This window comes from Ammospiza nelsoni, chromosome 2 (assembly GCF_027579445.1).
Source record: "Ammospiza nelsoni isolate bAmmNel1 chromosome 2, bAmmNel1.pri, whole genome shotgun sequence".
NCBI lineage: Eukaryota > Metazoa > Chordata > Aves > Passeriformes > Passerellidae > Ammospiza > Ammospiza nelsoni.
This window is the reverse complement of record NC_080634.1, coordinates 25166711-25236388: the sequence shown is the minus strand read 5'-3', so window position 1 is coordinate 25236388 and position 69678 is coordinate 25166711. Positions and strand designations below refer to the sequence as shown.

General features: G+C 44.6%; 5 protein-coding genes across 7 annotated transcripts; 2 read left to right on the top strand and 3 right to left on the bottom strand.

Moving 5' to 3' along the window:
- Window positions 1-13433: 13433 nt before the first annotated feature.
- LOC132070239 (protein spire homolog 1-like) lies at window positions 13434-29763 on the bottom strand. Its single transcript, XM_059466899.1, has 15 exons — window positions 29683-29763; window positions 29087-29251; window positions 28195-28320; window positions 27843-27908; window positions 24797-24958; window positions 22532-22600; window positions 21923-22058; window positions 21360-21484; window positions 19630-19708; window positions 18934-19082; window positions 17737-17868; window positions 16346-16410; window positions 15496-15523; window positions 14943-15085; window positions 13434-13816 (listed from the first exon to the last, which is right to left on the bottom strand). Exons 1-15 carry the CDS (start codon window positions 29761-29763, stop codon window positions 13645-13647), a joined length of 1698 nt encoding a protein of 565 aa, XP_059322882.1. The 3' UTR covers window positions 13434-13644.
- A 2886-nt stretch (window positions 29764-32649) lies between these two features.
- On the top strand, window positions 32650-38526 carry NEPRO (nucleolus and neural progenitor protein). Its single transcript, XM_059493821.1, is given in 10 exon segments — window positions 32650-32730; window positions 32732-32864; window positions 33023-33177; window positions 33873-33949; window positions 34057-34188; window positions 34550-34627; window positions 35481-35842; window positions 36484-36545; window positions 37003-37253; window positions 37710-38526. Coding segments are annotated over 10 exon segments (1728 nt in total). The 3' UTR covers window positions 38107-38526.
- A 211-nt stretch (window positions 38527-38737) lies between these two features.
- Window positions 38738-41032, bottom strand: TAF13 (TATA-box binding protein associated factor 13). The gene is made up of 4 exons (XM_059493826.1): window positions 40961-41032; window positions 40758-40836; window positions 40202-40299; window positions 38738-39366 (listed from the first exon to the last, which is right to left on the bottom strand). Exons 1-4 carry the CDS (start codon window positions 40985-40987, stop codon window positions 39196-39198), a joined length of 375 nt encoding a protein of 124 aa, XP_059349809.1. The 5' UTR covers window positions 40988-41032; the 3' UTR covers window positions 38738-39195.
- A 1371-nt stretch (window positions 41033-42403) lies between these two features.
- Window positions 42404-47201, bottom strand: GTPBP8 (GTP binding protein 8 (putative)). Of its 3 annotated transcripts, none has more exons than XM_059493822.1 (7): window positions 46892-47201; window positions 46487-46585; window positions 45879-46009; window positions 45445-45544; window positions 44922-45040; window positions 44354-44477; window positions 42404-43754 (listed from the first exon to the last, which is right to left on the bottom strand). In XM_059493822.1, the coding sequence occupies exons 1-6, from the start codon at window positions 47183-47185 to the stop codon at window positions 44393-44395; spliced, it is 828 nt and encodes a 275-aa protein (XP_059349805.1). In that variant the 5' UTR covers window positions 47186-47201; the 3' UTR covers window positions 42404-43754; window positions 44354-44392. The 3 variants fall into 3 exon arrangements, with proteins under 3 accessions (XP_059349805.1, XP_059349806.1, XP_059349807.1); XM_059493823.1 differs by having other exon boundaries at window positions 42404-43751; XM_059493824.1 differs by having other exon boundaries at window positions 42404-43652.
- A 7240-nt stretch (window positions 47202-54441) lies between these two features.
- LOC132087565 (cell surface glycoprotein CD200 receptor 1-B-like) lies at window positions 54442-59469 on the top strand. Its single transcript, XM_059493921.1, has 5 exons — window positions 54442-54580; window positions 56430-56744; window positions 57463-57717; window positions 58487-58586; window positions 59400-59469. Exons 1-5 carry the CDS (start codon window positions 54442-54444, stop codon window positions 59467-59469), a joined length of 879 nt encoding a protein of 292 aa, XP_059349904.1.
- The last annotated feature ends 10209 nt before the right edge of the window (window positions 59470-69678 follow it).

Sequence of the window (69678 nt, the reverse complement as noted above, 5' to 3'; positions counted from 1 at the left end):
AATTACAGCCCCTTTCTGACCCCCAGCAAGGCAAGGCAATAGGATTACTCCAAGGAGAAGGGTATAAAGTGATTGTTCATGTCTCGTGCCTCCCCACTCCATTTGCGATGCATGTACCAAATGATAATACCCATCCCAAAGATCTTACTGTCCAAATAGATGGGACAGAGGAAAATTTCTTCCCAGTAAGACATGTGGGGGCTACAAAGGAGGGTATCAGGAAAAGCTGAGAGAAAGGGACCTCTTTAAACTGGAGGAAAAAGGAAATCCTTGCAGTATTTAATTAGCTAAAGGAAGTTAAAGAGAAGACAAAGCCAGGCTAGTCTTGGAGGAGGCCAGTGAGAGAACGAGAAACAACAGGCACAGGTTGCAACCACAGAAATATTCATTGAGGCTAAGGAAAAAAAAATCTTGTCTGGAAGGATATTTCATCATTGGAACAGGTTTCAGAGAGACTGTGAAATCCCTGTCCCTGGAGATCTTCAAAATGGAACTGGACAGAGTCCTGGACAACACAACCTAAACAACACAACCTGTTGAAAACAGCCTTGCTGTGAGTGGGGGCCAAAGTAGGAGCCTGCCAAGGTCCTGTCTCACCTGAGGTGTTCTATGACAGGCGTACTGTACCACAGAAGCTGCCTATGCACCTGAACCCTGCCAATGATGCTTCATACAGGATCCTCTCTGCCACACTGGACCCTCTTCTTTACAGGCATTTCTGCCCCATTACTCCATGAGCCTTTCTTTGGTCTTTGTGTTCTGCAAAGCTGAATCCCCATGGTTTGCATCAGGCCCCAGCCTGATGTAAAGCCCAATGTAATAACAACATTTCTTGACCATGATTCACAACAACAGCTACCACCCAAGTTCTTGGCTCATTGTGTAGCCCAATATCTAATGGTGCTCAGTTCAACCCAATATTATCTGCATGTCTACCCCCTCCCACTCCAGTTTCATAGCCTGGCCAGCACTGAGCCCATGCTCTCCCTATTTGCAAACCTTAAGCACCCTGGCTGCTGCTTGGAATGAAGAGGGAGCACTTGGAGATGAACTTTTAGCACTGCAGGCTGTAGGGAAAGCTGAGGTTCTTGCTTGTCTGTCACTGATTTATTGATGCTTCCCTAATTGTGGAATGCCAACCATACATGGAGATCTGCAGAAAGAAAGGACTTGGATTGAAGGAAAGAGAGGTCATTGCAGGCAAATCAGACACAGGCACCAAGAAATTGTTTTGCTTTGTTTTGTTTTCTGTGCTGCTGCAGTGAATGTAATAAATGTGCATCTGCTGAGCTGTTTCTACTGACAGAGTTTTTCCTTGTTTCAGATTTGGCCTTAACTCTTCTTAGTAATCTTGATTTGCAGTGATCTGCCCAGCAAGAGTATGTGTGCGTACATGTGAGAGAGGGAGAGGCAGTGCTCATTCCCAAAGCAGACATTTTGTTCAACCTCTGCCAGCCATTTTTTGGATGGAAGTATTTTTTTCCTTCATTCTTTTGGGTCGCAGTGTAAGCATGAATTTTAAAATGATCCATAGAAGTAGGATTTAATTAGCCTGTTGACATAGTAATAAACTAAAACGATGGGAAAAAAAAAAAGCAAAATCACAGAGACTTCCTCTAGACTTTCCTCCCTACAAATGTGAGTTCTTTTTTTATTGAAAGTTATCTATAGCAAACACTAGAGAGCAACATTTGTTCATTTCAGAGACAGCAATCTGTAGCAGTTCTTTGTGTACCACTCAACATACATCTTTTGTGACTTCTTCTCTTCCCTCTCTTGAGATGAAGCAGAGCTCTGGTTCAGCAGCCGGCATCTGTCATTGATTACAGCGGCTGAAGGTTTTACCTCTGAGGAGCTGAGGGGGAGCACACTGGGGTCCCTGTGTGTAGCTGCACACAGCTCTGCTCTGGCACTCTTCACTCCACATGCTGTCCCTCCTCCCTTCCAGATTTGCTCTTCCAAACCTCCTCAAATCAGCCTTCTCCTCCATTAGCCCTCTTCATACATCATGCCCACAAGACGGATCCTGTTGATCTGTCCCATCCCAGTACCAGAGCGGAACAGCTCTGACTCAATGGCATACCAGAGAAAATGCAGTTTGCTTTATACTTTGGGTTAATCAAACTAATCCAGCACTTTTGAATCTAGCCTGCTGTGGCATGGCCAAATGCAGCATCCATATGAGGCTCTACAGCAGACAGGCTGTCATTGGATTGAGGTTTCTGAGTCACGCTATTGAAGCCACACTCGTGGCGAAGCATTTATTAATAACTTTTGTTACAGAACATTATCCCAACAGTCTAAAAATGGTACTACTCATAATTGCACTTAGATCTTGAGCATGGGGTTATTTTGTCATTTATTTATGTCAAGTGGGTTTGTGTTGCCTTTTTTTTTTTCTATTTTAAACTTTCTTCACTGTAAGTTGAAGGCTTGATCCTGCCCTGCTTTGGTTGCTGTAATATTGCTCTGATTACTGAAGCAGGTTTTTCCCAGATGTGCAGACCTGAGGGTTAGTTCTAGTTCAGGTCTAGGACAAGTTGGCTAACAGAAGCCAGATAAGGTGGAGACAGCAGGTCACAGACACAGCTGACCAGAGCAGAGACTCTACAGAACTCAAGAAACATTGGTTTGAGTATGGCTGGTGCTGAGGAGGCTCTAAGAAAGAAACAGCTTCTTGCAGCGTAGCAGCAGCAGGCTGTGGGTGGCAAAGTCTGTGTAGCACCTTCCTGCACTAAACTTGGAAATCTCTCACATTCCCCTGGCAATGGATTCACTTTCCAAAACAAAATGAACTCAAACAGAACCATTTCCTATGAATGAAGTCGGGATGGAACATAAAACATAGGCAGGGAAATATAGATGTGTGACATATTTCAAGCAGCAGAGAGAATGATTTCATCCAGCATCCAGATGACTGGTAAAGAGAGTCAGCTGCCCCGAGGAGAAAGCCATTAACACACAAACACATTTTATGCTGGCCAAGGTGAGAAAGAAAGGGCTGTAGGTACTGAGGTGACAGCTACTTTAGGATCAAAGGAGAAGGCTGAGAGGAAACTGTAAAACTTACTTCAGATCTGTGTGGTGGAGGGTGTGTGAACAGAGGGGGAAACTTAATTAAATGTGGCAAACAATGACTATATTTTCTGGGAAAGGAGAAGCAATGATTTCACTTCCAAGATACTACACCTGAGCAAACATTATCCAAAGCTGGCTTCAACTAGGGCTTCACTGCCAGTATGGTAATGCAGATCTAACCTTGGCTTTGAAGGTTAAGAAAAGTAACTGAGTGGGGAGACTTTAGTTTGCCAGTGGTCTTCAGTATTCCTTCCCTCTCCTGTGGAGTAACTGGAATGGATAATTGCTGGGCATGGCAGGAGATGGTGGCTGTCTTATTCGTACCAATAATTTCTGACAAGGCCCAAAAAAAGAGAGAAAGAAGATGGCACCAGCACTGAGGTGTGTGACCCAGAACTTCTGCCAGGTGAAATTCTGTAGTGAATACAGCTCAGGGAGAGAACAGGAACATCAACAGCAGAGGGTGGCCTACAGGTCACCAGGTGTGGGCCTCATCATTGTGACAAATGTCCTGTCCCCTGACTTCAGGGGATTTTTTGCACCCAGCTGGATGCTGACCTAGGAAGGCAGCAAGAGAGGTTGTGCCCAAGCAAGCTCTACACAAGTGTAGAGAAAGGAATATACAAGAAAAGAACAGATTGACTAGAATGACACTGTTGAGCTTGAGCATAAAGAAGACATCTATACAGAGTGAAATCTAGGCTGGTTTACTAAGAGTTAATATGAAAGCATAGCAAAAGCCAGGCAAGTTAAAATAGAGAAGTCCTTAGGAAAAAAAAAAAAAAAAGATGTCAAATTGTAGGCTAATTAATTCAATTTCAATTACAGGAAAAATTCTGGAATTAGTAATGAAAAAAGCTTTTTGTAAGAAACTGGAATGTAACAACCAATATTAGCTTCATAGTCTGGTCTTGAATAACACATCTCATTTCCTTTTAAACAAGCAGACAGACCTCACAGGCCAGTAAGGAGAAGCAGATGTCAGTATCTTGACTCGAGTGGGTTCTTTGACACTGTCTTGCATGGAATTCTCATAAGCCTGGAAGGAATGTGTGGTCTATCTATGCAGAGCAGACACAGCACTGGCAGTCAGGAGGCTGTGAGCAGGACTGCCCTCTCCACAGACAGGAACCTGTTGAACAGAGGTGTACAGGTCTCTGCCTCCAACTGCAGTCTCTTGGGGACTTGGACTGTGGACTAGAAGATGACTGAATTAGCAGAATGCCCAAAGCTGGAAGGATTTGCAGGGACATCAAAGATGGGATTAGAATTTTTTGAAAAAGCAAACAACAGCCTGACAAATTCAAGAAATGATCAGGGAAAAAAAATGAAAGGATGTAGTAGGAATTCATGTGAGGGTCCAAACTGAGGAATAACTGACTGCACAAATATGGATATGGAACTACTGGAGCTAAGATTTAGGGTCATGATTAGGTTTAGGATTTAATGCAGATTAAAACCTGAAGTGTTTGTCATCAGTGCAGTACTCTTGGAAAAAGAAAAGCAAAAAAAGAAAAAAAAAAGTGGGCTAAATAAATACAATCCAGACAAAACCAAGAAGAATCATCAGAGTCTAGAGAATGTGATCTGGGAGGAAAATCTGAAAGTCTTGGTAAAGCTTAACCTTAAGAAAAAAACTGTAATAAGAACAGCAAATCTTGTAAGTTCAGGAAAGTTTGCAACAAGGGGAGAAAGACCAGTCACGTCTACCTGCCCAAAACAGAGACATTCAGAAATAATAACAGGCTTAAACTCAAGCAAGAAAATTCGAACTTGATGTCACAAGAAAGTTAGGACAAATAGATGGAGGCAATGCATAAAGTGTCCAGGCATGAAGGCTCCCTAAGGGGAGAGCTTCAAGAACATGGTGTAGCTGTCAGGAATTATAGCAGTGTCCTGCCTTGGGGGTTTGGAGAGGGAACAGAGATTTGGGTTTAGGCTGAATCTCTCCTGGGGGAGCTGATGGGGAGGGGTGGTAAGGGCCCACGCCATGTGGAAGGCTTGTTAGGAGTATTCACTAGGACAGGAAGGGAGGAATACTAGGGTGTTTCTCCTTCCTCCTTCTTCAGTCTGCCCCCAAAACCTTCATTTTCCCTCTGCACAGGGCCTGTTTCCCCTTACTCCCCTTGCAGTCCCTCATCTGCAGCAGGTGTCACTGAGATTTCTGTACTTTTCCAGCTGCTGCCGAATGCCTGAGGATCAGGAGGCACCCATCCAGACCAGCCTTGTCCTGGGAAGGTGAAGGGTGCAAGGCTTGATGGCAGAGCACTGAGAGCTTTGGAGGCAGGGCTTGCTGCTGCCAGAGAGATTGGGTGAGGAAGCAGCTGTTGCTGCTGTAGAGGGAAGCTGCCTGCAGCCAGCATTGCCCATGGTGACAGGAATGGAGGGACAGGCTTGCTGGAGGAGAGACACCAGTGATTCACCTTCGTGGTCCGTGTCACCACCAGTGCCTGTCTCCTCTGGACTAAGCAAAGAGAAAGGTGGCAGGTCTGGCACCCGAGCACTGCTCGTGCTGCCTGTGCCTCAGGGATGTCACACATCCCAGCGTGAGAGGCTTTCCCCCAGTAACCAAGAGAGCAGATGTCAAAGCCAACCTGTACCTCTAGCCTGATCTCAGCCAGGTTCCTACCATGGCTACAGGGCAGCAGTGTCAACAGAGGATGATGCTCTGGGACCTTTGGATTGTGTTTCTGTTATTTGGGATCAGAATTTAATTGTTCCCCATTGACATGAAGGCATAGACTCAGATTTTCAGCTGGTAAGTCTCAGCTGAATCACTTGGAACTGCAGGTTTATGCTATACACTAGGACCTACAGGACACTCTTAAAAGCCCCAACTCCAACAGTGAATGAAAAGCTATTCTCTTAAATATTCAGCTTTAATGATGACTCTGATGATCAATAGAAAACTTAGAATAAGATTTTCTGCTTGTGTAAACTGGCTGATTTAGATTTTGAAAGTAACAGTGCCAGCATATCAACAAAGCAACCTGGTCCTATGAGCTCACAAAATCCAATCTAAATTATTTACTTTCAAAGAAAGATTTGTTGTAAGTGTTTTTCTGGCCTTCTGAGTGTTAACAGATTATTTGTTCAATGGCAATTTCATGTGCATTGATAATTTTTGCTAATAATAATTTTACATTGCACTAGCAAATCATCAGAAATGCACTTGATAGTACATTAGCCTTCTCTTTCCTTGTGTATTTTTACTGGCAAAACTCATCTCTGAGTATTTATTTTCATTCATCTCAACATTGGTGATATACACAGAAGGACCAGGAGTTGCCCTAAAAGCTGCTATGTGCAGCATACTATATTACTATGAGTCAAGTCCTCTCCTAATGTCAATCAGCATTAAAAACAGAGGGAGGCACACTGTTATCACAGATAACAGGAGCCTCATCAAATATTTTGTCCCACACTCCTGCCTTCCAGGCCACGTCCAGAGCACATGGCATAGCCCCTTCTGCTTCACCCTTAGCACCAGCTTGGTTCACTTTGCTGCCACGTGGTTCATGAGCTTTGATTCCTGTTGGGCCCCCATCCCCTCGGCAAGGATGCTCTCCCTGCGTGCCAGGAACAACAAGCACCTTCAGCCAAACCCCAGTTCAGCCAGGGAGAAGTAACAAATGCTTTCTGGTGGCAGAAGCAGTCCCATTGTCAGAAATCAGAAGAATCATTTCCTGGTTACAGTAGCCTTCAGATACATGGATCCAACTTCAACCCCCAAATAAAACAATGGGAGTGATATATTGGCTATTCTGTTTCGGTGACTGAGCACTCGAGAGCAGGAATGCAGCTCCCAGAGGCGCAACACAAGGACTTGAAGAGGTTGGCTGTATTTTCTTCCACTTAAAACTGGGAGAGGCGAATAGCTGGTGAAAGTGGGGAAGAGATTGATGGCTTTGGAAACTGCACGGCCCTCTCGCTATGTGGGACAGCTTTGGTACAGAGAGTCAGCTTCAAGCCTGACCTTGCCCTCCCTGACCTGTCAGTAACCTCAACCCTGACCTTGGAAGCACCATCCCTCTTCCCTGGGGAAGAAAAGTTTGGGGAATAGTGGGAAAATGTTAGTGGTGATCAGGTCAAGATTATTTTATTTTCCAGTAGAAGACAGCCTGTGAGGCATGCAGAAACTTGATGTCCTGCTCATGCATTGGTATTCAAGGTGCAGGAACCTAGTGGTGCTCACACAGCATTAGCTCTAAACGTGGTCTATCTTATTGCACTTCTCCATGGAGTGTCTTCCTGTCTGCTCTGCTGAATCCCCATCTTCATTGCATTTTAGATGCCATCACAGCAGTCAGACCACATCCCTGATGGAATTTATTGAGTCTCTCCTTCTTCAAAAGTCATCAAGATTCAAACCAGGCTCTTTCCAGACCCAAATATTTCAGCAGCATGAGCCCCAAACCCATCTTGTAGCTCTCTGCTTCCCCTTGCAAGATCACCTCCTTCCCTGGAGCTGCCTCCCCGCTGCTTTCCCTTTCTCACAACCAGCCATCCTTCACCGTGCTGTGTCTATAAAACATTCAGTGCACATGGCAGCTGAGGGGGAGGGACCGAGGGGCTGGTGGAAGCCACTCAGATTTCACATTTATTTAACAGCCGTGGCTGTGCTTGTTTGATTTATCTTCACACATACGTTTGACAGATATGGTCTCATAAAAACTCCACAGAGTAAAAACAGCAGAAAGGCCTGCAGCCATACTGCGTCAGCATTCCGTCTGGCTCCAGCTCCAGAGCTAAGCGCAGATCAAGCTCACTGCAGCTGGCAGCACCCCTCACTTGGAAAACTTCTGAGTTTGCAATGCCTGAAATGGATAGTGCTTAAGTGTAGCTGGTCCTGAGTTTCCCAGGTGTCTGGGTAAAAAATGAAAAAGGTGATGATTTTCTCTTACCTTGAAAAATCATGCTGCATTTCACATAAATTGCTTTGTTGAAATCAGTTTACATTTAAGTGGCTAATCTCATCCTTTCCCCAAATCTGGTGGGATACAGCAGCATTCAGAATATCTTTAGAAAGTTGTAATTTTTACAGCACTTCCAAAAACACCTCTCCCAAATTGCAGCAGTTAAGGAGTAAGCTTGCTTCACCCTTTCCTCGCAAGCCCCTTATAAGCTTGCTGTCTGTATTACTCCCAACATTCACTTAAAAAAACGAGGTCTTATTAATGAGTCAGATTCATGCTGTTGTGGTTCTGACAAATACATTTTCACTGGAGTGGAATTGTAAAATCTGTGCACAAAGCAGCTACTATATAGCTTGGGATATAGGCTCCACAGAAGCACAACCCACTTCAACATATGCATATTTCACAGTGTTTTTTTAGAAGGGGAGCACACCTGAAGCTCTCATTCCCAGCATCAAGAGAGGCAAAGTGAAAAAGCTGTAAATAAAGTCCCTGGCGTGCTAACGTTGCTCAAAGGTAGGACTCCAGCTGATCCAGGTGGCGTTTTACTACACGTATAAATAACAGCGCGCCGTGTCTGGGAGCTGCAGCCCAGTCTGGAGAAGGAGCTCAGAGCCGAGAGTGAAAGGCCCTGTGTTCCAACCTGCTGCACGGTGGCCACTCTGTTTCTTTATATGTTACTCATACATATGAAATAAAGTTCTTAATGCTTGTCATGCAGAGATAAGACAGATCTTGCTCTATTGACAAAAGCAAATGTGAAGGCACCTGTATCGGGCCCACAATTATCTTGGCTGGTTAAAACCACTGGATAAGATTAGTGGGAGAAATTGTGACTGCTTCTCTGTGAGCAAATATTTGTGGTTCCCTCTCTCATCACGGATGATTTTTCTCAGCTATAGAAATGTCAGCTTTTCTGGTTTAGATAAGTAATTAAGGAGTATGCAACAAAGGTTTGGAAACCTCGTGTTTTCCTGACTATGGATAACCTGTTTTGGTTTATGGCTATCTCCTATACTGCTGATCCTCTTGGTGCTATATTCCCCCAGCTTTAATGGTCACACTCCCCCACACTCCATACATGCAGTTCAGTGCCAGGTAGAGAGTTATTTTTCAAAGGAGAGGACTTTCAGGCAGTGGTTCCCTCTCTCTTTTGGGACAGTTTTCCCCAGGTATGGAAATGCCATCTTTTCTGTTTTCAGCAAAAAACAAAATTGCAGACATGCTGCCTTCAGGACACACTTGCCACCTTTGCTGTTTTCCAACAGTACTAGTCCAAGGGCCAGATATTGCTCATCATGGCCTGACATGTTCTCTCCCTTTAACGCTGTTGCTAGCAGATGAAAAATGTAATTCACCTTCATTAGTAACTTCAGGGGACCCAGCCCCAGGGCCAACTTCAGACTTCTTTCTTGAGTTTGAACCATTTGAAAGAGATCACTTGTGGACTATGTGTTAATTATAATGCCTGTTGTTGTACACATTGTTACACTTGGGCAGCGTCTGGGCTTGGATACTCAAACCTTATCGTAGAACCATAGAATTGTAAATGTTCTCTGAGATCATCGAGTCCAACCATTAACCCAGCACCACCATCTTCATCACTAAACCATGACCTCAAGTGCCACATCCACAGGGCTTTTGAACACTTCCAGGGATGGTGATTCTGCCCCTTCCCTGGGCAGCCCATTCCAGGGCTAAACAATCCTTTCAGTGAAGAAATTTTTTTCCTTATCTGAACCTCTCCTGGTGATTTCCTCATGTCCTGTTACTTGCTACCTCAGAGAGGAGACTGATCCCCATCTGGCTACAGTCTCCTTTCTGGCAGCTGTGAAAAGTGATAAGATCTCTGAGCTTTCTTTTTTCTAGGCTAAATATCCCCAGGTTTCTTAGCTGCTCCTCATAAGAATTGTGCTCCAGACCCTTGTGACAAACCGACAGCAAAGGCCCATGGTCTGACACGATTCCTTTCAGAAACAGGCCAGCTTTCGCCAGAGGCAGGGCAAGACAAACTGCCTCAGAAAGCTGCAGGCAACATGGAAGTGCAGGTCCCTGGATCACACAAAATGAAATACCCACATATGAGGCTTGGCTATCTCAAGGGGGACCATATCTGCTGCATATAAATGCAGAAAACGAGGGCACCCTCATGCTGATGTCATAGCCACCAATGTGCAGCATTTCTACCTCTTCTTTTTTATCATGTGTAGCTACAGAGCCACAAGGAAGGTACTGACAAGCAGTCAAGGAATTCAGCTGCTGGTTTGCTATAGAGGACTTGGGAGCTGGAGTGCGAAAGTGATGCATGGAAATTAAGTTAATTTTAAACCGCAGGAAAAGAGAAGAGACTTGCTAGCAGTTACTTAAGAGAAGCTGCTGACTGTTTAAATACCATTAAGAAGATTAATGTCAGCCCACAGAACCACTGAAAAATTTGGGCTGAAAGGGACCTTGAAAGGTCAGACCAGTCCATTCCACTAACCCAAGCAGGATCACCTAAACCTCGGACATCCCTGACAGATGTTGCTTAACTTGATCTTAAAGCTCTCCACTCCCTAGGCAGTCTATTCTTTATTATCCCTGTCATTAGAAAGTTTTTCCTAACATCTAAATTGAGCCTTTCCTGCTGTGACTTAAGCCTTTTTTTTTCTTTTTTTTTCCTCTCCCCTTCTCCATCACACACAAGGAGCAATGATTATGCCTTTTTATGTGCTTAAAGACTTCAGTTCTCTCCTCCTTTGGGTTAGAGAATTTTGGTTCTTTCAGGCTTCCCTGGTAGGTAATGGGTTCTCCATTTCCGCTTACTCCCTTACTCTCTGCTGGGCTGGATCCAATTATTCCACATCTTCCCTTAGCTTATTTTCCATCCCCTCAACACCATGACATAGCTGACTTACATTCAGCTTTTGATCCTTTTCCTGAATAATTGCTGCTTAACCCATCACTCCCTCCTCTGTACTCTGGGAGTTCATATTATTGCTCAAGTGTACAACTTTCCACTTCTCCTTACCCAACTGCCTTCTGTTTCTTCCAGACCATTTCTGCAATTTGCCCACACAGTTTTAAACTCTAATCCTGCTCAACACTACCTCTACAGTTTTATTTCATGTGTAAAATGGAAGCCTATATGTTTATCCTTTATAACAAAACATAACCAAAAAATTAAGCCAAACTGAACCAGATGTAGGGTGAAAACCCTCTCAAAGCCAGCTTTAACCTGGACAAGAAAGTGCTGGCAGCAGTGCCCTGGGCAAGCTTATTCAAGCAGGTTTGTACCAAGTGACTTCAGCCACTCCGCATAAGGCTTCCCCTCCAGATGTTCCACCATCCTCGTTTGGAAATGTTTAAGGCCAGACTGGATACGGCTTGGAGCAACCTGTTCGAGTAGAAGGTGTCCCTGTCCATGGCAGAGGGTTGGAATGAGATGTTCTTTAAGGTCCCTTCAAACCCAAGCCATTCTGTGATTCTACTAGAGCACGTTTCCCCAGCTGGCTTCAAACAGCAAACACCGAACTACTCTGACAGCCACACAAAGTTACTGCAGTCAGGCTCTTCCACCTCTCCTCTGTGCCTAAAATCTCCTTTTTGTGGTGCTGTGTCTCTGTCCCAGCTGCCTCTGACCCGCACACCCTCACCTTTCCCACGGCTGTCACCCAGGCCCTGTGTGCCAGCAGGACCTTGCCCGGCTTGGGAAAGTGCCGTGGGAAGGACAAAATTAAATAAAAATAAATGAGGACGGTAAAACCGGTGTTATTTTAGAGGTAAATCCCTGTTATTTTTGAGGCAGCCCTGTTTTGCCGCCCCGGCCCCGGGCGGCGCGGCCCGCGGCTGCCCCCTGGCGGACGGGAGGTGTCCCGGCTCACATGGGCCCCGATGGCACCCGGGCGCGGGGACAGAGATGCCACTGCCACTGTCTCGCTGCCACTGCAACCGCTGGCGTTGAGAGGAATGATGGGAACAGGGGCTATCCCACCAGCGTGCTAGATCAGGAAAGGTCAGGCTGCTCCTTAGCAGAAACTCCCCCACTCACCTTTGCCTGTCTGTTCGCAAGTGAGGGCATTTAATCACCCCTGTCACTGTCACAAAGTAGGGAAAGGCAGTGAACCAAGCCCATGTGACCCCACAACAGATGTGCAAGAGACAGAACCAAGAACTACCTTTGCTCCACAGGTGAACTCAAGTTTACCTCAATGCCTTAGGGACACCTTCTCTCCCTGCTGCATGCAGGCTCTGAGCAGCATTTTGGCCTTCCACATTACCCAAAGCAGGCTGATCTCAGCTCATTTCTACTCTCTCTAAACTACCCCAGTCAGCAAGCGTCTCTAAGCATCTCACGCCCCTGGCCCCACGCTGTGCCCATCGTGCCAGCAAGCGCACCTGTGGCTTGGCTGCCATTCCCTGCAGCCTCCAGGGAGCCCACCTGCCTGATAAGGATGTGCCTCCCAGCAGCACCAGCCATTGGCACATACAGGAGGGGACCTGGGCAGGCAGGCTGAACCCCTCCTAATTGAATGAAGGAAGAGGAACACTTGAGCTTGCTCCAAAAGGAAGCTCAGGCTCCAGCTTCCCCACATTCATTTACTTGCAGAGCTTGCCTAAACCTGCAAGGAGGCATCAGCTTACAGACAGGCAGTTGGAAGGAAGCAGAGTCAGGCCAGTGCAAGTCAGCTGGAGGTATTGACCCTTCTGGCAGTTTGGATGCAAATTTTGGGCTCAGCTTAAACATGTCTTTCTTCCCTTCTCCTCTATCTAGAACTGGCCCTTCCGAGCCATTATTTTCTTCAGCATGACTCATTCCAGCTACAATCCATTCAACACTGACTATCCAGGACCTGCAAAACTCACCAAGGTAAACTCCATCAGGCCCTTCCATACAGGCAATTCCTGGGGATAAATAAATCTACTGTGCAATCTTTCATGTTTTGTTTTAAACACACACAAAAATCTATGGAATATTGCAATAGTCCAGTTTATTCCAGGGCAAAGGCTTAAGGCCAAGAATCTCTCAAGAACAACTCTCTGCCCTTCAGGTGATAACAGCATTGAAAGGTATTTCTGTGAGATGCGCAGAAAGGTCTGGTGCCAAAGCACAAAAATGCACAGAAAAAAAAAAAACCAAAACAAGCTTCCTGATGCAAGCGGACAGAACGGCTATCACTGTCATTTTACATGCACCAAAGCTATGAGCTTTAAGTGCTATGAGTAGTAAGGAAGGAGTGTATGCAAAATGCAGGGTGAAGTGATCATATTAACTGAGAGCTCCACTTTACAAGCTTCTCACATATGGGGTTTTTTGGTAAAAGTTTCCCTGTACTCAGTACATTGGATGAAGTCTGCTCAGCAATGAATGCAAAAAGTGCCACAGAACAATGACAGCTGCAGGTGCAAAGAAAGAAATGCTAGAAGCATGATAATGCTTCAACATTTATTTTCCCCAAGACACAGAAAGAATTACAACATTTCTAAAGCTTTGTGGGTTTTAGAATACTTCACAATACAGAAATGCTAACTGTGCTTCCTGCTTAGATGAACCAGCAGGGAGGTCTTTCATTCAGTCCTTTATGTCAGTAGGTGCATAAAGCTGTTTCATTTATTTCAGGTACGTAAGGAGTGACAGGAGAAATGTATTGTAGAATCATTCCAGTTTGGTTCAAGCCCAGGAAAATCTCCTTAGATGGATGCTGTGCTGTTGACTAGAAGTCACATTCAAGAGGTATTGCTCACACCATGTACAGATGTCTGCAGTCAGCCAGTTTTCCATGGTCCTTGTGTAACAGCACAGGGGCTGTGCCAGGCCATGAGGCTCCAAAACAACAGGTACACTGGAGGGGCAGAGAAAAACAAAAGCAGGAAAGCTGACCCAGGTTTCTGTTAGAGGGCATGGTGCTCTTCCATCCTTCTGTCAGGCTGCTAAGTGATTTAGCCAAATGCATAGGTTCAAAAGAGCCATCAGCACCACTTAGGAAGGTTAAAAAGCACCAGAACAGCTGACAGCTTCTCTCTATGGACAGTGTATCAGCCAAAGGGCTAATGGATATCTGTGTCTGGTCCAAGGTTATGGCTGCATCCTTATGCAGTAGGATTTATTTTTGCCATCCTGCAGTATGACAGTAATGCAGTCTTGGGCCTCTTTTGCAGCACTTGCGTTACAACACAGACCAAACCACTGCCTGCCCCATGCAGTTAACTTCAGCAATGAATACTACTCCTGATTTTTGGCAACTGAAGCATCAGCCTTAGAACCAGAAACAATTGTGTCTTTATTCTAGCTACATTAAAGAATGGTTTCACAGGAAGAAAAAGAAGGTACCAGTTTGCCCAATAGAAGATTTAACTGCTTTGGAAAGAAGAAAACATAAATGTTCTCAGTCCTGTATATTGTTGTCTTTATCATCCAGAACTGTCAAGAACTTTTTGAAATAATTAATTTTCAGGGGACAAAAAGGAAAGGGTCTGTATATACATGGAGGAACTGAGAAACCATTTGTGGCATCATTGTTCAGTCAGTTACACCTGAGCCACACTTAGAGTATTTCACGTCTAGGTAGAAAGGGGCTAATTCTGGGTTGTAGTGACAGACCTTCAGCTGTGGGGGATAGAACATGATGGGGTCTGGAAATTCTCATACTATGAAGCTATTGCAAGGAACCTTTTATGTCTGGGCATAAAACACTTCTAGACACTTCTAAATCCATGTCACAAACCTGATAGTTAAAACAGAAAAGGCATTTCAGCGCACCTACACTTCCTTCCTTTGGGTCATCTAAAATAAACAACACTTCCAGAGAACTGTGGACTAGTTAGACCAGTGGCTAAAACCAGCCATTCAACAGAGCATTCTGCTGACCAGCCCAATATTACATACTGCTGTCTGCATGTTTGCAGTTTTGTATAAGTAAATGGTGACATCTTTCAAGGTAAAAATAGAACAACCCTGTCCCAGCTTACCCAAAATACTGCCGCTGCTCTATTTCATGTAGCAACTTGGAGCTCTTCTGTTCCTGAGTAGCTGGATCCTCCTCTCCAGACAGTCTCAAAAATTTTAGGAAATGAAGTGGGAGATGTACACATGTTCTGAAGGGCATGGACATCTGGAATCACAACACAAGTCACCTGAGTTCTCAGGGAAACACATCCTCCTCCTTATCAGGACAATTTGCATGCCATGCAATTGATTTATTGGAGCACTTAAAAGGTAGACATTAATGCAGTGAACTTTCTGACCCATGTATAAACAGAGCCCAGTGTAATCCAAACCACTTTACACAGGATGAAAGAAAGAAGAACTAGAGTTGTTTTAGCTGAATATGACAAGAGATATCTGTGTCACCCTGGTTACTTTTACATGTCATACTATTCCCTCTTCTATTTTCTTAGAAACAAGCTGGAGGGTAGATTTGAGCTATCAGTGGGATGAAGGAAAGCTTCTTATGACTAGGTGAGGAGGAGGGAAAGCAGAAAATGTAAAAATCCCATACACTGTTGTAAAGACTAGACTCGCCTTAATGCAGCAGTCACAGCAGACAACCCTGAAAGACAAAAATCTCCAGCATTATCATTTGAGTAAAGCTCAGCAGCTACCAATATTGCAGCTACAAAGTAGCTAATTCCAAAGTAAGTCTGAATCCATTATTGTGGCAGAACCACTCGATGGCAAAGTGAAGCAGCTGAGAACTCCACTATTCAGTTTGCCAGCTTCCTGTTTCTGGTAGTTTAAATAATTTGAAATGTATCAACATTCATAGCTTCAAGGCTTTATCTGCAAATGCTCATTACACTTCACCCACCAGACAGTTGCTCAATTTCCAGTGGTTGTTTACTTGCTGCTTATAATCAATTCAGTGCTTCACAACTGCTTCAAATAGATTTAAGTGAGCCTTAATGAGCCTGAAGTTCCTCTCTCACTCTCCCAGGAACAGAAAGCCTCTGACAAATAAGTGGATACAAGTAGGCTCAACTCCTTTCCCAGTCACAAGGTCTGGAGTTCTCTTATTCAGTCCTTAATAGAAGATTCTGGTGTAGACCCTGTCTCAGAACCTCTTCAAGCCCTGGGCTGAAGTTAGAGCAAACCTTCAGAAGGTGATCTCAGAGAAACTAATTTCATACTGGCACAGGAAATCTGGCTATTGCTGAGTTAACACTAAGAGTTAAAACTGAGATACTACAGAGACAAGATTTTCCACATCCTCCCCAGCTGTAGACACTTTAGCCTGGCTTGTGCAGTAAGGCAAAGCTGAAGGGCTCAGCAACCTGGTCCTATCCAGTAGTACAGCCAGTGACTACTGAGAATTCTCAGCCTGTTCTTTCACTTTTTCCCTCCCTCCTCATTCAGTCCTTTTGTACCAGCTCACCTGCTGCAGAGGTAACATTTGTAAGGCCACTTAAGAAACATCTGCTTATGGCAGCTGAAACAAATCTGTGGAAAAGAAAGTTATTTGTGAATGCAAATGGGAAACATCTTTGTACCAACACTATCCACTGCCTGCCAAAAAGCAAGCACATAAACAAACCTTCTAAAGGCTTTAGATTCATATACAATAACAGAGGTCCAATAAAGGATAGCAAAGACACAGGACTTAAAAGCTAAAAAGGCAAAAAAATTCTCACTTGTAGGCCAGTGTTTTTATAATGCAGAGGTTTGGGGCAGCTGCCAGACAACAGGAGTTTAAAAAAAGGCTCTTGAGCAAACAATAGCTGTATTGTGCAAGAGTGTAACAGTAGCTAGTTAAGAGAGAAGGAAGAAGAGAGACATTCTTTGAGGTAGACTGCAGCAATCCCAAAGAGATTAAATCAGGGCAAATTTGAATTCAATCCTGAAGCAAAAAATGAGTCATAAGGAAGCTGATGAGTCGCTTGAACTTTATAAAAGAGAGCACATTCATACACAGCTGGCAGTCAGAAGTGATATTATCTTGAGAAGCAGAACTTGAGAAAGCTAAAAAAACAGCAGTGGGTAAGAAAGCCATTTTAGAATAGTCATAGAGCAGGCAAGTTAAAGCAGGGTCAGTAATGTGAGAAGAAAACAAGGATTCAGTCTCAGGAGCATCAGATAGCTTGTACAAGTAGCATGGCTCTGCTAGTAGAACCTTTGACTCTGTCCATACTGCTAAATAAATGAGGGCAAAAAAGTGACCCAAAAGCCAAGAGGCACAGACTTCTCACATCTGTGTTGCAAAGGGCCTGTACTCAGGACATCTGCTCAGGAGGAGTGGTTGCCTCACTCCCTCTAAAGGAGAGTCAGGGATAAGGCAGAAGTTGATAAATGCAAACAACCAACAGTCCTGAGCTATACAGCTCCTTCCCTGTCCCCCTCATTTCCCCTACCTCCATGTCCACTTGGTAAGGAGGTTTGAGTCAGCACAACTCTGGTGTGGGAGCCTGAGTCAAGCACCTTTGTTTCACTGTTTAGGAGTACCAAATTGCAGCTATTTACTTTGGGATTTTGGAGCTGATCAATAGTCATGGCAGTCAGCTCTGCTTGCATGGAAATCAGACAAGAAACAGCAAGCAAAGGCTGGGCTAGGCTACTTTCTAGGCAATTTGTACAGCTTAAACTAGATTAGAAGCCATCACTGCAGAAATACTAAAAAAGTTTTCCAGCCCAGGGCCAAACTCAGATCAGCTGTTATGAAGAGGATAAGCTGAGGCAGAGGGTGCCTCTGCAGTTCAGCACAGAGGGCCATGAAACCAGCCAGCTTTTGAAAAGGCAAGGGCAGCACCAAGAGAAGGAGGAGAAACATACCTTTGCTCTTGGCAAGACACCATCACCACCTCCTCGGAAGAGGCCTCGCTCTTCAAGCACCATCATTGCACATCTGGTTCCAATCAGCTCAGCAATGGTTGGTGATGGCCACTTGGTAGGAAAGGGACAGCCCTATTGAACGACAGAAGTTAAACATCAGCTGAAGTTGAAGAAAGCAGCTACTTGGGGAGGTCATCTCAAAACTGGGTCTCAAAGAATCAGGAACATTTTTGTCCAAAACCCTGTTTTGCTTGTGTTGGGGAGTATCAGGTGACTGACAATACCAGCAGACAAACTACTACGGGCAGGTTGCTACAGTTTTCAAGCAGATTCCAGAACACACGCTGCCCTGGCCTCTCCTGGATACAAAATTGCTTTCCACAGCACAACACTCTCTTGCCCTTCTCTTTCCCAAGACCCGTTGGTGCCATACAAATGGAAGCTGTAGGCTTGTGGTCAGCCAGGAGACAGCTGTGCTTTAATCCCCAACACACCTGCATCCCCCACCACACTGCTGAACAAAGAGGCATCAGGGAGGTCAGTTAGAGACTTGCCAAGGTGGGGCAAGGAGGGATGCAGAAGGAAAGAAAGAGACAAGGGCACAACATACCATACCAACATACTATATCAGAGCAGAACAGGGTGAGGCCATAATTCAGAGGGTTGCATGGAAGCACCATGTAACTCCAGTATTTCTCCCACAACCATCATTCAGAGCCTGATAACTTCAGTTCTATGTATATTATACATTTAAAAGTCACTAATGCTGTGCTATCCACATTTTGTTAACTACTTATTATCCCTTACTGCATCTTAAAAGATACTTGTGAGCATATCAGAATCTAGAGAAAAGAAGTGGACATGAAGAAACCAGGATAGTTCCACTCTCAATTACAGTTTGCTTGAGGAAGCCTTGGTGGACATTTTCAAGTAATGGCATGGTATTTCCCTCTTCTTGTATGAGAAACAACTTTATTTCACATCATTAAAAGGGGGAAGCCACCACAAGGACACTGCAGCATCCAGTCTTCGCTTAAGATGTCTCCAAGGAGAGAATAGCATATCAACTTCAGATGGATATATCATATGTTCCAAGACAAAAACCACAGAGCATGCTTACTGCCTTCATGAGGATCAAGGTGCAAGTAATTACCAGATACATCAGACCAGGGTTGCTTGCTGACATGTTGGACTTACAAGCTCCTTGCTTTGAAGGCCTCTCTCTAAAGATTTGGACCTTCCTCTGTAAGGAGGCAGCTGCCTTTGGCTAGTGCTCAGGAAACACTTAGGCTTAATGTCTCCTGGTAGGGGTGAACTCATGGGAGGAGTGCAATTTGCAGCAAGACCTGGGTAGGAAGAGAAAGTTTTAGGGTACAGAAAACCCATTATCAGTTTATAAGTATTCACCCTGGGGCTGGACAGTCAAAAGCACAACACTGCCTTCTGAAGGTAGCACAGCATACAGCTCTCCCCCTCCAACCCATCTGCTCAGATCACATAAAAAGCAGAGGTTACAGTAATTATGCTTGTCAGTAGTAACTGATGAGGCTTCATTAGCACCATTTAGTTTAATAAAATGAAGTGCTGCACTTTCTACTTGAATATTCAAACCACTAATTTAGCTTCTACTGCAAATTCCAAGTCAGGCCTTTGGGGACATGCAATCATTGTTTTGAAGCTGCAGGAGCTACACAAGCTTCAGTCAACTGCAGAGAAATTATCTTCTAAGGGCACCTCCCCAGACTCTTTATTTACTATTAGAACTTGTCCTGCAAAGTATCTTCAGGTGATAATGAAGTATACATTGAGCCCAGCCAAAGGGTTTGGGAGCACATCAGGCCACTGGCTGTACTCTGTCACCTGGTTTAGCTGTGCAGCCAGAAGTGCACTGACCTGTGCTGATACTCTTGGATACTCCTGATGGCCTGGTGGAGGAAAGGCAGGTGCTGGCAGGCAGCTTGGGAGTGGTTTCCTGTAGACCAGAGGACAGGATGTTCATAATCTGCATGTAAGAGACACCAAGGCCACTTCATCAGAAGTACTGCTGCCTAACAAAACCCAGGAAACCCATGACTGATCAGAAATATTCAAAGCTCTGTCAGAAGTGGAGGAAAGTGAAAAATCAGTGGGGTGCATTTAGCAACTTTGTTTCTTCTTGGAATATAAAGTTAATTCCCCTGCACTCCACAGCTAGGAAATTCCAGCTAAGCTAGTGAAGTTTCCAATTCACCTGTTTCTCTCTCTTGCCCAACTCCAGCAGTGGATACTAGTACCAAAGTGGCATCTTTTCAGGAGCCAACTTGGCATAATCATCCCCACACAACCCATGGAATACATCAGAACCATTTTCTTGGCTTCAGCTCACACACAGCAATATTGGAGAACAGTTCAAGAGACTGTGACTAATCCAACTCATGAATTCAACTCAAACTCAATACTTTATCTCAACAGCATTGTTTCTACCTTGTCTAGAAAAGCAAAAAAACCCCTCAGATTTTATTATATTAGTGTCTACATGAAAGTCCTTCTAGTTCAGCAGTAATATATGTCAACCACAATGCTGAACATTCCTCCAGGTAGCTCAGACTGGGCAAGTAAAGCTAAGATTTTCTGCTTATCTGTTTTCCTCAGTTAGGCAACTGCATTTCATGGAGAAATATTTACAGAAAACAGATTCCTGTTTGTATGCCAGAGCATCTGTGCCAGACATGATGTGTTAGGGCTTAAGTTCTGTTCCACAGAATTTTGGAATATGCTCAGACTGAATCCCAGAACCAAGCAGTCAAGCTTTTCATGACAGAGCCAGGAGTTAACCATAATACACAGTCCTTTGGTTCTTTTACTCAAGAACAGTGCTCCCAAAATAACTCCACAGACAAACAAGTGGGAATTCACCCATCAAGTTCCTTCCTCAAAATACATCAGTAAGTTTTCTTTTCATGAGCTCATATACCACATGAAATCAAAATACGTCAATACATCTAGCATCAAATGCCTCACTGTGAGGTAAGAGTAGGAACATTCTGGTCCACATTGGCCAGACTCCCCTGCCATTATAACTTCTGCAGGATCTAGTTTTAAGAGACCAGAGCAGATGTCAGTTCTGTAGAATTATAGAATATCCTGAGTTGGGACCCACAAGGATTACCAAAGTTCAACACTTGCCCCTGCACAGGACCACCCCAAGAGTCACACCACGTGCCTGAGAGCATTGTGCAAATGCCTCTTGAATTCTGCAGGCTTGGTGCTGTGACCACCTTTCTGGGAAGATAGTTCCAGTGCCCAACCACCCTGCAGGTGAAAAACCTTTTCCTAATAACTAACTTAAACCTCCCCTGACTCAGTTTCAGGCCATTCCCTTGCATGCTGTCACTGGTCAGAGAGAAGAGATCAGTACCTATAGGCTGCAGTCATGCCACAAACAGAAGTGTTTGAGAATGAAATGAGCTTCTGTAGAGGAAAGGACTTCAGTGAACCCAGTAGTACCACATTTGTTCACTTCTGAGACAAGATTTCCTACACCAGGATTTGTTCCTGCCCTTCCAGGCAGGCTATGTATATGCTTGCAGCTCTAATTCCTGAAGTAGGCATGTCTCTCTATAGTCCTTCCACTAAAGGCTTACCTGAGCTCCTGCTCCCAGCTGCTGCATTTTAGTGTTGGCAATTTCAAACTCAGTAGTGGCATCTTGGAGATGTAAGAAATTGTCACTTGGAGAGTTCAAGGCAGTATTTGATGCCACAAGCATTTCTGCAGCGAGAGGGAGAACAAAAAACCCATACCCACAGACTACATGAGATAGATCTGGGACAAGAAAATGACAAATTTGGAACACATTGGAATTTAAGATTTAACCAGGCTTTGTCCTGGTAGCTACATAATCTTTTATTCTTAGGTGATGGTCAAAGTCCTGTAATGTCACTTAGTTGACAGAGAAATGTGGACATCCATAAAAAAAGAGCAAGTTGAAATATCTTTTGAGTCTTAATAAGCCACAAACAGATTTTTTTAGAAATAACTATTCTCATGCCATACCACCTCTATCACACAACATTTGTATTTCTCACCACCTGTCACATTACAAATGGTATTGAAAAGATAAGTGGGATTTATTTTCCAAGGCCATCTATTATTTTAGCCAATGCAGACTTCACTTGCTTGCTTGCCAAGTCACTCTATAGCAGGTACCTTTAGGCCTGCTCCTCTTTTCCTGTGCTTCTGCTGCTGCTGCCCAAGGCTTCAGTGGTTGTTTTACTTCTGCCATGAGCTGTTCATGCCACCTGGGCTCCTGTGGCACACACTGTTCCAGCTTCACCTTCAACATCTGCAGGCAAAGCACAGCATCACAAAGAGCCATTGGACAGAGCAAGGAGACCAGTGGTGACAGAACAACTGCATCAGCAATGGCCCCGTTTTACAAGTGCTTGTCACCCAAGAGGGCACTGGGCCCTGCACATGAGACAGCCTTCAGCACTATGCATAGTGGAATACCTTAGCAACTCTCAAATTTGAAATCAAGAACTCCAGGAGCTCTTTGAAGACCAAAAAATGTTGCAAATTAAGGAAGCAGTAGAGTAAGTAGGAAGACTGATCATCTTCTACAAAGATGTCAGCTCTCGTTTTTCTAGTACCATGTTTGGCAGGAGGGTCAATTCAAAAGTTAAGTATGGTTAAGATAACCCCCTCCCAAATACAAACCAGTAGATGAAGTATTAGCTTTATATTGCTTCAAAATGTCTTGTTACCTCCAGAATTACCTTGTTTTGCTATCATCAGATGCAGCACCAGGTCACCTACCAGCTCTTGGTGAGGCTTGAGAGAAGCTACATCAGCTTTGGGGGTCCTGTGTTTTTGCTTGATGGTCACCTGAAAGAGCAGAAATTATGCTTAGGAAATAGCTCTTTGTCTGCTCCTTATACACTCTGCAATTCAGTGGCACAGTGAATGATACAAGTCAGGATTTGGGAACAGGGGAGATGGGGAAGGCAATAAAAAGCAAAACAAAACTAGCGCCAAACAAACAAAAATCCTCCCAAAACAACAAAAAAACCCCACCTTAAAAAAACAAACAAAACCATAAACACAAAATAAATACAAAACAAACAAACAACCCCCCAAAACAAAAACAAGGAGTTGGGAAGTGTGGAATAATGATGTTTCCTCATATGAGGTTTTGGTAGGGAAAGAGTTGCCCGCGGCAGACCAGAGGCAATCAGAAATACTGCACAGCCCTTAGAGGCTTGCACAAGGAGCACAAAGCCTTCTACCCCCAACTGCTCTGAGAAGCAGCTGGAAAACACTGCATTTAGATAGATATTAGTGTCAGGAGTGATCCCAACAAGCACCATGGTCACGTCAAATTCATCTGTAAAAGCTCAGGTCCAGGAAGGAGAGCAATTGAACGGGTTAACAAGGCTGTAACAGGAACTGTAGCAGCAGGCAGCTGTATGCCTAAGCCAGAGTCCTAGAGACTGGCTTACCGTCTGACATAAACTAGGAACAATAGCAAGACAGAATTGCAGGGCAGATATTCATGTGAAGCATCAAGCCCTGTGCTTGCTGCGTAGGGGAGAACTAACAAAAAAGTCAATTGCACATGCATGTCTTTAGCTGTCTTGTTCACTAATTCGTATTTTGAGGCTGTGCCATTTTCTTTCACTTGTGTGTACAACTTCAGAACACGTGGGAGTGCAGGTAGAACAACACTTCAGCTCCCCACAGTAGCTCTGCTTTCATTCATTTGCAAATTAGACCACTGTTTGCTAGAGAAGCTTTAAATAGCTTTGCAGATGGGGAAATCCTCGTTTAAGAGTCTTCACAAAGACTTGAGCAGTAGCACTGTGCTTTTTTTCAGCATTTCTGCCTACTACTCTTCAAACATATTTGTGCTTCTCGTGGACCAAAGAAAAAGTTACTAAAAAGAAAAAAGGGAAAGAAAAATAAAAAAAAAAAAAAAAAAAAAGGAAAATCAAGACCCAGATCATCCTGCCACCTTGAGTTACGGTTGTGTACTGCACAGTGCATTGATACATAGTACATTGCAAGGAATACAAGCTAGTTATGATGCACTCTCTCCTTACCAATACTATTTATTTACATATTCATCAAGATACCATTTGCAAACACATGACATAGCATTACCTGGAGGCTGGTAAGAGCTGGGATTTTATAGAGGTGCATGGTTTAGCTGAAGCTTTAAAACCTGCTACACTCTAGCAGCACCAACAAAGAGGAAAAAAAGGTGATGTCTAGTGCAGTATGCAAAGTTTTCACTTTTTGTAATACCACTCTTTATTACAAGAGTTGTGTCTCATCTTCTGCCAAGACGTCTGTTTGCAAAGCACGCCAATGCCACAAGGCCTTGTGCCAACGTTTTAGATCTCCTCATCATTCCCAGCTCAAGCTGCAGCAAGCAAAAAGCACCACAAGCCTTTAGAGACATCCCAGACGTTTTTGCATCTGGTCATCTTCACCAGCCAAGTGGTGAAGGTGGAAGTCTCTGCTCCTCCCTGTGAGGAGCTCAACATTTTTTACCCTAAGTTCCTGCAGTAGCTGAGTGCACTGCCCAGAGGCCTCTGCCTTAGGCTGAGCAGAGAACTGTCTCAGAAGTGCATCTGCCCTTGCACACACAGCACAGCATCTGGGAAGGCAAAGCAACAAGTAAAAGATTCCAGGTGCAGCTCAGCTAAAGGAGCCTGGAAGGACACAAGTGCCCAAGGTAGAAAGCACAAGGCAGCAAGAGTGTGCTCCATGAAACTGTTATGTGCAGGGCAGAATTATTGCTGCAGGGAAGTGAGTGGTTGACCCTGGTGGGAGAAGAGGTTTACTGCTCCAATTCATGAAACTGAGGCTACTCCTGACTTGAAAAGTTACTGAAAATTAAGTACTCGGGTAGACAAACAGAGTGATCTAATGTTGAACTGCAGCTGAGAGGGAGGCCCAGACACTTCTGGACTTCCATGTACCTTTGAAAAAGACACACCTTTGGAGAAGAGGTCTCAACACACACTGCTCAGAAAGGAAGTAGAGAGGATGTTTCCAAAGCAGACTGCAGTCACTCACCTTCCGCAGGGTGTACCTCTTGTGCTGAATGTCATCCAAAAGCAGCTCATAGGGAGAGCGATGACGTTCCTTTGGAGACACGCAGCGCCATGGTCGCTCCGCGGCCTTGCGCAGCCTCACGCCAGCCTGCAGCTCACAGATGACACTGGGCAACAGGGATGCCTTGGAGAAACCAGCAAGGGCCAAGTCAGTAGCTGGCTAGAACTCACAGAGCAGCATCCCCTCCCTCCATGTAACAGGGCACACTTAGCAGCTGGAGTCATTCAGAAACACAGAATGGTGTCCTTAACATGCCCTTCTACTCACTTACAGATCAGGGTGCAGTACCAAAGCAGAGAATTGCTTTTATTTGCAGATGTTAATTTACAACAAGGGAACTTGTAGCTGGCTCACTAGGTTCATTCCCAAAATTTGTCATTAACTTTATGGACATACTTCAGCAAAATACAGCTTTTGCTGCCAGGTAAATAAATAGACCCATTTTCTTTCTGCAAGTGCTCCAAGTGCCAGAGTGTTTTCATATTCCTGGTTCCTAGGAAACACTGGGAATGAAATCCCAAATCTTACCATTAAAATCCTCCAAATTTTCAGAAAACTAAGGGGTTGAAGTGTGCAGAAAAAAAAGAGGAAGACAAGTAGGCAAGGGATCTCATACTTAACAGCAGCATAGGTTAGCAGTCTCAGCCTAGACACACAAGCTAAAAACCCTGACATCTGCTCATCCTGTTTCTGTACTAGTATCTGAGGATGTTCAGGCATGCAGTATAACCCTACAAAAGCTAAAAACAGGAAAAAAAAGTAATCAACTCAATAGCATGTTTAGACAACATTGTAATGGAAGTGCTAAATCAACAGCTTATCTGGATCCCAGTGGCAAATTGAGCAAGAACAAGCCATTGTATTATAAACAGTGAAAGGGAAGCAAAGCATTTTAGAAAACTGCCTCAGAACAAAGTATCTGACTTAGACTTCTCTCTGTTTTCTACTTACAGCATGAAGCATCTTCTCTCTACTTATCCCTTCAGATATCTTGGTATAATTACAGAAGAGTCTTATGCAAGCTCTGACTGATGGCTGCCCTCAAGAAGACAGATATTTTTGTTGGATTCTTTTAGTCTGGATTTGGTAATTGTACCTCAACTCCAGAAAACTAGAACTCTCAAAGTATGACTACACACTTGCCATATCTCCTAGGCTACATTTAATACTGTGTGGGAGAACATACAAAAGTGTCTGGGCAAACCCATCAGTACTAGAGTCTTTTGAAATAGCTTACCCCAAGACATTTGCACTTTATAGAGGTGTATTTCACATGGTGACTGAACTTGACTGAGAGACATGACCTGACTTAGAGAGACTTCTGTACTGTAATACTGCCACATTAGTTTGGGGACAAGAACTGCCTTCAGCTGACCATTTCAGAGCAACACCCAAAACATTTTTCAGATGTTTGTGACATCATTACCCCTCATGTTTCTATTTCCCTACTGACTGGATCACTGCAATTACTCTATTTTTGCCATCCATTGTATTGTCAAAAACCACCTAAACTTTCCACAACCTATTAAGTACAACATAAAATGCTACAATATTATAAACCCATTACCTTGAGTTCAAACAGGTGAGTGCTAAGACAGCTGTGTTTCTAACAAGTCTCACTGCTTAGATTTCAAGGTGAACATCAACTTGGGACACGTAAGCTCTGTTGAAACTGTACAACACTGCATGCTGTCAGGCTGTGGTCTGCATTTGATCTGTTTTATATCAGTCAGCATGAAAAAGTGTGGCTCATAGAGCACTTTACCTGCTTAGCACCACTCAAGACACCTGTGGGACCCCAGAGAAGCTGGCATCCTGGTTATTTAAAATTTAAGATACTGTCAGATCAATGCAATCAGCTGGTGCTTGGGGACTTGGAAACTAGAGGCAGAGGATTCACAACAGACATCCAGCTTTTGGAATTCATGCCTCCTGAAGGAGCAGAGGCCAAATACACTGGCCTTCAGGCCACATGGCAAAGCCATGTACTTATTCATGTATTCCCTGCAGAAAAGAGCTACAGCAGTTGATGAGTTTGTGGTTTAAGATAGCTTGCCAGTTTATTTTAATAGATCACAAAATTGAGAATATGCCCAAACACGCATTTCACAAACATTTTAATATGAATAGTTTGAGCATGCTTCAAAGCAAGTGCTATTTAGACAAAGGGAGCGAGTCCACAAGTCTCTCGGGGCTTGCTGTTTGTCTCCACAGACTCCAGACTACAGAGCATTTGTTTATGCTGGGCAGAGCTCCAGCTTGAAGAGCTATTTGTTTCTGATTGAGCCCCGACTGTGTAGGGCCTTGAAAAAAAGCACAGTAAGTTGCCTTCCCTGCCCCAAACACACAGCCCAACATCTATGGAAGCACAGAAGGCAAAGACAAGAAAGGCAGTGCACAGAAGGTAGGAGTGACATCATCTCACTCTCTTTCACTCTTTTATTTGAGCTGCTGGAGCTGCACAACCACAAAGATGGACAGTGCTACTGGCCTTCAGTCCCTGCCAGTCCTGACCAACAGAGATCCCACCTAATAAGAGTGAACTAGTCCACCCCAGGACTATCAAGAACAGAAGAGTTTTCCAGGAGTTTTCAGTCCAGCTATGAGAAAGGAGCAGATTGCTTTTGGCAGGTGTCAGTTCCTGCCAAGAGCTAGAATTTGGGGCTCATTTGCGGGAAGAAACAGCCTGCATAACTATTTGTGGGCATTTACTCCAAAGACTGCCTCCAACTTCATTTTTAGAAGTGGTTTAAATTGTACCACAAAGACAATCTTTGGGTAGAATAAAAGCCCACGTGAGGTTGACATATGAAATAGTTTAACTTCAAGTTCACTCCCCAGCTTGTTTTGCAAACAAGTCTTTAACTACTCAGGCTCCTGAACAACCTAAGTAGTTCAATTTGTATTCATGCTCTATTTTTCATAGAAGAATCAACAGAAAGCCTCAGAGAGCCAACGCTGACCAAAAAACCCCAGTTCCCCATAATGAAGAAAATAAATCTCTTACACCATGGGTTTTCTTCTTTTGAATGGGACCTTGCACCCAATCTTCCACATCCATTTTTCTCAGTGTCTGAGAAAGGCAAGCACATGAGGTTATCACTCTACACTCTTCAGTGATTTCCTGTCTAGTCAGCATAAGTCGCTAATGTTTATCTGAAAAGCCAAGAAGCTACAAACACTTAAACTTTCATATGCTACAATAAATAAAAATGGTTCAGAGACAGCAGCTATTCACATTGTGAAAACAGAACTTCATCCAGGTGCTCCATTTCTAGTGCAATGAGAAGGTTACTTTAGAACTTGGTGAGGGTGTGAAGGTACAGGGAATAGCAGCTAATGGGTAATCCCAAACATACCTCTTTGGAGGTCTGGATGATGGTCACAAGCTTCTGTAGTTCCATATAGTCAGTAAACAGATTCTTACAGGTCATTTCATAATAGCTGGTAGCCTCAGAAGGCGTGGAGAAGTGCTCCTCACAGGCCTGAAAGAAGTGCAACTATTTAAAAAAGATCTTAAAGTTAAAAAAAAAAAAAACCAAAAACAAAACATGGTAGGATGGAATAAAGCAACATTCTGTTTCCTCAATCCATGGTTAAAAATCATCTTCTTCACTTCCCCTTTATATTTTTTTTCTATTGCAGATACAGAGGAACAAAGAAGGAAGACAGTCAATCTTTTATGTACAATTATGGAAGTAGCTGTGTAATTTGTTTATCTTGTTTTCCATAAGGTGTGCTTCAAAACAAGCACCTGAAAGGGGAAGCCTCCACTTCAAAGAACAACAACCCATAGCAGAGGGAGTCACTTGCTCTGTTCTTTTTCCCTGTCCTGATCAGACAGGGGATGGGAAGTTTCTCATACCTTTAAATTATGGCTGAGAGAAAAATATCTATTTGAGTTGAGACATTCAAATCCCAGCCTTTGCAGAAGCCAAATACTATGGAAAGGGAGTTTTTCAATATCCATAGTGTTCTAGGTATTGAATTTGGAGACTGTGTACAGAAGGACTTTGTAGATACAGCTGTGGGAGAGCTGTACTCAGTCTTCCTTCTTAATTATTTTCCATGGACACTTACAAACACCTTAAATAGTTTTGCCTTTTCCCTCTCATGGGAAAAGGCCAATGTTCCCTCTCTGTCCTCCAACAGCCCACCCAGCTTTTTCCCAGAAACAGTCTTGCCTCTTGGCCAACAGTGCTGTTCCAACTCCTCTAAAGCTGCTGTATTTACTAAGGGGGAAGAAAACACCTTGATAACATCCTGCAGGGTGACTGGAGGTTCTGTTGGCCTGTCATCCAGTTTCAACATGAGGCACAGCAGTTGCTCCAAAGGATCACTCAGTTCTCGCTCCATTTGGCTGTCGATTCCCCAGTCCAGGGCTTCATAGATCACCCCTCCCAAGTACTCCAACAGCTGCAGACAGAGACCAAGGAAGCAATATAGCACAAAGCGCTGTGGAGAACATCACAGCTCTTATTTTCCAGCCATGTGTGCATACTCCTCTGCTCCTGAGGACTGAACACATCTCTCAGGATGAGAAATACCTCCATTTAAGCTGGTTTAAAGTTCTTAAATGGCCTTAACTGGCAGCCCTAAGATATATGCCATTAGGACAACAAGACTGTGGCCTAAACATCTGTGCACATTGTTTCCCAGTCCCACTGTCTTGAGTTCAGTCCAAGCACTTTGTTTCCTTTTCCAGGTTGCAGGGGAGTCACTCTCACAGGCCACAGCAAATTCAAGCACCTTGATAATTTCCCAAGACATTTGCATCTCCTGAGCAGGCCTTCTACTACAACAGGATTGTATCTGCACACACAATGAAGGTAAATACACAGGCTTACCTTGTCCTCTGACTGCTGAATGCTGCCAAAATCTGAAAGGGAAAAACAAGGATCAGGGGAGAAAGACAGCTGTACAGGCATTGAAAAACAGCTTTTAGAACCCTTTTCAAGAGAGGGGAACAGGACACATTGTTTGTAATAAGGTAACTAACTCCTCTGACTAAAGTCAGTCCTACCTGGGGAAAGTAGGCCTGTATTTGGGGAGTCCTGGAAAACACCATGGGAGACTCATGTTATTGTGAGCATCAGCCCAAAGTAACAGATACTGCATTTTATTGTTTGCTAATTGATATCCACCCTCCAGGGGAGGCACAGGATCTTTACCTTTATTCTTTACTACCCCCTCTAGTCCCTGAAGAGTTAGCCTAGCACTGACCTCTGCTGCAGCCCAACCCAGCCCTACATAACACAGAGTTATTACCACTTGCTGGGCTACACATGGTGACCAAAAAAAGGGAAAGTACCAATCATAAATCTGCTGTGAGAGTTACCATAACAAAGGAACCATACACTGGAAGATGAACAGAGCAGAACACATAGCAAAGCCTCAGACTATTTATTTCAAATAACATAAGTGGTGGAAAGCTTTCATCACAGCTATTCCCTAGAACCAAATGACTCAATAGAGCACTATTAGAGAATTTAGCAGGTCATGCATCTGTATTATCACTCATCCACAGTCCTCTGAAATGAAGTACAGGTAGGAGAATAGCTTCATGACAACATACACAGAAAAGAGAGGGGGAAAAGCAAAACAAAAAAAGCAGAAGAAAAGAAATTTCCCTTGGCATCTGCAGGTACCTATGCTCTTACCAGACTTGTGGTAGACCTGGAAGGAAGCAGTACCATCAGCATGGATAAAGATGCTCTCAGAACCCTTTACATACACAGAACGGAGTGGTAGGCTGTGGGCCAACTGCTCTATTTTTCTGCAACACTGAAAGCAGATAGCCCAGGCTTGCTCCTCACTTAAAGGATGCTCAAAACACCTCAGGAGCTCAGCTACAGAGACCTTTGCAATCCTCTGCTCACACCCTGGTGGTTCCATTTTTTCTTTCACCTCCAGCCTCCACTTTTAGCCTAGGAAGCTTAAAACTTCCTTCCCCAGGCTGGGCAAGCCTTCACAGCAGCTTTTTATTGGTTCTCTTGATTTGCTCTTGTCTCCCTTCCCTACAGGTGCAACCATTAATGTCAACATTTGCTCTGTCTTTTTACAGGCACATGACTTTATCTGTACTTGTACGAGATTTCTTAAAAGGACAGACTAAGTGTACAACAAAATGGAATCAAGAGAAGGTAAGTGTACAAAAATTGTGCTCAATTTAACTCCATTGTTTCTCACAAATATATGAATTGCACCAATGTTTGCAAGTAGGAGAAGAGTACATTAAACTTCAGGCAGGGAGGGAAAGAGGCAGGAAATGTACTTGGGGGAGGAGAACTGAGAACACTATAAAAATCATTTTGATAGGAAACTATTCCAACAGCACTAATAAATTACAGAGCAATCAACTCTGTGAGGAATGAAATCCTGGAGATGAGAGCTCTTTTTCAGAGTAGTAATTGGTAGTTGATGTTAATGAAGCTGATAAGGTCTTAATTTGAAGTGTTGGTCTGTTGTTAAACATTGAATGTTAGAGTTCTAGGACTTGTCTTTAGTTGCCGTTGTTAAATGTTACTATTTTACCCTGTATTTGTATCTCTCCTCATCATACTCTGTATTTGTACCCTGTGTTAGTCTGTTGTTAAACCTGGAATGTTAGAATTCTAAGACTTGCCTTTAGTTGCCGCTGTTAGATGTTACTATTTTACCTTACATTTGTATCTCTCCCCATCGTACTCTGTATTTGTACCCCCTTCTGTCTCACCCAGGATTTGTATCCATTCCCGTCAGGAACCACATCCCCTGCTCCCCTGCTCCCAGGAGGCCTTGCACCTGGACTGAATTCAAATGAGAGGCTGTGGGAACTATATGAACCCTCTCAAAACAACAAACCAGCACATCAACTTTGACTTTAACCCACCAGAACCACACTAAGTCACCCACTCCTGACTAGAGCCGGATCCCGTCCTGTCACCACAATTTGATAGTACACAGCTTAGAGGATAGCCTGGACTACAAGCCACTATTGCCTTGTTCAGGACTGTCGTGGGGACAAAACCTCCAGCTTTGTTGAAAGACAAAGCTGCACTCTTCCTCAGTGTGGTCCAGTGGGAGCAGTGGTGGTGTGCATGACCCCTTGGGTTCCTCACACAGACATCTCTTAAAGGCTTTTTAAAAGGAGCTGGTCTATTTATAACAAACTCCATGGGCCCCCTCCCATAGCAAAATCCAGTAGTAGGGGCTGTGAGCATGGAGCGATCAGGATGGCCATGGGGCAGGGCAGCAAGGCCCTTCCTTGCCCAGAATGCCAATATCCCAGAATCACAGGATCAGTTGGGTGGGAAAAGATCTCTGAGATCATTGAGTCCAACCTGTGACTGAACACCAGTGTCAGCTACACCCTGGCACTGAGTGCCACGTCTGCTCTTTCCCTAAACACTCCAAGGACGGTGACTCCATCACCTCCCTGGGCAGTCCGTTCCAATGTCTGATCACCCTTTCTGTGAATAAATTCTTTATAACGTCCAACCTGAACCTTCCCCAGTGCATCTTAAGACTATATCCCGTAGTCTGGATGTGAATTGCTCCTGGTGTGAAGCCGATCACGCAGCGTTTTCAGCACACTGAGGCTTGTGACATGGGAGGGCACAGCTGCAGGGCTGGGGACTGGGCTCACTCCCAGGACCACGCCTGCACCGCCTCACGGCTGCTGCTGCGCTGACTCACAACGACCACAGCTCCCTAGGCGCACAGTGGAGAATTACGAGGTTTAGAAAGTGTGAGTAACACTCATGATTTATAGTTATTTCCCTTCTCGCTTATAGCATTTGGGAATGCAGCGCACCAGCGCCAGCCCCCGGGCCATGACGCACCCCCACGGGGTGACTTGGTCCGGCCCGCGACTCTCCCCGCCGGCCCGCCCGGATGGTGCCGCCCACGCCGGAGCTCGCCGCGCGCAGCGGGAAGATGGCGGCGCCCAGGGCGGCGTGGGACGGGCGGGACGAGCCTTGGAACCGGCTGGACGTGCCCTGGCCCGCGAACAGCACCGCGGTGCCGCTGGCGGCCCAGCACCCCGCAGGTCCCGGCGCGGCGCCGAGGGGTTGGGGGGTGTTCGAAGCGGCTCCCGGGTGTTTGCGGTGGGTGGTCGGTCGGTGGGAGCCGGAGCAGCCGCCGGAGCGGCGGCGGGCGCTGGTGCCGCTGCCCGGCGCTGAGGCGCTGCCCGGGTCTCGCCCGCAGTGGGGTTACTGTCGGCGCTGCGGCGGCGCTGCGACATCGCCGGGAAGCGGCTGTCGGGGCCGGGCCTGGCCGCCGAGGGACGCGTCCTGCGCGCCGTGCTCTACGTGTACCACAGCCGGCTGCTCCGGCACCGGCCCTACCTGGCCCTGCAGCAGGTGAGCACCAACCCCGCCTGGCCGGCAGGGACCCGGCGCTGGGTGCTCCCGGCCCCCGGTCACCACTCCCCGAAAGGCCTTTCGAGTAGCACTTAGCGCCCGGCGCAGCGTGCAAAAAAAGTTTGTGAGCAGGTGCGTTTTTGTTTTCTCATGGTTGAGCCCAGTGGGTTTCTTGGCCCTCTGCAGCAATTGCAACTTCAGTTTTCCTGCCCTGGTCTTCGATACTCACGCTGAGACCAGAAATAGGTATTATTCCATACCTTTACATACATGAATAATACAGGGACGTCATTCTCAAATAATTGCAAGGATAGGAGGCAGGAATAAAAATCCTATCCTATTTATTAGATATTTTCTGTTTTAAGATGAAAAGTGAACACCTTGCCAGTTTTCCAGGGAAGGGGTTTGTAAGCATTTTCAAATAACTGTTTTGAAATGGACCAGGAATAGCACTTACCTTCTTGAGTTGTTTATGTGTTTTTCTTCTTGATATCTAATAGTAAAGGCCCTTGTATGTAGCAGGGAAATCATGCAGCACCAATTAAACATGGCCTGCTCCAGTCCTTCACTTAATTCTATATTTAGAATGCAGAGTGATGAAGGGATGTTTTTCATCATTGTGCAAATAAAGAAATGTCACAGTTCTTAGACCAGTCTCTCAAAATACCAGTCAAAGGAGTTTTCTTTTCTCCTAGGTAGAGCAATGTTTAAAGCGCCTATGGAAAATGAATCTGGTGGGCTGCCTGGAAACTCTGGTAGGACTGATTCCCAAGTAAGTGGCATGATCCCATATCTTGTACTGTCCATTAAATCTGTCTGCAGATCTAAAGGAAGAGGATGCTAGATTGTAACCAACTCTTCATCCTTGTATCACCACAGGAAAAATGCATCTAAAGCCCAGAAAGAGTGCTTGGTTCCCAGCCAGCCTATTCTGGAAACTGTGGCTTTGAAGGTATTGGGAGGCTGCAAGCTCATACTACGTCTACTGGATTGTTGCTGTAAAGCTTTTCTGTATCTTTTTTTTACCACAAAAACATTATCTTAGAGTTCACCAGTAGCACCTCATGAGACCAAAACGAGGTTTTGTGTAGGCCCTGCATTGCTGATGGACTCAACTGTGCAATTCATAGGTGCAACTTGAAATTTCTTTGATAGCCAGAAACCTTCATTTCAAGTTATTATGTGGAAACCTCAGGCTGTCTGGCGAGCAGCTGTTCTGGCCTTGAGCCAGCACAGCATCCAAACAAAGTTTGGATACTCATCTCCCAGATTATTCCAGGATATTGCCTTGTGAATTGCCCCTAGTTGGTGTGTTAAGCAACTCTCATTACATGCTGTTTATTTTTTTAACCTTAACTGCTATAATCTTCAGCTTGTCCGTGAAACACCTCTGCTCGAAGGAATTCATACTCCTGAATACTGTGGCTTCAGGGCTCCTGAGCCGGCTCTGGTTTGTGTGTTCAAAAGTCTGTCTGGTTTGTGTCTGTCTGTTTGATGTGCCTGTCAGGGAGAAGGGCTTGTAATTAGGCCTTGCTGCTAAGGGAGCTTTATTCAGTTGGGAGTAGGAGAAGGGAGGTCCCTCCATGCCTTTGGACTTGATTTTAGAACCTGCAGAGTTGTGCAAGTGGAGAGAGACTTCTTACATGCTCTTATGGAAGGCTTTATTCTTGGATCTTAGCAAACTATATGTACCTCTAATGAAATCACAGTGTTAGTGTCAGTCTGCCACAAACACCTGGTACTCTGGGCACTAAGGAGTAAGTCCTGCCTCATGCTGGAATGGGAAGGCTGGGTTAAACATGTTCTATTATACTACTGAGTTTTCTAGGGAAATTGGCTGTTCTGGTTTCTCTCAGTCTCGGAGAATAACTGCTGTCTGTAGCTGAAGGAGTAACAACATTGCTAGAATAACTTTTCGTGACACAAGAAGTCTTCCAACTCAAGGAAACGTAGAGCAGGCAATTGTGTGGCATCAGGCCTGAGCTGGTGCAGGGTGCTTTTGTGGGAAGACCTCATGGCACCTCGGATGTGACCCAACAACCTGATGGGTCCCAAGTGTGGCACTCAGCAAAACTCTGTGGAAATGGAGGGGCTCCTGATCAGGAATTTTCAAGTCACTTTTGCATTCTGATCTGGAATAGTTCCTTAAAGCTCAGACTTAAGGAATGCAGGGTGATGGAGTGTAAAAAGGTAAATTTGTACTGAGGGGAAACAGGAAAGGACCATTGAGCTGAAGGTAGTTGTTCAGTGAGCATTATGTTTTGCTAGAGGAGACTTCATTCCTTTTTGTCCTCTGTCTACAGGGTCCAGTACAGGTGTGTATTGCAGACCCTCATGTCCTTGTACAGTGTCTTGTCAACAATGCTTCAGCTGGTATCTGAAACCCAGAAGACCCCTTATATCAAGAGGTTTACCTTCCCTCCTGATGTTGGTGACTTCCTTGGAGTTAATGTATCTTCTGAAGCAAAGAAGCAAAAGGCTAAAATGCTTACAGCAAAAAAATCTACCAGCTGGATGACAAAGTTCTTCCCAGCAATGCCAGAGGCAGTATCAAATGTTGGGAAAAAGAGAAAATCTGAGACCTGTACAAGTGCTGTGAAAAACCATAGCATCCTGTGCCCCGTGGACATTGGAGAGACAGTTGTGGTGCCCACAGCCAGGAGAGGTAAAGCCTTGTGCCAGTGTAATGGTTTCTGACATCTCAGAGACTGACTGCAACTTCTGTCCCACAGGGCCAAGCACTTCTACTACCTACAGGGTGGTTCTTGTACAAACTCCCTGTCCTTGGAAGAGAATGCTGCATGTGCCCTTGCCTTTATAAAGCTGTGGATAATGTCAGTATCATGATTTTTGGGGGGGTGTTTCTTTTAATCAGGAAACAGCCTTGAGAGAAGCAGGTAATGAATGCAGTATACAGGTCCTGAAAATAGTTATTTGTACTTTTCTGCTTTTGCATAGCTAAGAAGCTGTGGGCACTGTCTGTAGCCCATACAAGAGCAGGTAGGGCTGTAGGAAGAGGATGCAAGTATCCTGTGTTTGCTGGTTCTGAACTGTGCCCAAGTCTTCCTCTGCAGTCAGGGCTATGGCCAGTTACTGCAGTCATCCATGTGTTTGTGTGAAGCTTTTATCCATTAAGTTCTCCTTTGTAGCCATCTGTAAACCTCTGCATGCTCTTCATTCCTTGCCAGCTGCAATGCAAAACTAATGTAGTCCCCTTGTGAGCCTGCTGAGAGTTCTGTGGTGTCTCTGTGCAAAGAAATAAAACTATCTCAGTGTTGTAATAGGAACTCTTTTCTCTCTCTGTAGGGAAGCACCCAGGGTTTGATGTGAAGAGCTTGCTTAGGCCATCCAGACATCCCACACAAGAGGTTTGTATGGCATTGTTTTACATGTTAGGTTGGTGGTTTGGGTTTTTTGTACACAAGTTTTTTTGGTTTTGTATTGTAAAGACTCTAACACTTGAAACACGATATCCCTCATTGAAAATGTCCCCTTTTCCTGCCTTATTTTTGCTTGTCTTGAAACTCAGGTTAGTGTGGAAGCTTTGCACAGAAAATCAATCACTACTTATTTCTGCTTGGGAATTTGGGCATTTGTTGGTTTGTCAAGTGAAATGACCAGAGACCAATTCAGCAGTAGACAGAAATACAAATTCTAAATAACTGCCTCTGCTTTTTTGTATTCCACAAAACAAGACTGCTCTTCCCTTTTCTCCTTAGAAAATAAGGAATATTCTCACAACATTCTGTGTTCTGCTCCCTTCCAGCAGAAATGATCAAACACATCATCTTTTTAAAACACTCTTTCTGTTACTGTTTGTTTCAGGGTCTAAGCATTGCATCAACACCTCTTCAAGCAAAGTCATTGCCACTTTCGTCTCGGATAGTAAAATCACAGCACACTGGATCTCTTGTACAGATGGTCCAAACAGCTGCATCATTTGGGGAGCTGTCAGAGGCACTCAGAAAAGCTATTCTGTGGTGCAAAACCAACAAATTCAAATCAGCAGCTTATTTTCTCCGTAACAAGTTGTTGAAAAGCAACCGGCTACACCATGTGGAGGCTCAAGGATGCAGGTAGTTTTGCATGGGTGTGGGATTTCTGAGTCTAACATTTGTATTTTAGTATTATGTATTTTGCTATAGTATAGTGAAACACAGTGGCCTAAGCCATTATTTTAAAACTCAGGATCACTAGTTCAGGTTACTGGGTGCTCTGACCATGGGCATTCTGTTTAGTTTCAGTCACTTGTGATTTCAAAAGGCTTTAAAAGGCTGTCAAATGTACAGTACTTAGGAGGGAGGATGAAAATGCAACTTAAATCATCTGCACGTTTTATGGTAACAAATGTATGAGGCAAGGGTTGTGTTTATTCAGACTGCTTTGGCTACTATTGTAAAAGGTACTGTTCTGTTTCCTTGGTATGCTAAGAAAAATTATAGATGGGTAATGATGAAATCTCTCCAAACTCCAAATGAAGTAACACTTTAGTAGCTGATGAAGTTCCGTTTTCTAACTTTGCTCCCTTTAAGCTTGAAGAAAAAGCTGCGCTGTGTGAAAACATCTGTCTGTAAACACCTCCTGTACGGGTCCCAACACACGTGCTGGCCGAGGCAGCACCTCCAGGCACGCTGCTGCCGAAGGAGGATCAGATCGTCGGCGCTCTTGAAGACAGCCCCAAAGACTGGTGGGCAAAAGCCTCCTGAGCTTTTTGGGGTCTGTGGGAACAGTGCATCACTCATCCTCCCAGCTTACCAAGATGGGTCTCCAAGTCAGGAAGAACATTCCAGCATTGATACAGGACGTGTCAGACTAAGCACAACAGGGACCCCTAAGCGGCTGCTGCTGGAAGGAAGCCCTGGCCTTGTGTGGAAAGAACCTGCTGAAAACACAGATATTGATTCTATTTTTGCAGCAATAGGTGTCTGATCCTGGATTTGAATGAGGAAAGGGTCGAGTCATTCTAGTTTTTTGTTGTTTGGTTTTTTTTGTTTTTATTTTTAAGTAAACCCCTCTGAACCCTAATGGTGTCTCAGTAACTCACATTGTGAATTCTGTTAAGAAAGTAACAACTATTTTATTATGTTTTTATAAACCAGCTTTTTTTTAATGGCTGATTTTTGCATTTTTAAGGGTGTTCCAAATAACTGAATAGTCACCTTCCTTTTACCTGCCCTTGTCCAGGAACAGTGACTTTGTTACCCTTACTCAGTGTTCCCTCTCTATTGCCTGACCACATGTTAAGTGCTGCTGTCAAATCCACAGTGCAAACAGTTCCCATCCATGGCAGAAAGGCTGCAGCTGATCACTCACTGCCGCTTTGGACAAAAGACTTGCCAAAACCTTTCCAACCCTTACACTCTTCCTTCTGTGCTGCTTGTAGAGGGGACAGCCTTGATGTGCAGTATTATTGCTGTTTCAGCATTTGTTATGCTTGTTCTGAAATGAGGAGTTAACTCAAGTTACCTCCCCATAGCTGTTCCAGAAGTAGGGAAAAGCAAAGCTGTGGTCTGTATTACCTGCCTTATATGAACTGATCGATGTACATTTAGGTATGAAATGTGGGCACAAACTTATGTTTTATTCAAAATGCATACACAGAGCAAAGAGCACAACTTTGTTCGTAGTTTGGGCTTAAGGTCTTTGTACACATAACCAAGATCCATTTTCAAGGTTTCCTGTCACAGGAATACCCAGTGACAACTGAAACAATTTTAGAGAATCAGGAATCATTAGCCCTTGAGCCAATTGATGCAACACTTGAAACAGATTCCTCCCATTGCAGGAATTTTTAGAGGTCTTTTCCTCATTTCCTCAAATGGTATAAAAATACCTAAGTATACCACATACAATCAGGTAATGTTTCAGCTAATATTTCTCAGAAAAGGCTGAGAGTGAGGGCAGACATCCCAGCAGTGACCTCCATCCTAAAAAACCCTTCCAAACAACATGCATGATCTTCCTTCTTAGTGGGCAGCAGGTGCCCAAATAATGCCCCAGTGCAGCTTGTGCACAGATTCAAGACCCATAGTTTGCTTCATCAAAGGCCTTTCTGGCTCGTTTCAGTTCTTCATTCATAGTTAGGAGGTCTTTAACTCTGGCAAACTTCCGGGGGTCCTTGCGTATTAGAAAGACAATGTCCTCCACCTGCACCCGACCCTGCCGTCCGATGGACATGGCCTTGTGTGTCTGTTAGAGGGGAAAAGAAAGTCAGCAGTATTCCTTTGCCATGGTGCTTTCTTAAGGTCTCAATTCCACTTTAGTTCCTGTCATTTTATAATAAAAAAGTAAGCAATTGCAGGTTCTGGGCACCATCATCCTAGTCACAAGAGAACTTCCCAGTAAACCATGGACTTAATCTGCCGTCACTTATACCCTGAACATAACCACTACATATACATCACTTAATGGTATCAAAACGAAGGCCAGATTACACATAGGACACCCAGCCTGCAGAATGGCTGAAGATTAGGCATGATTTGGAAGCAGTGTGAGGTAACTGTATCAGAGGACAGTGTAGGGCATTTTGATAAGCATAGGAAAGACCAGCATTTCAACAGAAAGGGGAATGTTTGGATACTTAGAAATGGTACCCAAGTCTGGAAGAGAAATGGCCTCAGGCCCAAGAATGCATTCCTTTTGTAGGGCAGAGCTAAGTTCCCATCCATGTACAGACACTGGGCAAACACAAAAAGTTGACAGCCTTTCAAATGTGAGCCAAATTTTCTGTCAGCTGCACATACAGTGATGCCACAGTGAACCCCAAAGTCAGGTGGGTATTTCCCCTGCTACAATACTAATCAAACTACTACTTAAAGACTTCAGTGTTCTAAATCCACATGGAGTGAGGTGCATAAAATTTTGCTTTAATACTGGGAAAACAAAATCCAAGTTTATGTTTCTCCTACTAATGCCATGAGTTTGGGGCCTGGGATAATGCAGTATTTGAGTCAGAAGCATTAACCTTCAAAAAGCTAAAGTTCTGCTGAGGGTGTTTTGACCATGCCATCTAGAGCTGACTTACCATTTCAGTGATAAACTCTATTACCAGGTCCTCAAGAATGTCCACCGATTCTGTGTAAGGGTTCTGGTCGTCTCCAAATCCATACATCATGCACCTTACTGCACAGAGAAACACTCAGCATGAGGCTTTCATCCATTTAGTGCTGCATGCATCTAGTTAGACCTCACCAGCCTGCACGTTCCTGCACCAGGACGGCCCTCTCATCTGTCAGGCAAGACAAATCTTGAGGAAACATACAGGAAATTACAACAAACAGAAGCCAACAAAAGCCCTCCTGTAGGCACAGGAACTGTGCATACAGAAGAGCATGTCTGAGGACAGGCTCTCTGAATATTCATTTAGGCTGCAAAGCACTGCATAGTGACAGCGCAGCTAACTTTGGGCACAGCTAGGTCCAGAGCATACGCTAGCAGTATTTTTGAGGGGGGTCTACATGGCAGATTTCTGCAATTGCAGCCAAGGCACATTATGAAAGCCGCTGTTTTGCTAAGAAGTGAGTTTTGGGACCCCATAGCTGTCAGCTCGGGGTTTCAGCTGGGTACCCGGCCCGACTTACGCTCTTTGGAGAACAGCCGCTTCCTCCTGCCCTGCCCGCCGTCCAGGCCCCCGCCGGCGTCCTCCGCGTCCTCTTCGAACTACACGGGCACAGCGGCGGAGAGGCCGCGGTCAGCGCCCGTCTGGCCCCGGCCCCTTCCCGCCGCTCCCCCGACCGCGGCTGGGCTGCGGATCCCCGGGAAGGGCAGCCCCTCCACCACTCACCGGCACATCCTCCTCCTCATCCGCCATGGCTTCCCCGCGGCCCGGAACAGCTTCGGCGGCCCGGCCCCACCCCGCGACCCCGCCGAGTCGCGCCGGGCAAGACGGCGGAGCGGGCGGCGCTGCGGGGCCTGCCTGGGCGGGGGGCAGCGCCGTGCGGCTGCGGCGTAGCTCTGGTAGCCCTCCCCAAACCTGGATATGACATTCATTGTTGGATTGCCGGATCGGCATAGCGTGGTTTGAAAGTGAGCTCGGGAGGTGTCTGTTAACCCCTCTGCTCGAAAGAGGGTCAGCCACGAGGTCAGAAAGGGTGGCTTTTCACAGTCGGTTTGTAAGGTTGGCAGGGGCTTTTCCTTCCCTTCAGCGAGGCACACTTGCCCATGTTCACAAAATCATAGAATGTAAAAGAGTTGGGATAAAGTCTTTAATGACCATCTAATCCCAACCCCCTTGCCGTGGACACGGACACCTCCCATGAGACCAGGTTGCCCAAGCGAAGTCCCCTCTTTCAGTTTGTACCCATTCCCCCTTGTCCTAGCACTAGAGTTTCTGATGGGCCCCATCTGGCTTCTCTTTAGGCTCCCTTCACGTACTGGAAGGTTATGAGGTTTCCACCTTCTGGATAGCACCCGACTCTCTCGTCTTTGTAGGGGAGGTGCTCCAGACCTGTTGTATTTCATAGTTGCTGTCAACCCCTTTGCTCCAGCCCTGCCCTTGAGCAGGTCCACTGTTCCCCCCAGTTTGGTGCCCTAGGCAGGTTGATAGCAATGCACTTCTTCCAGATTTCTCATAAAGATGTTAAACTGGACACATTCCAAAATACATCCATGCTGTGTTCCACTTGTAACTGCCATGCAACAGGTGTGTGACCCATTGGCTTCTATGCTCTGAGCTCAATTATTTACCAGTTTTTACTGAGCTACTAGCGCACCTGTTCAGACTGCAGCATTCTCATTTTGGACACTTGCAAAAATACTGTCTTTGTAGTGTCAGGGTTGTGACGACACACCAGACCAGACACATGACAGAGTAGAGGAAGAAAATGGAGATTGTACTGCTGAAAGACCAGGAAAGATGCACAAGGTGAAATCCTTTTCCAGTGAAGCTAATACGCAACATAATTTCTGTAAACAACAGCTGCAGAATAGGCATAGCTTTACCACATAATGACAGGAGCCTTAAGTAAAGCTTGCACACTGCTAACAACTAAAGACACTTGAATTTAAAACTGAAATGAGCTCTACTGTATCTGTATGCTGCCAGGCCCACCCCCCACTCATCATGAGGGGGAAAGAGAGATCTTTTGTGTCCCTGGCCTGAGAAAGTGCAGCTCCTCACCTTGCAATTCAGCTGGTTCCTTAAGAACCTGGCAAAAAAAAAGTCCAGTAGTGTGTCAAGACACCAGCTTTCTCAAAGCCCATTTCCATAAAGGCACTTAAATCCAAGTTTTACTGTTTAGGGAGAGGACTTGATTTTATTTACTGTTTTGTCACAGGGGCATTGTCACACTCAAGAATCAAACTGCAGTATTGGCTCCTGCAAATGGCTGACCAAAATGCAGGAGTTATTCCAGTATCTGAAGCACTTCCAAATAAAACCAAGATGTGTCTGGAGGTAAAACTGGTTCTTTTGGAGAAGATGGTACCTAATGTTCCATGCACACACATCCAGTTTGTACAAATGGATTAACAGGACATATTTAATGTATTTAAGTGATTAGTAAAAGACTTCCTAGCATTGTAAGGGGTTGTAATGAAATTTAAGGGGTTTTGTTCTGAGGAAGGACTTAAACTAGAACTGCACTTTTTTGCAAATTCAGGGTTATTTTCAGAGGCTCTTCAGTCAAGGCTGAGGCCCTGAAAATTACAGCCTTGACAAGATTGATGTTTCTGGAAGATCCTGGTTTAAAGATTCTACAAAAAGGCCCTTCCTGAAGTGTTCACTTTCACCTGTTTCATCTGTATAGCCACTACTCCATTTCTAGGATCATGCATCTCTTGGACTGGTTTGCCCAGCAGCATTTTAGGATTACAGAATTACAAGTTTGATCACTAAGATGCAGAAGCTAGAGAGTCACATTTACTGCATTCATCACATGCTCCTGATCCTACATGTATGCTGAAAACAGATCTTGTCTCATGTCTAGTGTGTTACAAGAAATTGCATAGTGAAAGAAAGTGGTATTTCTAGTCTTTTTGCACTGTCAGAGTGATTTAGAAAAGCACTTTCCTTTCTTGAGGTTTAAACACTTGATGCAAGTAACTGACAACTGCATAACCAGCCTTGGCCACATTAAGACATAGCAATGACTGAGTGCCAGGGTTTGACACAGGCACTTCATAGCTTCAGACTCAGTTCTCCTGTATGAGTGCTGCTATTGATGGCTGTCCTTTTGTCCAGTTCTGCCTTGTAACTGGACAGTTTGGAGTGCTCTTAGACAGACACAGCTGCTGTGGGAAGCAGTTCCCCTAAAGTGTACAGGACACATCAGTGTTGTGCTTCACCTGCCAGGGTACAGCTGATACAGATCATGGATGATGTGCCTCAGATCTGGCATTTCATCCACGTGGAGCTGCAGAAATTCATTCTGGATCTCAAAACAGAAGGTAGATGCAGCACTGACTCATGACAGTGTGCAGGATAGGGCTCCTCTAGATGTCAGTCTTTTATTCCACTCTGTTTCAAGCCAACACTCCTAGAAAAGTAGATCCCATAAAAGATGTGTTCTTTCCTTCATCCTTGCAGAACAGGGACAACTCAATGTCTGCAAGCAAGGCATGCTATCCTGCTGCACCTACTGAACACAGGACACAGAAGAGTTACAAAAGTAAAATATACAAGACATCAAACACACCTTCACAGAAAACAGGTTGGCTATTTGCACTCTGCATGGCCTTAGAGCAGGTAGGTTGCACAGGAGGTAGTTTGTGGCCCCTGCTATCCTAACCCTAACCCCAGCTGTGAGAAATAAATCTCTGTGTATCATACAGTTCAACTGAGCAATACAGTTTGCTTAATGTTAGGGCTGTAGTTTTTCTTTCCTAGATTAAATGCCTCTTTATTAATGATATTACTAGACTGTCTCTAGTACCCTAAATATAGTGGAGGTTAGGCATGGAGTAGCATATTTTTGAACATTTCAGTGCAGGGAGAGGAAATGCTGTATTAAAACTTCCCTTCTCTATGGAGGTTACCTACTTTTTTTCTCCTTAGCACAATCATGTAGGTTTTATGAAACAGTTTTATAATAACCTGGATTAATTCACATTGCAAACTTCCTGAACTGATGAACCTAATAAAGAAAAAAATAGCTTTATAAATAGTAATTTATTCAAAAATACCATATAGTAACTTGGGCTATTTGCAACAAAAACCCCAGACCTCTGGTTTTGGTACCTTTTGTTCCTGATGAGCCAAGCAGATCAGCAGGTCTTTTCAGCTGGCCTCTACAGTGGGCAGGTTTCCAGTAACATGGGCTACAAAACACCTGAGCAAGTGAACCCCAGAGAACTCCACAGAACTGTGGAAACAGAGGCATAGATGTTCAGTGCCACATATTGATGTGTCTTGGAGTAATAAAGACAAACAGCCACTGGCTGTGCTCAGTCACACGTCTCAGAGTACACCTTGGGAAAAGCCTGCACTTTGGCTATGTAATCCAACAATTGCAGCTCTTACTGTTACCAGAGCTCCAAATAAAATGGGAAAGCCTGCTACCATGCAGCACAGGAATTGCTGCCCTGCTTTGAGAAAGGCCCAAGGAAGAAGCACCCTTGGAAACAAACCTCACTCACTTGCAGAGAAGGGGGAAAGAAGGGAAAGGACATTTCCCAATCAGCAGCCCACCCTCTGTCCTTGGGGCACAAAGAGGTGTTGCCTGTAGACCATACAGACTTGTGCTGGTATCTTGCCCTACTGAACTCATCACCAGAAACGCAACAGCAGCAGTGGAGAGGAACTTTACCTGACCAGGAACAGCTGAGGAAAGCATCCCTGTGTGTTCTTCTTTACAAACTCCTGGATCTCCAGTACATTCTTTAACAATAATCCCCTGGATGCTCGGTCAATTTTGGTTAACACCATCTGCATGGATCCAGAAAGGGAGGATTCAGAGAAGAAAGTAAGATTATTTTGCTGCTAAGCTGGAACATCTGTAAGAGTCCTAGATCGTCTTACAAAGCAGTCTGAAAGCTCTGGTCATATCTAGGGGAAAAAATAGTCTAACACAGTTCACCAAAACTATGGCTTGCATAAGGATTGCACCTTTTCAAGCTGCTCAAGCTGAGCACTGAAAAAAAAATCTATTTAATCAACCACATAAAAACCCCTTTTAAATTCCATTTGTCTTCCTCAACACATTATAAACCTATTTTATTAACAATAAAGGGTTACTGCTTAGGTAGGTCAACTTGCATAAGCTCAGGTGGAGAGTACCTTTCTAGATTACCTGTACCTTATAACCAACCCAAGAATGAACCATTACCTACCACATAAGGAATCCCAAACTCCTCCAGCATCTCTACTGCAATATGATCTGTTTTCTGGAGTCCAACTACACCATCAACTAATAGGAAAGTCCTCCTCAAGCTGCCAGAAATACAAGCAACAGTAATTGTCACCATTATTTCATGCCTGCTCTGCTGCTTCCAAATTCATAAGCAAAAACAATTAACATGGGATCTGGGGATAGGAAGAGCCAAGAAAAGTCATGCATGGAAACTAAGGGTCAGCATGGAGCAGCACCTCAATCTTTCTTGCTCTTTTGACCTATCTGAGCATTAATGAGTGACAAGGCAGAAATTATGTCAGAACTAATGGATGGAAGCAGCAACACCTCTGCATTTTCTCCCCTCATTACATGATGCTGTACAGGGGTGTCAGTCTGGCTTTCCCTGTGCTGAGGTACAGGTGGGTCCCTTACTTGTGCCGTTCCTGCAGATAGGCCTCCACCATCTGAACAAAGTCCTGCGGGGCGCGATAGCCATATCCTGGCATATCCACCAGAGTAAAGTACTTCCCTACTTTGAAGAAATTCATCTTCTTGGTGTGGCCCTGAAGAGAGGATTTGAAGCAAGATGAAGCACAGGGGTGGTTTCTAAAAAAGCTGCTTTAAGCAGTGTACTAGGAGGTGCTCTGCAAAATATCTCTATACCAGACTCCTGCCCCCCCAAAATGCTTTAAACTGCCCAGTCTCCTACCCGTGTAGCAATCCTACACGGCTCTAATCGTAAAATGGACTAAAAATACCTTAATGGCTCTCTAAGCTTGGTTCTTCTCAACAGCCTTTACAGCACACCTGCTCAGGTAGTGCAGCTCCTTCATCTGCCTGAAGAGCTAGGCTGGGCTCCTTCTGCCTCTTCCTGGGCTAGAGCAAGGCCAGTGCCAGCCATGAGGACAGCTACCAGAGCCGGCATTTTCTGTCATTTCAGGCTACTCAAGAGCTTGTTCCCTCCCACCCTTCTCAGCCCTATCCTCTGGACTGGTACCAGCTTATGATCCAAAGGGAGAGAAGTTAAAAACGTGATTCACCGGAGTTTTTGACACTCTAACTTCCACTTCTGGAGCCAGTGAAAACAAGGCCCGGATTAACGATGATTTCCCTACATTGCTTCGGCCGATGAAGCACACCTGCAGGGGGAGAGGCAGAGAAGGCACATGTACACCTGCCCACCTCTCGCTGCAGCCAGTCCTGGTCACTTCCCAGCCACGGACATGCCAGGCTGCCGAGATGCACAACGGGTAACAACAACAAATAAACGATTTGTTAAAAAGCAGCACTAAGTGCCCCGCACATTGCGCAGCGCTCTGACAGAGCTGCACAACCACCCCACCACCCCTTTACCCCCTCAGCTGAGCCCAGGCCGGGGTGGCCCGGCCGCGGGGGAAGGCGCTGCCCCGGCACGGTCCCGGCCGCGGGGGCAGCGCTCGCCTGACCTCGGGCAGGGCCGGCGGTGGGGCATGGTCCATGCGCACGGCGGAGCTCACGTAGTCGATGGGGTGCCCGCGGTCGGACCTGAAGAGCGCCTCGGCGCGCTGCAGGGTGGCCAGCCCGGGCTGGAAGAGGCGGAACGGCGCCGTGTCGGTGCCGGGCGCCAGGTACCGCTCCAGCTTCTGCAGCGGGAACACGATCGCGGTGCGGCGGCTCCGCTCCAGCCGCAGCACCTGGGACAGGGCGGCCAGGGGCGGCGAGACCCGGCCCGCAGCACCACCCGCCCGGGGCAGCAGCATCGCGGCGGCTGCAGGCAGGACCCGGCCGGCCCCGGAAGGCGGCGGGCGGGACAGCGGGGCGGGACAGCGGGGCGGGACAGCGGGGCGGGACAGCGGGGCGGGACTGCGGGGCGGTGCTGCGGGGCGGTGCTGCGGCTGCCCCCAGCGGGCCGGCGGCTGTCGGGGCCCGGTGAGCGCTCGCCGTCCGCACCCACACCCAAGAGCCGCCGGTGCTGCCCAGGCCGGGCTGTTTGTAAAATCACAGAATATGCTGAGTTGGAAGGGCACACAAGGATCATCAAGTCCAACTCCTGGCCCTGCACAGCACCAGCTCCAAATCACACCATGTGCCTAAGAGTGTTGTCCAGACACTTCCCGAACTCTGCCAGGCTTGGTGCTGTGACCGCTTCCTTGGGGAGCCTGTTCCAGGGCCTGGCCACCCTCTGGGGGAAGAACCTGTTCCTGATATCCAACCTAAACCTCCCCAGACACAGCTTCAGGCCATCGCCATGGGTTGTGTCACTGGTCAGCACAGAGAATAGATCAGTGCCTGCCCCTCCTCTCATCCTCACAAGGAAGCTGTAACTGCAGTGAGCTCTGTCTTCAGTCTGCTCTTCTCCAGGCTGAGCAGCTCAAATGACCTCAGCTGCCCCTCATACAGCTTCCCCCTTCTCCATCCTCATTACCCTACTTTGGACACTCTAACAGCTTCATACCCTCCTTATGTTGTGACCAGAGCTACACACAATATTCCAGGTGAGGCCGCCCCAGCTCAGAGCAGAGTGGGACAATCCCCTCCCCTGCCTGGCTGTGATGCCGGACCTGATGCCCCCAGGACAGGGCTGGCCCTCCTGGCTGCAGGGCACTGCTGGCCCAGGTTTACCTTTCCATCAACCAGGACCCCCAGGTCCCTTTCCATGGCGCTGCTTTCCAACTCATTCCCCAGTCTGTCCATACATTCAGGGCTGCCCCATTCAAGATACACAGTCTGGCACTTTCCCTTGCTGAACTTGATACAGTTGGCAATTGCCCAGTCCTTTAATTTATCGAGGTCTCTCTGCAGGACATCTGCCTTTGAGGGAGTCAAGAACTCCTCCAAGTTTTGTATCATCTTTTCAGCTCGGTGTCTTCGTATGTGTGTTCTCAGGCCAAGCCCAGCCACACTGTCAAGCTGCTGAGGGCTCCATGTGCTGATGCCCTGTTTGGCCAGGGAGTAGGGCAAAGCAGCCCTGTTCTATAGCACGGTCCACCTCCAGGCTGCAGCCCCCAGTTTTCCAAGTGCTCTTCTGATAAGTAAAAAAATTAAGTTTTTTCAGGAAAAAAAAAACAACCAACCAACCAACCAACAAAACATATTTTCAAGGACAACTATGTAGAGGTCAGTTTTATTTTGAATAAGATAAACCCAAAGCAACCATAAAACTGTTGTCACCTGTGTTCACACTATAGTAAGAAGACCCTTGAAGTTTTACTACTTCATTGATATGTATCAGAGTGCTGTTTTCCTATCAAAAAATACACATAAAGCTTTTTACATTGTTCTCCTTCATGACTACAGTTCATAGGGCTGTAAAACCACAGAAATAAATGTATGTCCTTGAAACATTTCAAAGTACTGTAATTTTAACACTATCAAATGAAAGTAAACTTCATCAGTATCTTCATAAAAGTAATACGTGAAAATATTCTGATGTTCAACCTCACACCCAGGCCAGCCTGGACATCCTGTGGAACACTGCCTTTCCTTTGAGACAGAGACTCCTTTTCCTTCTGCAGTCACAGCCCTCTGTTTAAAGCCCTGTAAGTCTGGATGATTCCATTATTACAATGAATAGATTCAAGGCCAGGAAGGACCATTAGAAGATAACAGAGGCTATATCCTACTTTCTTTGTATTGAGTTCAGTTACAAAGCTATAGAGCTCAGTTACAAAGCTATAGGGAGAGAACTTTGATCACTTAAGAATCCCTTAAGGGCCGCTAACAACATACATGTTTCTCAGAGATAGCTTTGAATATTTCCTAGTAAGACAAACTTCTACTGAAATCCATAAGCTGCTTCTCAAATTTATGATCAGTGAAAGTGCTTAACAGTGAAAGGTTAATAGGGTAAGCCTAGGGAAAACCCCCTGTATTGTACCTCAGTCCTGTAAATTAAGTCCTCTTAAAACCTGCTTTGTTTTACAGCAAGACAGAACTTAAATGTGCATAGCTCAGGACAGATAGCAATCACTGGCTGATACATGCATGCTTAGAAGAGTGCTCCCAAATAAATCTACAGATAACTTTTATTTATACAGAACAGGCCTCTGTCCTGTCACTGCCTATGGCACAAATAGTTGTAAATGCAGGAAAAAAAGGCTAAACTTTCAAGAATTACTTCAAGAATACTTCTAATCCTTTGGGGGGGGGGGGTACTAAAGCAGCAATTTAATTGAATTAAATTCTGTGGTGAATCTATTAACAGAAAAATTCGCTGCCCAGAGAATGACATGTTCATAACCACACCAGCAGGTAGATTTCCACATTTCTGTGCCACATACCAAATTGTGACACATGAAGCAGAACAAGTGCTTTCAGCTACTTTTGCCTCAAAGTCCCACACAGCTCACAGCTGTGGGCAGCTTCAAAGCACCTTGCAATAGTTTCCTCTGGCAGGCACATGTTCTGCAGCGCAGAGAAACTGATCAGCCCATTTAACACCACATCTGCAGGTGTGATGGTGAGAACCGAGGTGCTCAGTACACTGGCCAGGGTCCCAGCCACTAATTAAGTCTTTTTTTAATGTGACTACATAGGTAAAAGGAACAAATTAAGGCGGTATAGGACCTTTTGAGTACTTCTAATTTTAGCTGAGAGCATCCACTAAAACCATATCTAAAATCTGTAGACTGAAACTGTACATTTCAGTAGAAGGTGTTGGTTTTTTTCTTGGACCAAACTGCAGTTTAGGTTCTCTGGGGCAGATCGTATGGAGATGGAAGATGGCAGGTTACTATGGACAGAGCTGGTAAATTGCCAACATTAAAGCCTCCTTTGTATCTCCCCTGAAAGACTCTGCTTTTTATTGTGCATGTTATTGCCAAACATCAGGCATTTACACTGACATTGCCTATGGCTCATGTCTGTGGCAGCAGATGTCTCTTTTCAGTTGCTGGTTATGTAGTTCAAGTGTTAGGGAATTGCTACAAAAGTAATTTAGTCCACATTAAAATCTCTGACAATCATTCCTCTGAAGTTTGAAAGAGGGATCTATAACCATTGACACTGACCTAAATCCCAAACAATAGTCAAGAGCATGGAGCTGGAAGGAAGTGGCAACCCCACTTGTCTTGTCTGGTCTGATCTTGTCTATCCCAGCATTGTCAGACAGATCAAATCATCATTGCTTTCAGATACGTGTCAGAGAAGTGTAGCTGTGAGACCAGCTGGAGATGGAGTTCTGGGAGAGCAGTGAGGTGCATTTGGGACAGTTGGTTTATGTCCTGTGAACCTAAACTAGCCGAGTTCTTGAGTTTCATTTCCCCTTCATTTCCCTTCCCTTCATTTCCCTTTCCTTAAAAGTGGACCAAATGTTGTCACCAGGAAGCACGCTGGAAAGGACAGGGCGAACACACCAGCCTGCCTGCTTTCTTTTGTGACATTAACAGCACTACTGACTGTGTCTGAATCTGTGCTTCCCCTTAACGTACATCTTATCTTTTTTTCACTTGGAAGGTGGTGTAGGAACTAGATCTACTAGGGTGTGGAGTTTTAAAGGCCAAATTATTTGTATAAAATGCTAAGAAGCTCTGCATTTTCCTCTATGCAAACTATGCAATTGGGGGCAGGGTGAAATGTCTCTAGTCCCAAGAAGGAAATCAAGGCCACAGATGTCTCAAGGGCAGGATATTCTGAGACTTTAACAAAAAATAGTTAAACAATTAAAATGCTCATTATACACATTAGTGGAAAACGCTTTTTTAAAGGTTCTTTAGTAAAGAAATGAAAGAGAGTCATTATTATTCATATGGCAGCTAACACTGCTAGCCACAGCTGAAGAGTCGTTTCCACCAGTTTTACAGAACTGAAATACTCTTTTCAATATCTGTTAAATTTGTTGGGCTTTTTTTTCTCCTGGACCCAAACTTATAACATCAGTATTAGAGAAAACCCAATTAACACCTCTGAAAGTGTAGTGGTGCTGTGAGGGTCCCCAGGATGAGGTGAGAGATGAGAATTTGACTCCAAGTTCTCAGAAGGCTGATTTATTATTATATTATATTATATTATATTATATTATATTATATTATATTATATTATATTATATTATATTATATTATATTATATTATATTATATTATATTATATTATATTATATTATATTATATACTAAAACTATACTAAAGAAAGAGAAAGGAGACATCAGAAGGCTAGACAAGAATGATAATAAAAACCTGTAACAGACTCAGGGAGTCTGACACAGCTGGCTGTGATTGGTCATTAAGAAAACACAATTCACATGGAAGCAATGAAAGACTCACCTACCACATTCCAAAGCAGGAAAACACAAGGAGAAGCAATCAGATAACTATTATTTACATTTTTCTCTGAGGCTTCTCAACTTCCCAGGAGAAGAAATCCTGGTAAACAGATTTTTCAGAAAATATCATAGTGACACTGAAAGTTAAATGTTTTGGGGGTCTTGGCTGTTAAGTGAAAAGAAAAAGAACTTTTCAAGGTGAGTGCTGTTGCTTGCTTTGAGCAGGAGATGGAGAAGAGAGCACAGCTATAACATGGGTCAGCAGCAGCATGAAGCCAATCTTTGCAAAACTCTGCTTTCTTGGGGCCTGAATCACTAATGACTGCTAGGAGCTTGCTCTGAAATGTCCAGGATGGCAGCTAAAACTAGAATTTGTTATGGGGGGTTCAGGGGGAGGCTAAGTCACTCTCCCAGAGGTGTGATGTATGTCCAGAGCCAGAAACAACATAAAGGAAACAGGATGTCATGGTGACTGTGAGCTATGAATTCAACTAAAGCAGGGTCTCAGAATGCAGAAGCCTTCTGAGCTGAAACCAAAACAATCTAACAGCAAAGGACACTTGAAACCAGTTCCAGGGCTGTGCTGGAGGTGATTAGAGAGCCACCAGGTCCAGCAGCACAGCTGCTTGGATCCACTGCCCGGGACACAGCAGTGGTCTTCTTGAAACAATACTGCCAGGCTGTCTGGCTCCAGTTTGAGTGTTGGACTGAGAGTCTGGGCTTTGAAAACCAAAAACCTCCCAGCAGTCCTCCCCCTGCTAAATCATGCACAGACTACCTTTCCACTGTCCACAGTCATGCAATAAGTTTGTGTGATGTGGACAGACTGTAATCCAGAGACTCAAATCCCAAAAGGCTAATTAAAGAAATACCAACATGATTTTCCAGCTATCACTTTGAATATCAGATATGAGGGAGAATCTTTATCAAAAAGCCCCAGACCCAAAACCGGTAGGCCTTTCCTCAGAATAACCAGACTAGGTTGCTCCCATACTGAAAGGAATTCTCCCCATTTATCAGGAGTTTTCCTGCCTTAGTTTCTAAAATGACCCTAACATTCTCCAGGTGCCTGGGTCTGTTGCTCCTGATTAAACCCCCAGTGATTAGGACCCTAAAATCTTCTGAGTTTCATGACTTGGACCATTATTTCATGCTGCCTCTGCCAGGTAGTTCTGAACTGCCTTACCCACAGACTGTATAGTTGAAACTATGGTATGTCTCACATCACAGGGATCTACATGTGATCTTTGCACCTTGGACCTGCCTTGAATCACGAGTAATGGTTGTTGCACTTCACTGCTAAACCACAAGGTGCTGGAGCAGAAGCTGTGTTGAGGATTTTTTTTCACGAGATTTTGCTTTTACTATGTTGAGCATACTTAAAGTGGTTAACTAAAAATATCCTTCCCCTAATTCAATGATAAAATTCTTATGTGAGTGTTGAAAATTTTATGTTGTTTGAAATAGTTGTTTGCTTGAAATACACAGAGTTGTTAGGCTGGAAACTGAGCTTTTTCTGAACTATGCAAATATGTTGTGTAAATTGAAGATGAATTGTAGTGAAATGTGGAGATAATAATCTGAATATTCAAGGTAGTTATGACTGGTAAGCCTAGGAGCTTAAATATTACTTTCAAATTAATAGCAAGAGTGGCCAGCCCATAGATTGGGCACTGGTGTGTGTCCAGAGCAGGGCAGCAAAGCTGGTGAAGACTCTGGAGAGTAAGTCATGTGAGGCTGAGGAAGCTGGGGTTGTTTAGCCTGGAGAAGAAAACACTTGGGGGTGACCTTATCACTCTCTTTAAGTATGTGAAAGGAGGTTGTAGCCAGGTGAGGTTTGGCCTTTTCTCCCGGGCAACAAGCCACAGGACAAGAGGACATAGCCTCAAGCTGTACCAGGGGAGGTTCAGGTTGAACATCACAAAGAATTTCTTCACAGAAAGGGTGATTAGACATTGAATTGGACTGTCCAGGGAGGTGGTGGAGTTACTGTCCCTGGAAGTGTTGAAGAAACCACTGGGCATGAAGAAACCACAAGGCAGTCAGTGCCATGGTGTAGCTGACACGGTGGTGATCAGTCACAGGTTGGACTCAATGATATTGGGGGTCTTTTCCAACTTAATTTGTTCCATGATTCTGTGCTATGAACTGTAACAGCCATATTACAACAAGGACTATGAGGCTGACCTAAATCCCCACTGACACTGATGTGGGAGGATGTGAAGATGATCATGTAGCAACCACTTGGTAATGGAATGGAGAGCCAGTAAAGAGTGAGAAGATCCCACACCCTAATGTGGCTTTGGGTCTAGACTGTCATGTGAGGGATAGGGAATCAAATTGTAAGGGTATAATTGCTCAGGAGTGTCTTTGTGCCTGGACCCTCTTTTGAGGTCGTTAGCTTGAACTGCCAGATGTCATAATTGATCTGTGCCAATAATCCTGCCAAGTGTAGACAAGAGCCTTGTGTTAAAAATTTTGTTAACAGCCAGATCCAAGCGAAACATGAAAAATCACACTGGTCAGGCTTTGTGCAAGTTCTGCTGTAGACTTTGTCATTCCACAGTAACACTGGGGACGGTGGGCTGGAAGACTGCTGGGAAGAAAGCAAATACAAATACCACTTCCTCTCTGCTCACCAATTCGCATCAGAGAAAGGCTCATGCTAGGAAGAAGAATCAGCTCTTTGTAGCTGCACTGTGGGACTCTCAGGAGTAGAGGAAGAACAGTGGCTCTGGCTTCAGGATCACTGGCAGGAATGCTGGGGAGCTCACAGCAAGCTGGACAGTGCAAGAAAGTCTTCTCATCCACAAAAGCAAGAGCTACTTTGAAAGTTGTCAGGAAGAGCATTTGCACCATTGTCCTTCTCACTATTGCTGCAGTCACAGGAACTACAGGTATTGGTGGTACTTTGGCACCACCTCTCTGTTAAGGGCAGGGGAGGAAAAGGCAGGGTATCAGAATGATATGTACTCAACTCTGCTTTGGGAAAGAAAAGCCTGGTTGAAGGGATCTTTACAAATTGCTGAAGGGACTTTTTGATGGAAAAACCAATAATCTGGAAATCAAAACGTTTCTAGCTGCAAATAGATTTTTTCATTTGTCGACCAATAATGTGCTGAACTCGGGCTTTTCAATGCTTTGTTGAAAACTGATAATGATTTTCTTGGATTATAATATTTTTCATTATAATTAACAAATTTATTACAAACATAATTGATGCGAGGTTTTATGATCAGTATGATCACCCTGTCAAGCTCTACTCTTAGGTATTAGTGACTTGTGCTGACAAGTGAGGTATCATGAGATTTTATGACACAAGATTCAGAATGAAAGTTTCAGTAAGACTTAGAAGAGCGAATTCCAAAAATATGGGATCTGAGAATGCAGCTATAATCCTTTTCCCTCCTTGATCTACATTATTTATGCAAATTCCTGGTTCTTTTTCTAGTTTGCTTTTGTTAGCACAGGTGGAACAGGTCACAAAGTGATCTTGAGTCTCTTGAGGATCTCTGCACCTAGCAGCAAACAGGAATGGGTTTTCTCTCCAGTGGAATGCCCTGGACTTCTCAACTATTTAATCTGTCACCACTATAATCAAGGAAATTGGTTATTAGAAGCTATGGAGCATCAGGGCAGAAATTGTCACCTGTGCTTGACTACATTAAAAGGACAGCCTATGTCCAGAACAAAAGTGGGGTGGATGTTTTCAAACTTTGATTCTGCTGTACGGGGCAATGATGTTGAGGGAAAAGGAAACCTGAGAGATTTTCTCCTCATACACAGCTTTCAGACTGTCACTAAAACCATTACTCAGCCAAAGGAAAGAGCAACTCATTTTCCACTACTGACAGAGAACTGAGAGATCAGTGGTTTACTGTCCCAAAGTTTAATGGCCACCAACTAAAAGAGGAAATGAGTGAAGTGATAAAGAGAGGTTTGTTTGGACTACAGCTGTGGGTATTATTCCTATAAACCCAATAATTGTGAAGTTTCATTCACAAACATTGTGAAATCTAGGGATTGCTTGCTTTTAACTTCAGCAGAAGCCAGAGGACACAAAAGTCCCATTCCTTCAGCTACTCTTCACACTGGATTACAACCTGCTCTCAGACTCTTCTCTCAGTCTCACAAGTGCCTCACAAAAGAGGCTGCCTGTGTACATGTAGGCAACACTAATGCACATATAAGAATACCCTGAGCCATGAGGCAAAATTCTTCCCTCCCACACAAAGCTCCACCAGTGTTATGTGCACCTGTGTAATGCCTGAAAGGTGTAGACAAGGCCAAATCCCACTGTATGGGATTTCATATGAATGCAGAAGTAAAAGTTGTTTATTTTGTTGGCAGCAACAGTTAGAGAGAAAAGCCACTGTCGTGTGGCCAGATGCAAGAGTCACATTCCTGTATTTCAGGCCCCATGAGCAGCCCACTGGAGGATTTGCTGACACAAGCACAGCCTTTGGATGCGGAACCACTGAAGACAATGGGCAGGAGTAGGGTCCTGTTCCAGTATCCAGTCTTATCCACTAAGATGATCCTCAGTGGGAAATTTGTATTGCAGGGTTTGGCTGTGACAGGCCACTGGATCCATAATCCACGGCTGTAGGAAGAGATGACAGACAGCGTGCAGATGAGCACAGCCGTGGCCTCACGCTTGTTTGTAGCACTGCAGACATTTCCCTGTGAAGTCCAGACCACAACTCCTGGGCTCCCTCTCACACATTCTCTTTTTTTTCTCCTCAGGGCACAATTCCTCAGCCTTAGTGATGACTGTAGGTAACAGCTCAGTTCTCAACTGCTCTTTCAAAGGAAATATAACTCTGCTTAAATGGACAATAACCCCCAAGGCTGGAGGCCTGTGCACCTTGGTATACAGGGCTGATAAGAAGAAGACACACAGAACAACCTGCAGTGACAACATAAACTTGATATTCAGAGCAGATCTGCCTCCTGCCCTTGAGATACGGCAAGTGGGACTAGCCCAGGAGGGAAATTACAGCTGTGATGTGGCATCAGCAGAAGGGAATTTCCACAAAAGGTACCACCTGACTGTGCAGGGTAAGGAATGTGTAAAAGTGGAGCTGGTTTTTTTTTTAGACTAATGAAGGTAGGGTTAGATTAGATATTAGGAAGCTATTTGGTATTGTGAAGATAGTGCCACTGGAACACTGATTGTCCAGAGAAGCTGTCGACATCCCAGTGTTAAAGGCCAGGTTGGGTGGGACTTGAAGCACCCCAGACTTGTGGAAGGTGTCCCTTTGCATGGCAAGGTGGTTGGAACTAGAGGATCTTGAAGGTCCCTTCCAACCTAAGCCATTCTGTGATTCTTGCTGGGATAAACACATGTATTTCATTGGGAGTATCTCTGTGTCTCCTTTCCCATCACTCTTCTCCCTTCTGCTGCTCCCTTTTTCCACTGCCCAGTTAGAAATGACAGGCACAAAGGAATTTCCCATGTACACACAGAGGATATGAATGGCTGTGATGAGGCTCAGCTGGATGGGGGAGAGTTGGGCAGAAGGGAAAAGAGAGCTGTTCTTCATCCCATGTGTGTTGGGCCTATGTTGTGGATGGGATGGGATGGGATGGGATGGGATGGGATGGGATGGGGTGGGGTGGGATGAGGTGGGATGGGGTGGGATGGGATGACAGCCCAGCCTTATTCTCCTCTTTTCACTGGGTTCAGTTCAGGTTCATTTTGGGCAGAGGACAAGACCAGCCCAGCCCGGCTGTGCCAAACTAACTGCATGCCTGTCCCCTTGCTGGTGCTTTGCAGCCCCCCCGAGGCTGAGCCTGTCCTGTGACGAGCAGGGCAGCCCCGTGTGCGAGGCAGCAGCGGGGAAGCCGCCGGCTCAGCTCTCCTGGGCCCCAGAGGGCAGCTCCACTGCAGAGGAGAAGTGCCACGACAACGGGACAGTGACTGTTCTCAGCAAGTTCACAGCATGTAGCACCAGTGTCACCAGTGTGATCACCTGCATGGTGTCCCACCCAGCTGGGAACTGGAACCAGTCCATAGCCTGCTGTCCCTCAGGTGAGCTTCCCTTTGTGCTTTCAGTGTTGAGAGCCCTGTTCAGCGCTCTGTTCATGTACCATGCAGACATGAGTGGCACTGGCAGGATTGCAACAGGAAATGTGGCAGCTGAGTTTCCAGTAAGAAATTTGCTGGGAGGGGGAAGGATAAACACAGGTACTGTCAGAACTATAAAACCCTTTGTGAAGTTGTAGGAAAGATGGATGCAGTGGATTTGCCATCCACCTCCAGGGATGAATGGAAAGGTGGGATTAATTCAGAAGGTCATGACACACAAATGTGTCAATGGTACGATCACCCAGATCAATGTATTGTAATCCAGTGGTGCCATTACATGTTGCTAATTGTTTGGTTACGTATGGGTTGTGACAGGAAGACTGAAAGCCAGTTTACAGCTCTCAAAGCTGGCTGGTAGGTGAAGGCTTTAGAGGCTGAATCTTAAGATGTGACTGGGAAGTTGTGTGCAGCCATATGTAATTGACTGAAATACTCATCCGGAAGAGAATGAGAGCTGAGATTTGCTGGGATGCACATGCAAAGTCTGCAGCAGTGCTGGGGCAGGAGTGGCCTTACAGTGAAAGACAAGCTTCCTCCATGAAGGACTTGGGGGGATCCCAGTTGTGTGTCTGGCACTGTATTTGAGCTGTCTTAGGTCATGCTCTGAAGTACAGCACACAGAGAGTATTGTCCAGGAGATGCCATCCTGGCAGAGGCACAAGGGAAGCAGGGTCTGTGAGATGTACCTAAAAGAGCATCTATTTCTCCTTAGGGAAGACTGGATTCTTTCTTCTCTGTGTCATCAGCCTTATCGGCCTTTTGAGTCTCCTGTTCTTGCTGGCTGCTTTTGAGCTTGACATCTTCTCTAATAGGTATGTATGGGACACAATACACATAAACCCCTTTGGCCAGTCCAGAGGAGCTTAGAAGGACTTCTGGTACTAATTAATGGCATACACGGTCACCTCAGTCTGTCCCAAACCCATCAGTCCTGCACATGTTCATGGAGTTTTGTCCGAAGACTGGGACAGCTCAGTTGAGGCAGACATGAAGGGAGGGAAGTCCACACCTGGCTCTTCCTGCTGCCATAAATCATTCAGAAGAAAAAGTACAAAGGGAATGGTTAGGGGTTTTTCACCTGATGGAGGGATCTGAATAAACATTGCCAGGCAATGAAGATTAAAGAAGCAGCAAAATACCCATCTGAGCTCAGAGCCAGTCTTTTGGCCTCCTTTTTGATAGGCAAAGCAAGCCAGGGAAGGCAGGGTCAGTATAGAAAGGCAGGAAATACTGCATGAGAGCTGAACAGGTCTGCTGCTGTTGTAACTGCTGGGAATTTCTGGCAGCTTGGCCGATTAGTCTGTCTAAGCTGGCCTCTGGCACAAGGTGCACTTGCTGCCTCGAATTCCTCTGCAAACACCAGAGGCAGAACTAACTGCTGTCTTTGAGTCACAATTTAGCTCCACTCTGTGCCAGGGCTCTTGGCACCTCTCCTTTGGGTGCTGGCTGGATCATGACCAGCTCTGGTCATGCTCATGTGAGACCACAGACATGAAGCCTTATGGTATTGGGTTTCTCTAACAAATAAAAGGGAGGAATTCTGTTTTTACACTCCTAGAAACCAAAACTGCATTCCAACAACAGCCTTGTCCTCACATTTATGGTGTTGGTGCCTTGTTTCCTAGGACAATGTCAAACTGGTGCAAATCAAGGCAGTTCCCACCTGCAGAGGTGTCTGGGCTTGAGCAAAGATGAAAGAAAGTGCCGTTATATGTCAGTGATGCAGCCTGCAGCAAGAACTCAGCAAGAACCAGAGCTCTCAGAAGAAGGAAGCAAACATCTACAGTGCAGTCAGTGTAATTGTGCAGAAGCACAGCTTGCAAGCTAGATCCTCCCCAACCCTGCCAGCTCTGTCTTCCATCCTCTCTCTAGTGCAACTACAGGTGCTGTTACCATGCATGCAAGTATCAATCTTTCTGTATAAGGTCAAATCTAACATATATGCAATTGGAAATTAACTCATGTTGTATTAAATTAAGTCATTCCATTTCAGGTACCTTTTATTCTAGTATTTAAGTAGCATGTCTTCTAGAAAAAAAAATCCAGAAAAAATGTTTATGTGTAGTGTGGAGGAATGACTACATGACAGAGGTCACCTAGACATTTTCATGTTAGCTGACTCAGGGCTGGAAAAGTACCGAACCTAGCTAATCTAGTTCCTACACCTGCAAAGCCATGGTAGCCTTGAAACATGGCTGTATTGTGATAACAAGATGCAGTAATTAGGAAAGAGATATGAGAAAAGAGAGATGTAACTCCTAAGGTATGAGGAAGAGCTGATATTGTAGTATAACCAATCGACTGCTTAATTTACAGCATATGCGTGAACTTATTACTTATTGTGCATAAATGTCTGATGCTCTTATTAATAAATGAAGCTTGCTAATTCTCCATTGAGCATCTCAAGTTTCCCCCTGCATCGTAACAGTGTAGTAATTGAGCAGCAGCTTTCCCAGGATGACCACACAGGACTAAAGATAAATTTGAACAGCTCTCATTTTTGCAATAAAAATTTTGAAGTGTTTCACCACCAGCTACAAAAAAAAAAAAAAAAAAAAAAAAAAAAAAAAAAAAGAGAATCTTTTTGAGCTTGAGCAGTTATTTCTGTGCTACACGAAGCACAGAAATTATTCCAGTCCTGAGATCTAAGGCTCACTCTAATTTATCCCTTTGCATAATCCAGAGAGCTGCAGCCCACAGAACACAGGTCTTGAATGTTAATTATTTAAACACATCGTACTGGTCCTGTCACAAAGGAACCCTCGAGTTTAATTGTTCATCTGATGACATACTGCCATTGCTAAGCCTCTGAACCATGGAAGAATACTTGTCTAAGGCTGAGTTAGTTTGCAGGACAAGTGCAAGGAGGAGGAGAGGGCAGAAACCAGAGAAGTCTAAGCTGGAACACGACCTAGATCTTTGTTGTTCCTTCACTGCTTCTACCCAGGCCTGACCCCATCTCTCAAGCTTTGTGAGCCTCATTTCACATCTGAATCAGCTACTGAAGGACTCAAGGCCAAACCCCTCATCTAAACATCGAAGATCAAAAAATCCTACTTTTCAGCCTCAGCACAGTAACGTATGCAACAGTTATCCAGCTTAATACCTCAGAGGAAATGCTGTATCACTGCACTCCCTCTCCTGTGCAGCTTTTCTACCACTGCCCTGCTGCCTCTCACCCTTTCCTGGTGCAGCCAATACACTGCTGTAATCCCTGCCTGAGGAGGCTTTTTGCAGGACACCAGCAGGATGCAGACGGTGATTCTGCTGGCTCAGCACCATGTTATTGCTCCTTTCACATTTACAGACCCAGCTCCATTCTGTCCATCTGTTAACATATGGAGCTGTTTGGTCACAGCACAGTCTGCATTCTGCAGAGCTGACATGCAATGTGAATGCACCCAGAGATAAGAGCTAGAAGAATAAACAATTCAGAAGCTAAAAACAATACTGCTAATTCTTTATGATAACCTAGCTACCTGGAGGCCAGCAAGCAGAAAACCACAGGGACTTTAGCAGGTACTTGTAGCTTTCCTGGTTCTGAGTTCTCATCAGCTGCCTGCCCGCAATTCGTGCTGAGCTCCATCTCCTCTGTGCAGCAGCTGAGAGCTCTGAGCAGCTGCCCCTGCACAGCTTGGTGCTCAGAGCTTCTCTGCTGGCAGGCTCGCCCTGGGGCTGGGCCGTCCGCAGAGCCGCAGCTCTCACGGCTCTCACGGGCTGTGTTACACACAAAGGGACCACACAGAGAGGGTCAGCTCCCTTCCCTCTCTTCACAGGCTCCAGGGCACATCACAGTTTCAGAGATATCAGCAAAAGATGTGACCTAGGTCAGCCACAGCCATCAGTGTCCGTGGTATTCAGGACATGTTCTTTGTGAGCTCCACTTACTGGGTGTCTTTAGCTTTTCTCCAGACTGGCCAGGTCTCCAACCCGAAGGAAAAATAGCTCATAGCTTTTGTTACAGTTTCCATTCAATTAAGTCAGGGTCTCTCTTTCCTCCATGAGGGTAAAAGAGATCAGATTCACATACCAGAGTCCACAGGGCTCTGTAACAAGCCTTACCCCTTCTCCTTGTTCTATTTACTCTCAAAGCCATCCCAAATCCTTCTGCCGGAGAGAGCATACAACAACCTGAGCATTCTGGAGTCAGAGTTTCAGCACAGGCTCCAGGGCAACTCCCAGAGCAGACAAAAGCATCTCTCCTTCCTCTCACTGAACACTGCCCTTCTTGCTGGTGTGTTCATTACATGATGATGACAAATTTGGTTGGCATGTGCTAGATTGAGTTTATAGACATGACTGCTGTTCAGCTGTTAATCAGCATGCAGCATACCCTGGGAGACATTTGGCATTATGGCATTTGTCTTCCCAAGCCACTGTTATGCCTAATGGATCCCTGTTTTCCTGGAGATGGCTCAACAGCCGTCTGTTGATAGAAGGTAGTGAATGAATTCCTTGTTTTGCTTTTCTACACATGCAATGTTGTTTTACTATTAAACTGTTTTCTTCTCAACCCACAAATTTTCTCATTTTTACCCTTCCAATTCTCTGTTCAATCCCACCTGGGGAAGTTGTTAATAAGCCAGTAGCTGTCAGAGGGCTTAGTTGCTGGCCAGGGTTAAATCACAACAGCAAAAAAAAATTGCATGCATTTTTTTTGTGGTACCTGTCTTTTGTTGTTGTTGTTTTCACATATACCAGTATTAAACTATTGTCTTCCTCAAAAAAAGCCAAACCAAAATAAAACGTAAAAAAACCCACAAACCCCAAACAAAAAACTATCCAAAACCCCTAATACCAACTAAAGGAAATAGGTTCTAACAAATTCAGGTTGTTGGCAAGAGTGATGCCCCTTGCTATTTCATCCATGACCCCGTGGATTGACCTGTTTGGGGGCAAGGAGCTGTCAGAGCTGGAGGTCAGGGAAATGCACACCAATTTCTTCTTAGCATTGTGGTCCCCACTGCTGTTGGACACTTGCATCAGAACCAGGCTGCTAATCAGCAGCTCAATGGAAAAATAAAAGAAGAATATTCACTGCAGGAGCTACAGTATGATGATATTGGCCTGTGTTCTCCAAGAATTGGAAGTCTTCCAGAAGGACAGGGCCAGTCAGGGTGTTGACTTCAGATTTCCTTGTCACAAGGTCACACTGCAAACTCACAGCAGAGAAAGTATCACAATGACCTTTCTTCATACGCTCTTGGAAGAAATGGGAAAAAAGAATTAATGTCATAGGGGTTTGTTTTTGGGACAACAAGTGGCAGGAAGCAGCTTAGGAAAATGTTCATCTTGTGTTAGGAAAACAAGAAGCCCCAAATCTAGAGGTTTCCAGTGACATATCCATGTGTGCCAGTTGCTCTTATGTGACTTTTTGGCCTGATGTAAACTGATGATTTCTCTGTGTTCGGGCACTCATAATTAGATTTTCCTCAAAAAAAAAAAAAGGTATGCAAAAGATTAATATTAATAAAATCTCATAACTGAAACTGCTCAGAGCAATGTGCATCAAACTGTGCTTTTTACTGACATGTAAAGTTGAGGACAGGAGGTTGTTCTGGAGCAGACTGCAGATCCAAGTGGCTGCTTGGGGCCCCTGCCCAGTGAGACACAGGCTGAGTTACATGCCTTCAACAAGGCATACCAGATTTGGGAATCATCGAGAAAAACAAAAGCATTTTCTGAACAAAACACGGTGCACATTTTAAGTGAGAGAAATTGTGCACTCCAGGAAATTAATACTTCTGTGAGGGCCTGTTGGTGTTTCATGCATGCCCCTGCAGCACTCTCACTAGTGATAGCATGGGCTTCATCAGTGACTGTGTAGCCAAGGTAGGGACTGACTTGCTCTGGGCAGCAGGGAGAGCAGGCAATGTTGTATGCCTTCTCCTAAAAACTTTTGGCATGATCTTCTACAGCCTTCCTATGGACAAGCTGGAAAAATAAGGGCAAATAAGTGCACAGTGACATTGATGTACAGCTGCAGAGCTGGAAATACACCTTTATGATTAATGTTGAATTTATGAATGCCTCAATTTACTTCAACCAAAAATGCCTTAGAATTAAGTATTCAGATTCAACATTTAGAAAGACCTTTGAATCTTCCCTGAAGTCACCCAAAAAATAAAAAAATGCACAACCCCCCCCCCAAAAAACCCCAAAATCCCACTGTTAATCAAGTGCTGTTTTAGCTTAGTTTAAACTCTCTGTCTGCCCTTAAAGATAAGTGTTGTTATTTGCCTGATTCATAAGATAGAGATTAAAGAATAGATAGCATATTTAGAACTGTTACCTTGGTTTTACATGTAACAAACACATGAGAAAGAACACTGGCAAGTCTATGTAGTCTTATGCACCAAGATATGAATAACCAGATTAAAAAATATCTGGAGGCTTACCAATGAATGTATTCCCATGCAAATGTAAGAGAAATAGAATTTTCAGTCCACTTTTGAAGCAGAAAAAACGTTGGAGGTGAAAAGAACATAATTTCTCGCCCACATTCACCCAGCTGCTTAATTGTTCTGTATGTCAACTCATGATGCAGCAGCAAAATATTGTACTCATGTAGCACTTGGCATTATGCTGGTGAATGTAGTCCTGGGTGAATTACTTTCTATGGTACAGTCATTCCTAATAATGCTCTGATGAAGTGTACAGCCTGAGACTTGAGACAAATGAAATAGCCATGTAAATATAGAATCTTGGAATTTATTTTAATTGGATCATTGCTTTTGTTTCTTCTTCAAACCTAGCCTTTACCTCACCCTTATGTGCAGAAATAAAAGAAACATATTGTAGTAGCCCTGGTGAGTGAGCTTCTGTAGGAAAACAAATATAGCACAATGGAAGCCACTCAACAGATTTGAATCAGTTGAGCTTTGCACACCCTGTCAGGACTCACCTCATTAACAAGTGTACTTGTTCTGAACATTTCATTCAACTTTGAGCCCAAGCAACTTGGTACAGCCAGGAGCCATCACTAGTCCGGATCAAAATTTCCAAGTGCCACATAGAAGTTGCTCTGGTCGTTCCCTGCTAGGGCCTGTCATGCTGAGATTGCAGCAGTAACATCATCACTGCAGATGGGGGTATCCAGCCAGAGCATGAGAGAAAAGAAAGCAGTAGCATCTCTTTTAGAAGCTCCTTTCTACAAACCCAGCTACAGGTTTCGCTTCTCTCAATGACAGCAAGGCTCAGCATCACATCCTGGAACCCACAGGATCACAAACAGACTTTGGAGCTTTGCCCATTTGCAGATAATCCATTCTTGAACTCTCTTGGGGGAGGAAGGAGAGTGCACCTCAGACCAGGAGAACACACTACTCCAAGTTCCAGCATGGGGTCAGTGTCAAGCAAGTGAAAGGCTATCACCAGACCTTCTAATAAAGCTGCTTCCCGTGCAGTTTCTTTTCTCCTACAGACACCATTTGCCTCAGCTGCAGGTCATTCCAGTGAAGGCCCAGCCACAGATGGTCAAAATAACAAAGTCCCTTGTTAATTCTTTCTGCATAGTCTTTCCCTGTGGTTTGTGTACACTGCCACATTCTGACTAATTACTGACTGTAAAATAATGCACATGTGCTATGCAATGTTTGGGCCTTTTCTTACTGCTTCTAATTGCCTAATGTTCAAATCTTTAATAATGTGCATTTAACATATAACTTTCTTTGCTATTTTTTCCTATTATCATCTTGATATAGTATATAGTATGTTCACACTAATGGTGCAAAGTGAACAAAGAGTAGGTGGAGCTTCTTGTGAGAAAACAAGCCATTGCTTCTAACTTTCCATTACCAAAAGAGAGATCAGTAAGTTTCAAATCTTCCCTTGCCACAGATTGCTTATTTGCAAGGGAGAAAATCTGTGACCACAGGTTCTTTTAAGTTTTACTTAATGTATCTGTCCATCAGGGGATTTTGAGAAATCCACCCCCATATTTTCAGTGTGTCAGCTCTCCAGAGAGCTCTGTTCTATTTATCCTACGTTAGCAATATGTTGCTAGGTAAGCACCTCTTAATCTTCAGCATGTTTACTCTCACAATAGCACTTCTAATATGCATAGGATTATAGTTAGAAAACTACATGCAATTACCTGCTCAATAGAAAACAGGAAGTCTGAAATCTGAAACAAGGCTGAGCATAGGTTAGGCTACAGAGTGTGGCATCTTGATCCAGGGACCCTTTTCTTTCATGCAGTGGGCCTAATGGAAGTCATAGAAGTGGCTTCAGGACCTTTTGCTTAGTGAAATGTGTCACTTTGGAAAGGGATTAGATTAAAAAGGAGAGGCTAAAAAGCTTTATTCCAGAAAAGAATGTCCTGAAACATGAATAGGAGAAAAAGCCTTTTAGTCTGGTGAAATTATACCATGTTCTTTTCACAAGTAGGCTCTAGGCAAGCCTGTGAAGAATCATGAGTGAGTGCTTGTAGATAGGATGGGAACAATCAACTCTTAAGATTGTGCAAGAGTTCCCGTTATAAAAGTCTCAGTTTATAATATTATCAAATGTTATGAGTCTGGGCTGGAATTCACTGTGGTAAATATCTGCCTCAGCCTGATATTTTTTCATTTACTTTTTCATTTAGATTAACATTTTTCTCATACTAGAAAGTGTGGATAATATTTAATCTGAAAACCTGAAGCAGTGACATATCTGAGATTTGGTGGTAAATGTTTTGTAGTCTTTGCCTTTCTATTAGTGCTGAGTTCTCATAAAGGCCTGGCCAGAATTAATCAGCAGATAAAGACTTCATAACTGTACAATTCATATATTCAGTGCACTATTCACTGAATCTTTCTTCCCAAAGAAGACAGTCCTGTATGTTCCTTTCTTCCCAAAGGAACATCCAGAGAATGAAAGCACAGGTATAGTCCAGTGCTGCTATAAGATTTTATACTCAGATATGTGAGTGTAGACCCAGATCCTAGGAGTCTTGGGAAAAGCAATTATATAATTTTGAAACAGAAAGATTACTGGAGACAGGAAGATATCTGTATAAATTGAAATTCAAGCCAATTATAAGCTTTTAATTAGGTGCAAAATAAAAACAAAGGGCTAGGCCTGCCATTTCCAAAAAGGGAAATGGAGCAAGAGTGACACAGCCTTAGGTGAGTAACAGGGCAGAGAACAAGACTCTTTGCATTTCCCAAGTCAGGGGGATTTGGGATTGCTAGATTTGTCATGAGCCGCCAGGGTTCAGAGGAAAAGTCCCATAGGAATATCTCAAGAAGAAACCTATAGCCATGACCATCAAACCAAATCCCAAATAGTCATGAAGAGCAGGAAGGAAACTGAGGAAGAGTGACAAGCAAGTGTCACTCTTGTCACACCATTTAGTCCATATGCCCCATGCAGAATGAACTTGCTTTAGGAACTTGCTTATGAATTTTTTCCTTGTAGATCAAATAATCCTGAAAGAGAAGTCTGTGTGCCAGAAAGATGAAAAAGATGAAGAGCTGTGAAAAAACAAAGTCTAACTTTACCTGCCCTGTGTGGGTCAGTCGCTGTCCTGAGAGCCTGTGGCACTGAGATCCTTGGCTTCCACTTTACAGAGGTATTCCATGTAGAGACACTTTTCTCAAAAAATGGGTCAAACCCAGCAGAGCCAGTGGTTGGAGCAGAAAGTCATGACCCAGCTTTTCTTTCTGCTTTTTGCCTCTAGCTGTGTCAACACCATGACCAGTGGCAACTACTTCTAGCTGGCCCCTTCTAGCCATTGATGAGAAGGAGCAATGCACAGTTTCATTACTGGAATTACATGTGTCCATGTGAAAACCTTAATTTCATTAAGTATTTTGTATCTCACTCACTCTCTGGGAGGCCTCTAATCTGCCAATGAGTGTGCACCTCCAGAAGGGAGACATTGCAAGGATGCTTTTTCTACAGAAAAATTCTATGGTTGTTCTTGCTTCTGGGATATAAATGAATTGAATTGTTCTTTGGAAACACGCAGATGCTCTGGATAGGTTTATTTCCATTTTATTTTGTCCTGTATCACTGAGCCACATGAAGTTGCAACCAGGGTTGGGAATTTCCACAGAAGCCATAATATGTCTGCATTGGATAAAAGACCTCTTTGTTTTGTTTTTCTTTTTGCATGCCTTGACATACCAAGCTCTCTTCTTATGACCAGAAGAATGACCACATTGATGACTACATACAGCAAGAGACAGAGATAAACCTGTTGTGGTCTGATTTTGGAGGTTTTGACATTCCCTGTGCCCCAGACATTTCTTATGCTTTTCCCCTCACAGCCACTCTGTTGTCAGCAGTACATCTGAAGAGCACAGGCAAAAGTAAGATTTCCACCTAATACAATTGGTAGGTTGACTGTTAGCTAAAAGAAGCTTCTGCACAGACCCATCTGTGTTTTATTAATCATTTGAGAAATTATAAACATACTAAGAGGCACCAGCTAGGCATGCAGGCTTATATGTGTGCCTGTGTTGGCACTAGAGTTTCTAAGCAATGTAAACTGTTTTTTAAAAAGTGTGTTTTTGAAAGTTTCTTGAAAAAAAGACAGTGTGGTGTGTAAATCAGACATCAGAGCAAAGCGAACATTTTCCTTTTGCACTGAGAAGTAGCACAGTAAGTACTTCACAAAACTAGATTGGGGTTGCTATTAGTTCTTTGTGGTAATGCAACTGCGTGACTGAAAGCCACAAAGAATCCTGTAGCAGAAAGCTACACTGCCCTGAATATATTTTAAATTAACATGAAGATCAAATCTGCAGTGAAAGCGGTCTTGCTGCAGCAAAAAGGTGCTTGATTATTATAAATGGGAATGCTGAGCATGTATCTAAGCAACTAATTCTCTACCATTGGGAAAAGTAATGAGATTGTTTTAGTATTTCAGAGATGGGAAGCAAAGAATGCAAACCTAGGATATCCTGTCAGGCCTGCCAATAACTGCCAGAAGTGGCAGGAGCAAATTACAATAACAGAGGGTTCTTTCCAGCACAGCTTCTCACGTAGGCAAGTATTCAATGGACAAATAGCCCTGACAAGTGCTCCAAGCTCCCCCAGACCGTGTGATTTTGCTTCTGATGACGCTGAATTTTCCAGAGGTAGACAGTATGCACTAGAAGAGGCATGTGGAAGAGGATTGGTACCAGTTGCCGAGCTTGAGGAAAATGTGCCAAGTGTCCATGGCCTCTGCTCCATTCCTTAGGTTCTCTTGAAGTATCTGGGAGGCCTTCAGTTTCAGGACACTGGCTCAGAACTCCACTCTTGCTAATGCCTGAGTACCAGTTCACTGCAAAATCATCAACACCACAAACATAAGAAACCATATATTGTTACCATTTTGTAGAAGAACTGGAGAGAAGCTGTGTAATTTTCACATTTTCAGTCCTAAAGAAAAAATATGTTTTTTCCACAAGCTCAGAATAAGAAAACTCTCTCTGATATGAAACACAGACAAGAAGAAACAGCTACCCCATTTGAGATTTGCTGTGGGGTTTATCAGCCACAAATCAGCCCCATAACAGAGGCAAGGCAAAGAAGGTATAGGAAGCCCAGCTCTGCAAAATGACACAGGGTGGAAGCTGCCCAGCTTCAAGGACCTAATAATCCACCAGAACAATGGGGTTGTCATGGCACAGAAGTGAAGAGAGAGACTTGACTCTGGTTGTTGAAGATGTACTGCACAACAGGAATATGGCACAAGCCATCTGTATGGAAGACCTGTGTGAGACAGAGACAAGATCAAGGCTGAATATGAAGTGCAAAAGCTGCTTGTGCCTTGTATGAGAGGAGCACATGTGCAATGGGCACATCAGACTATTCTTTGGAACTGCTCTTCCAGAGATAAACATGCTCCAGGATAATTGGATGATATGACAGAAAAGGCTGACTAGAGATCTAAGTTCTCTGGAATTTAACTGTCTTCAGCCTTGAAAT

Excerpts from the sequence above, each read along its gene's own strand:
- LOC132070239 (XM_059466899.1), bottom strand. The coding sequence starts at position 29,763 with ATGCCTGTACAGCTGTCTTTCTCCCCTGATCCTTGTTTTTCCCTTTCA. Across the intron at positions 29,252-29,682 it reads TTCAGCAGTCAGAGGACAAG|CTGTTGGAGTACTTGGGAGG; the intron begins GTAAGCCTGTGT and ends CTCTGTCTGCAG. Across the intron at positions 22,059-22,531 it reads TCAAGCCTCACCAAGAGCTG|ATGTTGAAGGTGAAGCTGGA; the intron begins GTAGGTGACCTG and ends CTTTGCCTGCAG.
- TAF13 (XM_059493826.1), bottom strand. The coding sequence starts at position 40,987 with ATGGCGGATGAGGAGGAGGATGTGCCG. Across the intron at positions 40,837-40,960 it reads ATGAGGAGGAGGATGTGCCG|TTCGAAGAGGACGCGGAGGA; the intron begins GTGAGTGGTGGA and ends GTGCCCGTGTAG. Across the intron at positions 39,367-40,201 it reads TAGAGTTTATCACTGAAATG|ACACACAAGGCCATGTCCAT; the intron begins GTAAGTCAGCTC and ends CCCCTCTAACAG.
- GTPBP8 (XM_059493822.1), bottom strand. The coding sequence starts at position 47,185 with ATGCTGCTGCCCCGGGCGGGTGGTGCTGCGGGCCGGGTCTCGCCGCCC. Across the intron at positions 46,586-46,891 it reads CACCGCCGGCCCTGCCCGAG|GTGTGCTTCATCGGCCGAAG; the intron begins GTCAGGCGAGCG and ends CTCCCCCTGCAG. Across the intron at positions 45,545-45,878 it reads TATCTGCAGGAACGGCACAA|CTTGAGGAGGACTTTCCTAT; the intron begins GTAAGGGACCCA and ends TATTTCTGGCAG.
- LOC132087565 (XM_059493921.1), top strand. The coding sequence starts at position 54,442 with ATGCTGGGGAGCTCACAGCAAGCTGGACAGTGCAAGAAAGTCTTCTCA. Across the intron at positions 54,581-56,429 it reads TGCAGTCACAGGAACTACAG|GGCACAATTCCTCAGCCTTA; the intron begins GTATTGGTGGTA and ends TTTTCTCCTCAG. Across the intron at positions 56,745-57,462 it reads GTACCACCTGACTGTGCAGG|CCCCCCCGAGGCTGAGCCTG; the intron begins GTAAGGAATGTG and ends GGTGCTTTGCAG.